The sequence below is a fragment of the Macaca fascicularis genome, chromosome 1, assembly GCF_037993035.2.
Source record: "Macaca fascicularis isolate 582-1 chromosome 1, T2T-MFA8v1.1".
NCBI classification, from domain to species: Eukaryota; Metazoa; Chordata; class Mammalia; order Primates; family Cercopithecidae; genus Macaca; species Macaca fascicularis.
The window spans coordinates 61,756,224-61,828,312 of record NC_088375.1 but is presented as its reverse complement, the minus strand read 5'-3'; the positions used below and the strand labels follow the sequence as shown (position 1 = coordinate 61,828,312).

The 72,089-nt window shown below is 41.9% G+C and overlaps 2 pseudogenes; both read right to left on the bottom strand.

The window, feature by feature from the left end:
- Positions 1 to 38,537: 38,537 nt before the first annotated feature.
- Positions 38,538 to 39,287, bottom strand: LOC102118505 (argininosuccinate synthase pseudogene; annotated as a pseudogene).
- Positions 39,288 to 49,758: 10,471 nt separating this feature from the next.
- LOC102114902 (chromobox protein homolog 1 pseudogene) lies at positions 49,759 to 50,957 on the bottom strand (annotated as a pseudogene).
- Positions 50,958 to 72,089: the final 21,132 nt, after the last annotated feature.

Genomic DNA, 72,089 nt, shown 5'->3' with positions numbered 1-72,089 from the left:
GCCAACATGGTAAAACCCTGTCTCTACTAAAATTACAAAAATGAGCTTGGTGTGGTGGTGCGTGCCTGTAGTCCCAGCTACTGGGGAGGCTGAGGCAGGAGAATCATTTGAACCTGGGAGGCAGAGATTGCAGTGAGCCGAGATAGCGCCATTGCACTACAGCCTGGCAACTGAGCAAGATTCCATCTCAAAAAACAAAAACAAACAAAAAAGCAACAACAAAAATATTTTTGAGATGAACTCTCACCCTCTCACCCAGGTTGGAGTGCAGTGGTGAGATCTCGGCTCACTGCAACCTTCGCCTCCTGGGTTCAAGTGATTCTCGTGTCTCAGCCTCCTAAGTAGCTGGCTTTTGTATTTTTAGTAGGGAGAGCGTTTCACCATGTTGGCCAGGCTGGTCTCAAACTCCTGACCTCAAGTGATCCACCTGCCTTGGCCTCCCAAAGTGTTGGGATTAAAGGTGTGAGCCACTGCACCTGGCTTGTCTACCAATTAAAATTTTTTTGTTTTTAATTATTATATTTACATCTTCTTTTTTAAACTTTTATTATATTTACAGCTTCTTCCCTAAACTCAACACATTCCAGCATCAATTCTAAAGCTCATAGTCTCATCTAAATATCATCTAAATCAGATATGCGTGAGACTTGCAGTACATTCACCCTTAGGCAAAATTCCTCTCCAGCTGTGAACCTGTGAAACCAGACAAGTTACGTACTTCCAGATACAATGGTGAACAGCCATAGGATAGACATTCCCATTCCAAAAGAGAGAAATTGGAAGGAAGAAAGAGATGATGATCCCAAGCAAGTCCAAAATCTAGCAAGGGAAATTCTATTCAACTTTAAGCCTCAAGCATAATACTCTTTGGCTCAATACTCCACCTTTTAGGCCCACTGGGGAGTCTGTCCCATATTTAGGACCTACTGGGGAAGCAGTCTCGCCTCCACAGCTCTGCCCCCACAGGGATTTATACCCTCAGGGCTCCACAGTGTAGCCCCACCCATAAGGCTTCAGTCAGAGGCTGTCTGGCCACTTGAAACTGAGGCAATCACCCCACCCTTTGAAACCAAGGAGACAGCCCTGATGGTATCTGAATCACCTTTGAGGTCATTCTTCACTTTTACTTGCAGAATAAGGATTTAAGAAGTTCAATAGCCTTCTTTCATTTCATCTTGTTTTCTCTTTCCACTTTATTTAGTTCAAACTGACAGTGTCTTTGCTGGTATAATCCCATCTCTATTCCTGGCTTTTGCTAAGATGGTTAATGAAGTTTATGAGTCTTAGTCATGACCTCTTTATCAAATAGTTTTAGTTTTAGTTCTTTTTTCAGAATAAGTTTTTTCTTTTTTCTTTCTTTCTTTTTTTTCCAATATGGATAGACTTTCCCAAATCCCCTATTTCTGGTTCCTTTATGCTTAACAATTCCTTCTTGAACTAATTTCTCTCCTTTCCTATTTTGCTGTAAGCAGTCAGGAGGAACAAAGTTGCTCCTTCAGCACTCTGCTTAGAAATCTCCTCAGCTAAATATCCAGTTATATTGCTCACAAGTTCTGCTTTCCACAAAACACTCTTTAACCAAGTTATTCACCACTTTATTTATTTATTTATTTATTTATTTATTTTTGAGACAGAGTCTTGCTCTGTCACTCATGCTGGAGTGCAGTGGTATCATCTTGGCTCATTGCAACCTCTGCCTTCTGGGTTCAAGCAATTCTCATGCCTCAGCCTCCCAAGTAGCTGGGACTACAGGCATGTGGTACCACACTCCACTAATTTTTGTATTTTTAGTAGAGATGGATGAGGTTTCACCATATTGGCCAGTTTGGTCTTGAAATCCTGGTCTCAAGTGATCTGCCCGCCTCAGCCTCCCAAAGTGCTGGGATTACAGGAGTGAGCCACCATGCCCTGTCTTCACCATTTTGTAACAGGTTTCCTTTCCTCCAGTTTCCAATAACATGATCCTCATTTCTGTCTGACATTTCACCAGAATTACCCTTAATATCCATGTTTCTTGCATGTACCTCAAAAATCTTGCAGCCTCTACCCATTATCCGGTTCCAAAGCCACTTCTACATGTTTAGATATTTGTTACAGCACCACCTCATGTCTCACTACCAAAAAAAATGTATTAGCCAGAGTTCCCCAGGGAAGCAGTACAAACAGCATGTGTGTGTGTGTGTGTGTGTGTGTGTGTGTGTGTGTGTGTGATATGAGAGAGAAAGACAGCAAGAAAGAGGTATTAGGGTAATTGGTTCATGTGATTATCGAGGCTAAGAAGTTGCAAGATCTGCAGTCAGCAATCTAGAGACCCAAGAGAGCAATGGTGTAGTTCTAGTCCAAGTCTGAAGTTCTGAGAACCAGACAGCAAGTGGTATAAATTCAAGTCCAAAAGCCACCAAGATTGAGACCCACAAAGAGCCAATGTTTCCATTAAAGTCCAAAGGCAGAAGACCAATATCCTAGCTCAAGGAGTAAGACAGATAAAATTCCCTTTTACTGAGCATTTTTGTTCTATTCAGGCTTTTGACTGATTGAATAAGGCCCACCCATATTAGGGAACAAAATCTGCTTCACTCAGTCTTCTGATTCATATGTTTATCTCATCCAGGAATGCTTCCACAGGCATGCCTGGAATAATGTTTGACCAAATGTCTGGGCACCTCATGTCCCAGTCAAGTTGACACATAACATGAACTACCATAGGAATCATTCAAGAGAGGTAATAATAGATTATTTAGACCTTTCCCCCAACAGGCTTTTATTGAGTATATACTAAGTGCAAAGTCCCATTCCTAAGGCTGTTTCATGCAAATTTAATTCTGTTCCATCGGATTTTATTCCAACCATGGAACTGACTATTACTACAGATAGTAAGTTCATGTCCACCGAGGTCTTTCTGTAGTTGCCAACTGGACAGCCTAGTCTAGCTCATGGTTTCTAAGATTCTAGGTGATGGATGGTGATAATGTTATAAAACAGGTGGTAGTTTGGGGAAGGCAGGGAGGGAGAAGCTGTACTAGACCAGTTGTGTGTGTCTTCAGGAGCATATGGATTACCTTGGGAGCTTGTTAAAATGCAGATTCTGATTCAGGAAGTCTGAGATTCTGCATTTCTATCAAGTTCTCAGGTGATGCTGATGCTGCTGGGCCAGAGACAACATTTTGAGTAGTAAGGTATTAGATGAGCTTTAAGGTCCCTTCTGATTCTCTAAATTCAGTCCAATTCAGCAAGTGTTCATTAAGAACTCACTGTGTACCATGATGCCATGAAGTAGCCAATAGAGGTATGAAAGTGTTTTCTGCCTTCAAAAAGCAAACTTATATTTAGAAAGCTGGACAAATATCCAGCCTGGCCAACATGGTGAAACCCTGTCTCTACTAAAAATACAAAAATTAGCTGGGCATAGTGGTGGTTGCCTGTAATCCCAGCTACTCGGGAGGCTGAGGTGGGAGAATAACTTGAACCTGGGAGGCAGAGGTTGCAGCAAGTTGAGATCATGCCATTGCACTCCAGCCTAGGAAGCAAGAACAAGACTCCATCTCAAAAAAAAAAAAAAAAAAAAAAAAAAAAAAACTGGACAAATAGCCACAAGTCCCACAGATTATACAATGACTCAACCTTCTGGGTTAACCTGAGTGTCTAGACTCAGGACAGCATTGTGCTTGAATTTTTTTTTTTTTTTTTTTTTTTTTTGAGATAGAGTCTCACTCTGTCACCAGGCGGGAGTACAGTGGTGTGATCTTGGCTCACTATAACTTCTGCCTCCCAGGTTAAAGTGATTCTCCTTCCTCAGCCTCCTGAGTAGCTGGTTCTACAAGTATGCGCCACCACGCCAGCCAATTTTTGTATTTTTATTTATTTATTTATTATTTATTTTTATTTTTATTTTTTTTGAGACGGAATCTGGCTCTGTCACCCAGGCTGGAGTGCAATGGCATGATCTCAGCTCACTGCAACTTCTGCCTCCCAGGTTCAAGTGATTCTCCTGCCTCAGCTTCCCCAGTAGCTGGAACTACAGGTGCATGCTGCCACGCCCAGCTAATTTTTGTATTTTTAGTAGAGGAGGGGTTTCATCATGTTGGCCAGAATGGTTTCAATCTCTTGACCTCATGATCTAGCCGCCTCAGCCTCCCAAAGTGCTGGGATTACAGGTGTGAGCCACCATGCCTGGCCTAATTTTTGTATTTTTAGTAGAGATGAGGTTTCACCATGTTGGCCAGGACGGTATTGATCTCTTGACCTCGTGATCTGCCTCCCTCAGCCTCCCAAAGTGCTGGGATACAGGCATGAGCCACAGCACCTGGCAGAAATTTTTATACAAAAGCCTTCCTAAGAAATTTGGTCTCCTTTTTGTTTTTAGGAAGTCAGAGAACTGAAATTTAGTGGTTTAGCCACCTAGAAAAGTAACCTGAATAGAATAGTAATACAGAGAAGAAGATCAGCTAGATGGAAAACTGTAAGGTTCTATCTAAGCCCACAGGGGCAGCCATAGTGGGCTAAGACACTGACAAAACACCAGCCGTATGCACAAGGGGGCCCTGGGAAAGGACACCTCTGACTCAATGTTCTAGGGTCAGAGTTCCTCTAGGGAGGAACACAGGGGAGATACTTGGTGGGGAATAGCCAGCACGGTGGATGAAGGTCATGGACACCCCTGTGGGAGCGGCCATCAGGCCTAAGGAAGGGCCAGTGCATACCAGTCTTTTCCCAAGCTAGGACTAGTTTCCCTGATCTCTTAGGTTCATCCGGCAGTGGCGGAGGTGGGGAGGGAAGTTGGGAGCTAGTCAACGGGCTGGTAAAACTACAAACAAGAATGGGAGAAAGCAGTGGCTATGGGGTTAGAGTGGGGAACACTTGTGGGCACAAAGGAGGAAGGGGTGGAATGACAGGATGGACCCCTTATGGCCTTGGCTATTAGGTATGTGAAAAGCCAACAACAGCCAAAACCCTTGCTAAGCAGGGCTTTTTATAGTCACTCACTCAGGCTGCTCTTGTGATTTCGGGCAAGGGCAGGATCCACTGCCCTGATGACCCTCCTCACACACTCCAGTTCTGAGCCCCATTTGCCAAGCCCTAATCTCCATTCCACTAGCTTCCCTCCATGGAGACCCTGATAAGATTGAGGGCAATTGGAAGCCCAGATACAGACCCTCCCCACTTGGTCTCTTCCCAACACACACACACACACACACACACACACACACACACACACACACCCCTAACCAGGCCAGAGACTTGAGCTCAGACTGCCTGGAGCTGGTGGGGGTTGGAAAAAGGGGAGGGGGGAGGGAAGGAAGAGAAGAATCAAACAGAAACCTTCTCATCTTTCTATCAGCAGCCATGCAAGGAATATTGTTCAGCATGGCACAAAAGCGGCACTGAAAATAGCTGCACCCAGAGCGGGGCTGCCAACCACTGCCTGAGATAACGTCTACTTGGAGACACTGGTGTCTTTGTGGGGCTGTCAGTGTCCCTATTGTTCCCGAGCCTATTGCCTGGGGAATATTGTTCCCAGCTTTTGTCTCCCCCGGCTCACTTTTGTTTGCCTTTACTTACCATTTCATTCCCGCTCCCTTTGTGCTTTCCCATTCCCTCCTTTGTCTCTCCCTCTCTAAGCCTGCCTGTGGCTGTGGATTGGTGCCCAGGGAGACAATAGGCCCTACCCCCTCCCAACCTACAGCCCCACCCTGAACCACACACACCCCATAGTTCCATCCTGCTTCTCCTTCTCCCAAGTGGCACCCAAGATGTCCCAAAGGCAAGAGAGCCTTGAGGGAGGGTGGGCTTCAAGCAACCCATTCCCCTCCTTGTGACAAGGCAGAAAGGCCATTGGAATATTTGGTTCCCAGAGGAGGTCTGAAATGTCTGATGTGGGTCCCTGCCTCTTTCTGGATCTCTCTCTCTCTCTCTCTCTTTTTTTTTTTTTTTTTTTAACAAATTAGGTTTTGGGTCCAGTCAAAGGAATAAGGACAAGCTCATGCTCCACATCCCCCAAACCCTCTTTCAAGTGCCCAGCATGCACTTCTCTGACCAGGGCACTCCGTTTTCTTCCCCCTCCCTGTCAGCCTCAAGGATCAAAGCGACCTCTGTTTATTTGCACATTCAAATCCAGACTGCCTCCAGTAACTCGACCCAGTCAGGCGCCAGGATGGTGCAAGAAAAGCCCCGCCTGCACCCTCCCCATCCAGCAGCCCTTTTGGCTGAACTGGGTAGAAAGGGGGCAGGAGTCTCCTAGGGTCAGAGTAGGGAGTGGAAGAGGAGTGGGCAGTGAGGAAAATTAGACTGCCAGTCCCTTCAGAATGGCCTCTGGGTCCTCTCACCTCAGTGACAGGGGGAAACTGAGGCATCAAAAGAGATTTAGAGGCTGGCACAGTGGCTCATGCCTGTCATCCCAGCACTTTGGGAGGCCAAGATAGGCAGATCACTTGAGGTCAGGAGTTCGAGAACAGCCTGGCCAACATGATGAATCCCCATCTCTACTAAAAATACAAAAATCAGCCCAGCATGGTGGTGGGTGCCTGTAATCCCAGCTACTTAGGTGGCTGCGGCGGGAGAATGGCTTGAACCCGGGAGATGGAGGTTGCAGCAGTGAGCCAAGATGGCGCCACTGTACTCCAGCCTGGGTGACAGAACAAGACTATGTCTCAGAAAAAAAAAAAAAAGAGAGAGATAGAGAGAGAGAGAGAGAGAAATTTAGAAAACGCCGCAATCAAACCCGGAGCTTGCTTGCCAACCCAGAGCATAGGCAGGTGTCCAATCCCAGTCCTGCAGAGAGATTCTTCTCAGTTCTAGCCAGGAGAAGAAAGGCACCAGGTAGTGCTTAAGGTGCTGGGTTGACTTGTAGAAAATGCTTTTTCTTCTGCCTCCCCTATCTTCCTGCCTCACTACAGATGGGAACAGCGACTGGAGAGTGGAGGAAGCTTTTACTTTGGTGGGAGGCAGGCTGGGAGCAGGGATGTAATCTGAAGCCAGAAAGGAGGCTCTACTCTCCCATTGTTCTAATTCCAAGGACAATGGGAATATTCTCCAGAGAGTCATTCTTTGAAAAGCTGGAAATTGGGCAGGGGATTTCCGGAAAGTTTGAATGGAAGCCAGGCTTGGCTGTGAGGAGACCAGAGGAGGAGGAAGGGAAAGAGGAAGGGAAGGAGGCCATCTCTGGGTTCAGAGAAAAGTACTACTGGGCTCTGAGGACAAATCTGCCCTCCTGATTTCATGGCTATCAATCCCAGGCTGCCCATTTTTTGTTCTGATTCTTGCTCCACCCGTCTCCTCTATCTCCCTTCTCTAGCCAAGATCAGTTTAGATTCTTAATACTCTTCAAGTAGAAGGAGCAGCAAAAAACTTTGTCCCTGCCTTGGAGGCAAGAATTTAGTCTGATCCACCTTTGCAACTCCAGCCCATAGTGCAGAGCCCAGAGCATATGCAGAGCTTGGTAAATGAGCAAATAATGGATTCATGAAGACATTGTGGACTCTTGATCTTAGAGAGTCACTTTGACTATCCCGGAACTTCCTGTAGGGTAGGTATGGAACTGAAGGTTTCAGGTGAGAAAAATCTAAAGGTGAAGGATAAGATTCTGGGATAGATCAGGCAAGTAGTGTGGAACGTGGGGTGCAATTAACAGACAGCAATGACACAGCAATGTAGGACAGTATTTGGCCTCTAGAACAAAATCCCCTGCCTCAATCCTCTGTACTCTTCCCACTCACTCTACGTAGTCTGAGCTGTCTTTCAAAGATACAGAGGTGATCACTTTTTGGCTCTGTGTAAAACCATTGGTGGCTTCCCTCTGCCTTCCCTCTGCCTTCAGTTACTTGTGAAACACTAAAATGGAACTCTTCAAGGACAGGGCAATCTTGATTGTTCCTGTATTCACCACAGGTAACTGGTGCCTGGCCAGCGCTACAGGCACCCAGTAAATGTGGAACTGAACTAACTGACAAGTGTGTGGGTCAATGTTGCCAGTTCTACAGTGTTTCCTGGATGGCATTTCAAGTTAGCTACATTCAATGATTTTGATGGTGAGTGTTTTATCCATTCTACAGTTATTGATTTTATCTTTGAAAACAGCCAAGGGCCATGAAAATAAAAACATTCACATTTATTTTTAAAATTGGTACAGCACTTGGGAGGCGAAAGGTGGGAGGATCACTTGAGGCCAGAAGTTCAAGACCAGCCAGGACAACATAGCAAGACCTTACCTCTACAAAAAACTTAAAACTTAGCCAGGCATGGTAGCATGCACCTGCAATCCCAGCTACACAGGAAGCTGAGGTGGAAGGACTGCTTGAGCCCAGGAGTTCCAAGTTGCAGTGAACCATGATCATGCCACTGCACTCCAGTCTGGGGAACAGAATAAGACTCCAACTTAAAAAAAAAAAAAAAATTGAGTCATATCTCATCTAACTAGAATATGGCTGAGAACAAGGATGTAAGTTAATGTAGGCTGCAGACTAATCAAAAGCAATGGCATAAAGAAATATATTCCATTTATGTGAGATAACAAAGTATCTCCCTTGCAGCTAGAGATGGCCAAAGAAATATATGTGGAAGAGGTGGAGCATCTGGAGCTAACTCTGGTGGTCGTTATATCTTTTCACCCTTTTCACTTTCCTCTTTGTCCTAAGAGAATCACTGCTTGAGCCTCGGAGTTTGAGTCCAGCCTGGGCAACATAGCAAGACCCCATCTCTTAAAAAATAAAAAGAACTGGTAGGGGTGGCTCATGCCTGTAATCTCAGCACTTTGGGAGGCCGAGGTGGGTGGATCATGAGGTCAGGAGTTCGAGACCAGCCTGACCAACGTGGTGAAGCCCTGTCTCTACTAAAAATATAAAAATTAGTCAGGCGTGGTGGTGCGCACCCGTAATCCCAGCTACTCAGGAGGCTGAGGCAGAAGAATTGCTTGAATCTGGGAGGCAGAGGTTGCAGTGAGCCGAGATTGCACCACTGCACTCCAGCCTGGGTGACAGAGCGATACTTCGTCTCAAAAAAATAAAAATAAAAATAAATAAATAAATAAATAAATAGAACCTGGTCATGGTCGCTGGATCTCCAGCAGCCATCTTGTGACCACAAAGGGTCACTGAGTTTGAAACTTTTGTGTTAAGGAAGGCCAAACAGAAAAACAGAAAGTGCTTGAGCCCAGATGACTGAGGAGCCCACAATACAAGCTTCAAATTGTGTACCTCTGAAGTTTTTTATACAGGGCGAAAAAAGCTTTTATTACATTAAGTCCTTTAATTCAGGCCTTTATTATTAGAAGTCAGGTACAATGCCTCACTAATAAAGTACATGAGTTCTATCAATAAAGAAATACATTTCTATATCATTTCTTTGTTTGCTGAACTAATAGGAAAAAGAAAAGGAATCATAAGAGATATTCCATTGTTTGCTAGAGCGCATGAGTAATCCTGTGGGTTTTGAAAGTGAAGTCACAAGCTGAGTTTGGAGGCAGGAGCTAGAGACATAGAGACAGTACATTTGTTCTGTGCAGTAAAGCAGGAGGAATCATTCTGAGGTGACTGGGGAGCAGTGTAGAGCCCAAGCAACAGGCAAAAGATTGCTATAGACGTGTATATGGACACTGGAATCAAGTGGCAGCTTACAGCCAGAAAGAAGAGAAGAAGGGGAAACACTCTAAAAGAAGACACAAGTGGCCAGGCGTGGTGGCTCACGCCTGTAATACCAGCAATTTGGGAGGCCGAGGCAGGTGGGATGCTTTAGGTCAGGAGTTCGAGACCAGCCTGGCCAACATGGCAAAACCCCATCTCTACATCTCTACTAAAAATACAAAAATTACCTAGGCCCCGTGGTGGGTGCCTGTTATCCCAGCTACTCGGGAGGCTGAGGCAGGAGAATCACTTGAACCCAGGAGGAGGTTGCAGTGAGCCAAGATCGCACCACTGTACTCCAGCCTGGGCAATAGAGCAAGACTCTGTTTAAAAAAAGAAGACGACACAAGAACTAAAAAAACACAATGTTTTTTTAAAAATCCATCAGGCCGGGCGCGGTGGCTCAAGCCTGTAATCCCAGCACTTTGGGAGGCTGAGACAGGCGGATCACGAGGTCAGGAGATCGAGACCATCCTGGCTAACACGGTGAAACCCCGTCTCTACTAAAAAATACAAAAAACTAGCCGGGCGAGGTGGCGGGCGCCTGTAGTCCCAGCTACTCGGGAGGCTGAGGCAGGAGAATGGCGTGAACCCAGGAAGCGGAGCTTGCAGTGAGCTGAGATTTGGCCACTGCACTCCAGCCTGGGCGACAGAGCGAGACTCCGTCTCAAAAAAAATAAAAAAATTAAAAAAAGTCTATCAATGTTAATGACACTTAAATCCAAATAGGTGTATAAACTTCATCAGGGCCTGAAGGCATGAGGTTTTTGCAACACTACACAAAAGTGGATGATTCAAAATAATGAGTATATGCCATCAAAGCAAGTCTGCTCCATTTAGTCATGCGGAAACCAAGTTCTGGGTCAAGACAGCAGGTGCAGCAAAGTTGAAACCTCTTCCTTCTCCAAACACATAAAACGAGAGAGGGAATAGGTTTAAAAACTCATAGCCACACTTGAAAACAAGAAAAGGAAATCTTAAAAGCTACTAAAGAGGGAAGACAGATTATTTACCAAGAAATAAGAATCAGATTGGGCTGGGTGAGGTGGCTCAGGCCTGTAATCCCAGCACTTTGAGAGGCTGAGGAGGGAGGATGACTTGAGCCCAGGAGTTCTGGGCAACATGGCGAGATCCTGTCTCTCCAAAAAAAAAAAATTTTTTTTTTTGAGATGGAGTGTCATTCTTGTTGCCCAGGCTGGAGTGCAATGGCTCAATCTCAGCCCACTGCAACCTCCGCCTACTAGGTTCAAGCAATTTTCCTGCCTCAGCCTCCCAAGTAGCTGGGATTACAGGCGTCCACCATCATGCCCGGCTAATTTTTGTTTGTTTGTTTGTTTGTTTTTGGGACGGAGTCTCGCTCTGTCACCCAGGCTGGAGTGCAGTGGCGCGATCTCGGCTCACTGCAAGCTCCGCCTCCTGGGTTTACGCCATTCTCCTGCCTCAGCCTCCTGAGTAGCTGGGACTACAGGCGCCCGCCACCGCGCCCGGCTAATTTTTTGTATTTTTAGTAGAGACGGGGTTTCACCGTGGTCTCGATCTCCTGACCTTGTGATCCGCCCGCCTCGGCCTCCCAAAGTGCTGGGATTACAGGCGTGAGCCACCGCGCCCGGCCATGCCCGGCTAATTTTTGTATTGTTAGTGGAGACGGGGTTTCATCATGTTGGCTAGGCTAGTCTTGAAGTCCTGACCTCAGGTGATCCACCCGCCTCAGCCTCCCAAAGTGATGGGATTACAGCGCCTGGCTTACAGAAAATTTAAAAATTGGCCAGGTGTGGTGGTGTGTGCCTGTAGTCCCAGGCTGAGGTGGGAGGATCACTTGAACCCAGGAGATCGAGACTTGCAGTGACCTGTGACTGTGCCATTGCACTCCAGCCTGGGCGACAGAGTGAGACCCTGTCTCAAAAAAATAAAATAAAATAAAATAAATCAGATTGATTCCAGGCTTTCTCATATGTAAGCAGATGCCAAAAGGCAATGGAATAAAATCCTGAAAATGCTGAAATAAAATAATGTTAAATGTAAAATTCTATGCCCAGTAATATACACGAACTCTGAAATTTTACTAATCACAGACTCTCACTGAAAGAACTGCTTGAACAAAAAGAAAAGTGAATTCTGAAGGAGAAAATGTAGGAATCAAAATGCAACACATACACATCTGTAATTTTTTTTTTAGAGACAGAGCCTTGCTCTTCTCACCCAGGCTGGAGTGCTGTGGTGCAATTATATCTCACTGCAGCCTCAAATTCTTAGATCCTCCCACCTCAGTCTCCCAAGTAACTGGGATTACAGGCATCCATCACCACACTTGGCTAATTATTTTATTTTTTGTAGAGACAGGGTCTTACTATGTTGCCTAGGCTGGTCTTGAACTCCTAGACAGAAGTGATCCTCCTGCCTCAGCCTCTCAAAGTGCTGTGATTACAAGCGTGAGCCACCACATCCGGCCACATCTTTAATTTTAAAAACCAAATACATGGGTAGGTGGTGTCACAGTAACAAACAGCCTCCACACACCCCAAGGGCTTACATGCATACAGGTGTGTTTACTGCTCTGGTCAACCCAGCTGCAGATGGCCAGGGTTCTGCTCGACATGTCTTCTTTATTCTGGGATTTAAGTGGAAGCAAACGCTTCTAGGACAAAGATGCTGTTTTCACAGCAGAGGGAAATGAAAAGTGGCAGAACCAAAGCATCAGCTAGGAAGTAGCACAGAGCCAGTCGCCCACAAAACTAAGTCAGATGGCCACACCCGCCATAAATGGGATGTGTCCTGCAAGTCACGTGGCAATGAGAAGGGTGCATAAGATCCTCTCAGGAAAGGGCATAAATAATTTGAAAATAGTAATACAACAGGAAAAAAGACTGGGACATTGTGACTGCTAACAGCTGTTTATTCTCGAGTGGAAAAATACAGGTAATTATGTTTTGTATTTTCAAAGTTCTCAAAACAAAAAAGATACAGGAGAAAATTTAGATCCACTAGAACACAATTTTATCCTGCTTTTTAAAGTTTAATCTTAACCTTGTGAGCATTTGCTCATATCATTAATAGTGTTTTCCATTTTTTGTTATATGAGGCAGAGATCTAATATGGTTTAGAAAGACCAAAATGGATGAGATAATACAGCTTTGGGGCTTAACAGGATAAAATTATGCACATTTATGAGGAATTTGGATATCTGATATTTTATTGTATGTGATTATGACTCTGAGTGCCATATAACTTTAAATAATTAAATAGAAAACTTCATTTTTAAAAATGAAAAGGTGCCAACTAATATTGAGCACATAAAAATAATGGACAGTGAGAGAATCGTGAAGAAATGGTGCTTACCAATAACTCAGGTATTTTTAGTTGTCAGAAAAAATTGTGAAAGGCTGTGAAATGGATCAAAGAATTACTAAATATCTTCAGTGAAAACCATGCTTTATGTAGAGCTCACCCTTCTAGGTTACCTGATTCTATGGGACTTGCACCTTTCATTGTCTCTAAGCTTTTTTACAACACTAGAAGTTGTAAACAACTGATAGCAATGCAAATAATTCTGCTTTATACACATGAAAATGAATCTTGTCTAGTGGAAGGGCAATTGATTCTTCTCTCTTCCTATCCCCACAAAAAGCCAGTTTTGCATCTATTTATAAATTCATTTTTTGCCCTATTTATATGTGTGACCTTTGAATTCTCTTTAGAACTGGTTGAAACATCTTACTGATGCCTTCATTAATGAGTTAAATAAAATCTTCGATATGCGTTCACTTTATATTTGAGTTGTGGTTTTATATATAGAGAGAGACTATATATATTGATTACCCTTTAATACTGAATATTCTAGGAAACTTCATTTGAACACTTATTAGGAGTCAGCCTTTGAAGCTGTTTTTGCAAATATATAAAACAATTTTTGAAGTATTAACCATTGCCTTTCCCTTACGACTTTTTCCTTGACTTACACCCCATTTGACCCAAGGTTATTCCATCAGATTCTCTCTCTTAGTAATGTGTCTTAGTGAGTGTGGGTTGCTGTAACAAAATACCATAGACTCGATGGCTTAAACAAAAATGTATTTCTTACAGTTCTGGAGGCTGAAGTCCACTCTCAGGGTGCCAGCCAGCTTGGCTCCTGGAGAAGCCACTCTGCCTGGCTTGCAAGATGGTTGCTTTCTTGCCATGGCCTTTCCCTGGTGGAGAGAAAGCTAGCTCTCTGGTCTCTTCTTATAAGGGCACTAATGCCATCATGTAGGCCCCACTCTCGTGACCTCATCTAACCCTAGTTATCTCCCAAATGCTCTGTCTCCAAATACCATCACCCTGGGGTTAAGGCTTCGACGTATGAGTTTTGGGGTGACACAATTCAGCCCATGGCATAATATAAATTCAAAGACAACTGTGAATTCTGAGGCTGGGGGTGAGGTGATATCTTATTGGCAATGGTGGGGTCATCTTGCGGGGGGTAGTGGCTAGAAATGCAAAAGAGGAGGTGGAGGCAGGCACGCTGAGAGGGCACCTGCAGCTCAGTGCAGACCACTGCCTCCTGCTTCCTGACTTTCTGGGTACCTTTCTATTTCTGAAAATCATCCAGAATTTTTCCAGCAAATTTTCTTTCTTTAAAAATTCTAAATTTTTTTCTCTAAATTTCCTTTTTTGTATGAGCTGATTTCTGTTATCTGCAATCAGAACAAGTTTAACCAAAACAAAGTGGCATCAAGAAGTAAGCCATAAAACCATTACCCTGGTGAAATCCAAGTCTCCATCTCTACCTCCTGGATCTTTGTGGCTGGAGAAAAACACTCAGCCTCACTGCCTTGTTTTCCCTTTAAATTCATGCATCTCAATCTCAGTGAGTTTTCCTGCTGCCCAGCAATCATCCCTTACTTCCCTGGTGTATTTACTCTCCCACCCCACTCTCCTATTTCACACCCTGTCCTCTCTCCTCAAACCTCCAATACCTCCTCCCACATCCTCACCCTGGGCAGGAAACCTTCCTTGCTCCTTCACTAAGAAAATGGAAACCATCAGAAGAGAACTTCTAGAGATTATCACCACTTCTACCCACATGGCTTCTGGAACGCAGTGGTGTCTCGGTTTTCTTTCTACTTCACAGGTTCCTCCTTCTCAATCTCCTTTGCTAGCTTATCTTCTCCTAAATCTCTCAATCTAAGCTGTCCAACAAGTTAGCCACTGGCCTCACATCGCTATAGAGCATTAGATATGTGGTTAGCCAGAATTGAGATTGCTGTAAAGTGTTCTGGACACATAAGATTGCAAAGACTTGGCCGGGGGAGGTGGCTCACATCTGTAATCCCAACACTTTGGGAGGCTAAGGCAGGCGGATCACGAGGTCAAGAGATCGAGACCATGCTGGCTAACACGGTGAAACCCATCTCTACTAAAAATACAAAAAATTAGCCGGGTGTGGTGGCAGATGCCTGTAGTCCCAGCTACTTGGGAAGCTGAGGCAGGAGAATGGTGTGAACCTGGGAGGCGGAGCTTGCAGTGAGCCAAGATTACGCCACTGTACTCCAGCCTGGGAGACAGAGCCAGACTCCGTCTCAAGAAAAAAAAAATGCGGTGGCTCAAGCCTGTAATCCCAGCACTTTGGGAGGCCGAGACGGGCGGATCACGAGGTCAGGAGATCGAGACCATCCTGGCTGACACGGTGAAACCCCGTCTCTACTAAAAAAATACAAAAAACTAGCCGGGCGAGGTGGCGGGCGCCTGTAATCCCAGCTACTCGGGAGGCTGAGGCAGGAGAATGGCGGGAACCCGGGAGGCGGAGCTTGCAGTGAGCTGAGATCCGGCCACTGCACTCCAGCCTGGGCGGCAGAGCGAGACTCCGTCTCAAAAAAAAAAAAAAAAAAAAAAAAAATGATTGCAAAGACTTACTAGGAGTAAAAGGGATGAAAAATATTTCATTGTGAATTTTTATGTTGCTTACATGATTAAATGGTAAAACTTTGGATATCTTGGGTTAAATAAAATATAGTTTAAAATTAATTGTGCCTGTTTCTTTTTTCCTTTTTTTTTTTTTTTTTTTGAGACGGAGTCTTGCTCTGTCACCCAGGCTGGAGTGCAGTGGCCGGATCTCAGCTCACTGCAAGCTCCGCCTCCCGGGTTCACGCCATTCTCCTGCCTCAGCCTCCCGAGTAGCTGGGACTACAGGCGCCTGCCACCTTGCCCGGCTAAGTTTTTGTATTTTTAGTAGAGACGGGGTTTCACTGTGTTAGCCAGGATGGTCTCGATCTCCTGACCTTGTGATCCGCCCGTCTCGGCCTCCCAAAGTGCTGGGATTACAGGCTTGAGCCACCGCGCCCGGCCTTTTTTCCTTATTTTTAAATTTTATATTATTTATCTATTTTTTTGAGACATAGCCTCACACCCAGGCTGTAGTACAATGGTGTGATCATGGCTCACTACAGCCCCCAGCTCCTGGGCTCATGTGATCCTTCTGTCTTAGCCTCCCAGTTAGCTGGGACTACAGGTGCATGACCATCATGCCCAACTAATTTTCCTTTTCCTTTACGGCTTCCTGGCCAGGTGTGGTGGCTCATCCTGTAATCCCAGTACTTCGGGAGGTGGAGGCAGGAGGTTGACTTAAGCCTAGGAGTTCAATACTAGCCTGGGTAACATGGCAAAACCCCATCTCAAAATAAAATACGAAAATTGGCCAGGCGTGGTGGCATGTTTTTGTGGTCCCAGCTACTGGGGAGGCTGAGGTGGGGGGACTGCTTGAGCCCAAGAAGTTGAGGCTGCAGTTAGCTGTGATCATGCCCCTACACTCTGGCATGAGTGACAAAGCAAGACTCTGTCTCAAAAAATAAACAAACCAAAAGTGCAGCTAGTGGAAAATTTTAAATCAATATGGCTCACATTATGTGTTTATTCTTCAGTACTGTTCTAAAAGTTGCAATACCCCAGGGCTCAATCTTTGACCCTCTGTTCTTTCTCTACTGTTATTCTCTTATCCAATTTTATGGCTTTAAATACTTAATATATGCCAAGAATTCCCAAATCTAAATTTCTAGCCCAGACCTCTCCTCTGAGCTCCTGACTTGTCTATCCAACTGCCTGCTCAACTTCTCCATAGGAAATACACACCCCAAGCTGGTGCTTCCCTAAGCCTTCCCCGTCTCAGTTCATGGCAACTCTACCCTTCTCATTGCTCAAGAGAGAACCTTGAAGTCAGCTTCGACTCCTTTCCTTCTCTCAAACACCATACCCATTTCTTCCTGTGGGTTTCTCTTCAGAGTATATCTGAAATCTAACCAATTTTCATTATTTTCCCTGCTGCCACCATCATTTCTTGCCTGCATTGCTGGAATAGTAACAGGTCTTCTAGCTTCTACCCTTGCACCTCCATAGTCTGTTCTCAACACAGCTGCCTGAGTGATCCTTTGAAAACAGAGTGGCTCCTGTCACTCCTCTGTTCAAAATCCAGCCACAACTCCCCCTGTCTCTGAGAGTAAAAACCCAAGTCCTACAGTGGCTACAAGGCCCTACATGGTTCAACCCCCATCAATTCTCTGGCCTTGTCTTACAGTGGCTACAAGGCCCTACACAGTTCAACCTCCATCAATTCTCTGGCCTTGTCTCCTGCCATTCTCATTCACCCAGTCCAGCCACACTGCTGTTTCTTAAAGTACCAGGCATGCTCCCGCCTTGAGGCCTCAGTATTAGTTGCTCTCTCTGCCTGGGATGCTCTGCTCTTAAATGTTCAGATCTGATTCTCTTACTTCCTTCAAGTCTTTGTTCCAATGTCACAATCTAAACTGGGCTCCTCTGTTTAAAATTGCTACCTCCCACAGATCTTTTTACCCCCATTTACGTTTTCTTTTGTCCAAAGAACTTACTTATCACCCCTCAACATCCTGTACAATTTACTTAGTTATTATGTTTGTTGTTATCCCACCCACCTACCCCATACCCCTAGAATGGAAGGTCCTCTTGGGCAAGGAACTTGTGTCTCTTGCCTCCTGGTGCATTTCAAGTGCTCACAACTGTGTCTGGCATGTAAGAGGCACTCAGTACTGCTATTGTTTGAATGCCCCCTCCAAAACTCATATTGAAATTTAATTGCCATCGTGATGATATTAAGAAGTGGGATTGTTAAGAGACAATTAGGCCATGAGGGCTCTGCCCTCATGAATGGATTAATGCTGTTATCTCCAGAGTGGGTTCCTGATAAAAAGTGAGTTGGGGCCTGTCTGCTTTAGCTGGCTCATATCTACTCTCTTGCCCTTCTGCCTTCCGCTATGGGATGGATGCAGCAAGAAGGTCCTGGCCAGATGCGGGCCCCTCCACCTTGGACTTCCCAGCCTCCAGAACTACAAGAAATTAATCTCTGTTCTTTATAAATTGCCCAGTCTATGGTATTCCATTATAGCAACAGAAAACAAATCTGTTGAGTGAGATTTAGGCTAATCGGAACAGTTCAATGATTTTGACAAGGGACAATAAGGCAAATTCCAGTTCAAATGTGCAAAGCTGGAAGCAGGGAAAAAAAACTGAACTACAAACTAGATTCTGAAATCCAGATGAATCAATCAACAACTTGCAAGGCCCAAATACAGTTAACCAAGTGCTCTAATTTGCTCCATTTTTGTGTAAAAATGGTTGATACACTTGACTGGAAAAATGTGGAATCCTAAAACATTTATTGGGAACATGGAGAAGACACTAACAATGGTGGAAACCCTGGTCTTGGACCCTCTGAAACAGCCTCTTGTCATGCACCCTTTTGCTGAAAGAGGGCTCTAATTCCAAGGCTAAGACTGGAATGCAGTTTGGGGGCAGGGGCAACATTCCTGGAAAGATTAAAGAAGATAGGTTGCTTGCAACTCCCTTGATACCCTTTTGTTCTGGGTCTGTGCCTGAAGGCTAAGGCCATTAAGCAGAAAACAACTGGTGTTGCTAAGAAATGGAAGACACACAGTCCTTGCCCAGGCCTGGCTTTTCACCTCAGTAGGGTTGGAAATACACATGGTAAGATCCAGCAACGTTGCTGATATTCTTTCACCCATAAACAAACATTTCTTTTTTCTTTTTTCTTTCTTTATTTTTTTTGAGATGGAGTCTCACTCTGTTGCCCAGGCTGGAGTGCAGTGGAGCAATCTTGGCTCACTGCAACCTCCACCTCCCAGGTTTAAGTGATTCTTCTGCCTCAGCCTCCCGAGTAGCTGGGACTACAGGCACGTGCCACCACATCGGGCTAATTTTTGTGTTTTTAGTAGAGATAGGGTTCACCGTATTGGCCAGGCTGGTCTTGAACTCCTGACCTTGTGATCTGCCCACCTCAGCCTCCCAAAGTGCTGGGATTACAGGCATAAGCCACTGTGCCTGGCAACAAACATTTCTTGAGCTTCTATTATGGCCAGACACATTCTTGGCCTTGATGAAACAGTGATGAGAATTTTTAATATAAGGTCCCTGGTTTCATGGAGCTTATGTCCCAGTTGGGAAGACAGAAAATAATCAAGTAAAAAGGGATTTAGGTAGTTTCAGATGATGGCACTTGGTAGACACTAAGAAGAAAATTAAAAACGGGAATATGATGTGGGAGAAACTAGTTTAGATAGGGTGGTCAGGGAAGGTCTCTGAGGTCTATTAGATACAAAAAGCCAAACTAACGATTTTCTTGCTCTCACACTCAAAGCAGCTCAGAACACTTAACTTGTGATCACCAAATCATGTTGGCATTTCTCCCTACCAATTCTCCAGAGTACAGTAACTGCATATCCTATAATTCAATTCAATTCTGACACTAGATACCTGGACACAGCATCAGATCCCACAGGGTGAGGGCTCAGTCCCCCAAGATGGCCCCACTTCAGGTACCAATTGCAAGTCCCAGGTTATGACCTGTGATTCTGACCTATCAGCTATAAATCCAGGTTCCCACAATCCCCCTCCTCGGGTTTGATAATTTGCTGGGACAGCCCATAGAATCCAGGGAAACACTTACTTATGTTTACTGGTTTATTGCAAAGCCTATTTATTATAAGGGGTAGAGATGAAAAGCCAGATGCAGAAGTGCATAGGGAAACGTGGGGGAAGAGGTACCTCCATGTGTTCAGCAACTTGAAAGGTCATCAGATCTTGTTAAGGAGTTTTTATAGAGCTTAACTTCCAGCTTTCAGCCCCCTTTCCTGGAGGCTGGCGGATGGGCTGAAAGTTCCAACCCTCTAATTCTCTAATCACTGGGTCTTTTTGGTGACTGGCCACATCCTGGGCTATCTAGGGACTTCACCCCAAATCACTCATTAGCATGAACCCAGGTGTGATCAAAGGGGGCTCATTATGAATAACAAAGGCACCTCTATCACTCAGGATATTCTAAGGGTTTTAGGAGCCCTGTGACAGGAACTGGGATATGTCATATCATACCACAGAGGGTAATATTTCCTCTAAGACCAGATGATGAAAAGGATCCAGCCATGCAAAGAACATTCAGGTAGAGAGAAGAACAAGCACCGAGGCTCTGGGCTGGGGAGGATGTTCATGGAGCACCAAGGAAATATGTGTGGCTCTAGAGAAGTGAGTGAGAAGAGAAGGGACAGAAGATGAAGCTGGAGAAGTCACGTGGGGTTAGACTATGCAGTGGGACACTGACAGTTACAAAGTGAGTATCATATTCTGACTTTAATTTTATAAATATTGCTCTAAACTGTAGGGATGGTTAAAAAGCTAAATCAATACACCAGGTGAAAAGACTTATGGCTTGGACAAGGAGGGTGGTGTTTGTGATGGAAATAAAAAGACATGGATGAATTCAGAGATACTAGATATTTTACAGTATGAAAAACCGGATGCACCAGACAATTAACCATAGTAATTTGTATTCAACAGTGAAAACAAAGGGGTGACGTAAGGGATCAGAATATGCCACCTCATGATATGCCACTTTGGCATAAGGATTATTTTGAGCTGAAAGCAATTGAGAAACAGCAGACACTGAAAAAAATTCTCTGCCATCCCCCTCATTTGCCTGAAAGTCTGACATGAATTTTCATTTGTAGGGATGTCGCTCTCTCCCACACCAGCAACAGAAGGACAACTATGAAACTCTTAATTACCAGAGACAACTCGAGACCTTAACAGCCCAGAAATGGCACAGAGAGGAATCTACATAGAAACCTTATAAAATAGCCCTTATCATCCATTAGTTTCCTTCACATATCTACCTTGACACAGTTTACCATCCCTAAAAGGCCTAAATTGCTTTTCCTTTTCTTTTTCTTTTTGTTTTTTTTTTTTTTTTTTTGAGACGGAGTCTCACTCTGACGCCCAGGCTGGAGTGCAATGGTGTGACCTTGGCTCACTGCAAACTCCACCTCCCAGGTTCAAACGATTCTCCTGCCTCAGTCTCCCAAGTAACTGGGATTACAGCACCCACCACCACACCCAGCTAATTTTTGTATTTTTAGTAGAGATGGAGTTTCACCATGTTGGCCAGGCTGGTCTCGAACTCTGCCCTCCTCGGCCTCCCGAAGTACTGGGATTACAGGTGTAAGCCACCATGCCCGGCCCCTTTCCTTTTTTTAATTTGAAATAAGGCCTCACTCTGTTGCCTAGGCTGGAGTGCAGTGGCACAATCAAGGCTCACTGCAGCCTCAACCTCCTGGGTTCAAGTGATCCTGAGTAGCTGGGATCACAGGCATGCACCACTATGCTTGTCTAACTTTTTTATTTTGTAGAGACAGGGTTTCCCTATGTTGTCCAGGCTGATCTCAAACTCCTAGGCTCAAGTGATTCTCTTGCCCTGACCTCCCAGAGTGCTGGAATTGTTGGTATGAGCCACCACACTCAGCCCTAAATTGCTTTTCCTTTATCTTGTCACTTCTCTACAAATTTATTGTTCTTTGCTAACATGCTATATAATAAGCCCCAAGTTCTAAACATCCCTTTGAGTTACTCATCACTGAGTTCTTCTTGCATGTATCCATGTTGCTTTTGTTAATCAGCTCTGTTTGTTTTTCTCGTGTTTATCTGTCTTACCTCAGTTTAATTTCTGGCGCCCCAGCTGCAGAACCTAGAAGGGTAGACAAAAAGGTTTTTTCCTCCCCTACCGTGATAATTGTGCACTATCTGTCACACAACAGCATTTATATACTCTCAAAGTGGTAGAAATGAACATGCTCATTAAAAAAACCCTAAAGATACAGTCTCTCTGTTGCATATAAAAATAAGAAGCACGTAACTTAAAATTATGCTTAGTAATCAGTGTTTCTTGGAAATGGTCTAGATACCTAATTAATATCCATTAATTGTTGCAATTTAGAATCACTCTAAAATTTTAAGTTACCAAAGATCTTGGAAACTACAAGCTAATTATTGTCGAAATAAAGCTTATTGTAATGATTTTTCTATTTGGTTAAACATAAATTTATATGTTTTATAATCTTAAACATTACGTAGAACTAATGCTAACTTATTCAATCAGTAGATCTGTAGGAGTTAAAGGGCATACCTAAGTAGAATAAAAATGTACACTTATACTTAATGTCTGTAATTCAGAGAAAATATAACCAAAAGTATTAAGCTAGTTTTGCTTGTTAGAGATTTACCTAAATTATATTAACTCGAGTTCTTAAAATGTTTCTGAGTTAGTTTCTATAATAATACTTCTTTTTTCACATTAAAAATATTAGAAGGCCGGGTGCAGTGGCTTATGCCTGTAATTCCAGAACTTTTGGAGGCTAAGGGAGGCAGGTCACTTAAGCCCAGGAGTTTAAGACAAGCCTGGGCAACATGGAGAAACCCCATCACTACAAAAAATATAAAAATTAGCCAGTTGTGATGACATTTGCCTATAGGTAGTCCCAGCTATTTGCGAGGCTGAAGCAAGAGGATCACTTGAGCCCAGGAGGTCTAAGCTGCAGTGAGTCATGATAGTGCCACTGCACTCCAGCCTAGGTGACAGGGTGAGACCCTGTGTCAGGAAAAAAAAAAAAAAAAATAGAGGTTAAATTTCATTAATTTCTGGGAATTTTAGGAATATTTCACTTATATAAGTGTTTATTTATCTCTAAGTCAATCAAAATATAATTATTCTAAGAGGCTTTGTAATCTAAATTATTAATACCATCTGGAGGTAGGATAATACTACACATTCACACAACGAGCGTAAAGACTTTCGTGAGTTATGGACACATGAACACACAGACAGACTGAGAAAGAACTCTTAGGGCTCCAGTTCTAAAATTTCAACTATGGGTCAAGCATAACCATAAGGTGGGTCACACAGTTAGAGTTAGCACAGCCAGGATTCCAGCCCTGGTACTCTAGCTCCACATGGACTAAGTGATTGAGTTAACCACTTGCAGTAGCCCTACTTTATGGCCAAGTGCGGTGGCTCACACCTGTAATCCCAGCACTTTGGGAGGCCAAGATAGGTGGATCACCTGAGGTCGGGAGTTCAAGACCAGCCTGACCAACATGGAGAAACCCTGTGTCTACTAAAAATACAAAAATTAGCCAGGCATGATGGTGGGCACCTGTAATCCCAGCTACTCAGGAGGCTGAGGCAGGAGAATCGCTTGAACCTGGGAGGCGGAGGTTGCAGTGAGCCGAGATTGCACCACTGTACTCCAGCCTGGGCGATAGACTGAGACTCCATCTCAAAAAAAAAAAAAAAAAAAAAAAGCCCTACTTTACAAAAATGGGGAAAATCAGTGTAGTTAAAATAAAGATTTCCTCTTAGAAAGGGGGAATAAAGGAAACTTCCAGTACAGCTCCAACATTTTGATAGCAAATGAGGTACCCAGGTCCTGCTGGGCAGGAACAGATACTGAGGTAAAAATACAACACCTACATGGCCAGGAGTGGTGGCTCACACCTGTAATCCCTGCACTTTGGGAGGCTAAAGCAGGTGAATCACTGGAGGTCAGGAATTCAAGACCAGCCTGGCCAACATGGTGAAACCTCATCTCTACTAAAAATACAAAAATTAGTTGGGTGTGGCGGCGGGCGCCTATAATTCCAGCTACTTGGGAGGCTGAGTCATGAGAATCGCTTGAATCCAGAAGGTGGGGGTTGCAGTGGGCCGAGATCGTGCCGTTGCACTCCAGCCTGGGCGACAGAGCAAGACTCCGTCTCAAAAAAAAAAGTCAAATTTGTAAACATAGAAAGAATAAAGTCATCCTAATTTCAGAGATCACTTAGCTACCACTTTCCAGGAGCTCTCTAGTCTTGATAAGGGCAAAGATATCACAGCTGTCTTATTGAATTTTTTCTGGAAGGTCCTAAACCAAGGTGGCAGGTTTAGTTTAAAAATAGGAGATACTATGTCCCCTTCTCTAAATTACAAGACCTTTCAGAATACTGTGATATTTTGACTTAGAAAAAATATATAAATAAACTTTTTAGATTAGGCAACTGGAAATATCTAGAACAAGGACACCTCTATGTCTAGTCTAGACAAAGACACCTGTTCATAGTATAAGGAAAAGGAACACTGAAAGAACAGTTGCTCTACCTTAGCTCAAAAGATAGGATCTGAAAAGACAAAGAACAAAGTTTGGTTGCCAAATGACAGCTCTGCAGGAGTAGTTGCTCTGGTCTGTCCACAACTGCCCTTAACACAAAAGGGAGAAATTTCCACGCAATTGCAAAAACAGAATACTTTCTTTCTACCATAAACCCTACCACCATTCTATCATTCTCTTCCTTGGAGTAACAAAAAGTTTTCAGTGGTAGAAATCTCAAATACACCTCAGTCTCTGTCTTTGTCTCAGCTGTTTCCTGTCTGTTTGGGCTTTCTCACTAGCCAACATACTGTTCTGCTTAGTAATTTCACTCCAGTGAATTTGTCATAAGTGGAGTACCATAATTTGACCAACAGTTTGATGATGGCAGAGACTGACTAATCACTGCCTAATGCCTTCCCTATAAACATCTCAAACCTCGGACCTAGCTGTGATAGACTCTGGGTCAAAGACAATTCAGATGTAGGACACACAACAAAGGCTGGATCCTTAAAGATCTCAACTGATCTAGTTATGACCTCCCAAAACTGCTGCAAAAAGGAGGATGTCGAAGCCCTTTAGGCTGTCTTATCTTGTATACTGCCAGAAAACAAAAACAAAAACAAAAACAAAACTTCCTTGCACTAGCCCTTATATTACCTGCATTCTGCCTATCAAAAAGTCCTGTAGGTTCAGCAGCCACATCGTACAAGAACTAGGGCTATTAATAATTTGCTTTCTTGCTTCCCTATAATCGTCAATGCCAATTACATCCTATCCTCAATCCCTGAAACAGCTACTTACTTTATAGTCATAGGCCTATTCCTTACATGCTTTAGAATGTCCTTGCAAACATACTCATATGTTTTTTTATTTGGGAAAACCAACAATACATGTGGACAATGATGCCCAAAGGGCTTACAGAAGCATCCTCTTATTTCACCCAAGTACTCAACAATAACCCTGGAGACATCCAATTCTCCTAGGAATCTATTCTTATAAAATATGATGCCTCTCTGTTATGCTCTCCAGGTGAAGAGGCTTGCAAAATTGATTTTCTCCATTTGCAGAGAGTGTTTACATACAAGGCACACAATGTCTCCAAGAATAAACTCCCAAGTTTATCACATCCAAGTCCATTATCTAGGTCATGACATCACACAAGATGGAAAGCATCTTTGTTGAAAAACTTTAGGGACTTGCCCCCATCCAATTACTAAAAGACAACATCAAGGATTTCTCAGCCTCGTAGAAAACCATAGATATTGGATTCCTAATTTTCAGAATTTGCTGTCCCTTTAAATGTTCTGATAACAGCAGAAATACCTGAGCCCTTGCCCTGGACGGGTTCACTTGAGACTATTTTCTATAACTTAAAGGACTCCCTTCAAAACATTCCTATCCTTGAATTTCCCAATTACTATAAACCTTTCTATGTATACATGAAAGATCAGTACAAATCTTGGGGGCTTCTAAATCAAAAGCTCAATGGACATCATAGTCCAGTAGCTTATTTTGGCCTCTCACTTGACCCTGTAGCAAAAGCCTACCCTTCTTGTTTGTGTGTAGTCACAGCAGCTGCAAAGTTAACTGAAGCCTTTGATGATTTAGTCTTAGGATTTCCACTTAACCTCATGGTCCCTCATGCTGTTCAAGCCTTATATTCAACTAAAAGCCACCCGACATTTTTGTGCTTCTAGACCGACCTCCTATGGAATCCTTCTACTCTAACATGCATATATTTCCAGTACCGCAATACCCTAAACCTCACCACCTTTCTTTCCCTTCCAGAGGAAGGCGAACCTCATGACTGTCATGCATGAGTTTGGGAGGATTCTTTGCCTTACTCTGATCTTGATTTCTAATTTAATTCCACTGAAGTAAAATAACACACTTAATATAATTTGATTTATTTTAAATGTATTAAGACTTGTTTTATGTCCCAGAATATGGTCTGTGGTATATGGTTCCATGTGTGCTAAAAAAGAATTTTCAGACCAGGCGTGGTGGCTCACGCCTGTAATCCCAGCACTTTGGGAGGCTGAGATGGGCGGATCACGAGGTCAGGAGTTCAAGACCAGTCTGACCAACATGGTGAAACCCAATCTCTACTAAAAATACAAAAATTAGCTGGGCATGGTGGTGCACACCTGTAATCCCAGCTACTCAGGAGGCTGAGGCAGGAGAATTGCTCGAACCTAGGAGGTGAATGTTGCAGTGAGCCGAGATCGTGCCACTGCACTTCAGCCTGGGTGACAGAGTGAGACTCTGTCTCAAAACAAACAAACAAACAAAAAAAGAATTTTCAAAAATAAACAAATGAAATAAAAAATAAGGCTGGGCACAGTGGCTCACACCATAATCCCAGCACTTTGGGAGGCTATGGAAGGGGCATCACTTGAGACCAGGCGTTCAAGACCAGCATCAGCACCATAGTGAGATCCTGCCTTTACAAAGTAAATAAATAAAAAAGAATATTCTTGCAAGGGTTTGGGTCAACTATAAAGTTAGAGGTCATAGTCTTCAAGACTGTCCTCACCTCTGACACCAACTAAAAACTCAGGATGTTCCCAAAACCACTCTAAGTTTTTTTTTTTTTTTTTGAGACAGAGTCTCACTCTGTCACCCAGGCTGGAGTGCAGTGGCGCGATCTCGGCTCACTGCAAGCTCCGCCTCCCAGGTTCATGCCATTCTCCTGCCTGCCGGGTTCACGCCATTCTCCCGCCTCAGCCTCCTGAGTAGCTGGGACTACAGGCGCCCGCCACCATGCCCAGCTAATTTTTTGTATTTTTAGTAGAGACGGGGTTTCACCATGGTTTCAATCTCCTGACCTTGTGATCTGCCCACCTCAGCCTCCCAAAGTGCTGGGATTACAGGTGTGAGCCACCGCGCCCGGCCCACTCTAAGTTTTGATAACTTGCTAGAACTCATATAACCCACTGAAAATATACTCATGGCTATAGCTGTGATTATTGGGAAAAGGTACAATTAAAATCAGCCACGATACAAGCACGTTAAACAGAGTCTAGGAGAAGTATCCAACATGCAGTTCCTGTTTTCCTTTCTCTGTGGAATCAGGACTCATCATTGGTTTGTGACAATATACAAGAAGTATTACCATCCAGGAAAGCTTACCTGAGCTGCAGTGTCCAGAGTTTTTATTGGAGCCTCATCATAAAGGCATGATTGATTGCCCATATGGTTGAATTCAGTCTCCAGGTTGGCTTCTACCAGGTAACCCAAAGCCCCTACTCTCAGACTATTAGCTGTGGCCAGCCCCACCCCATATGATGTGGCCAGCCCCTGCTTTAAACAAAGACATTTCTATACAGTCTGACAGAGATTATCTGCCAGAAGCTGAGGGCAAAGGCCAGACCTCTCTTTGGGAAAGGCCAAATTTTTTACTAAACAATTTTGTGGTTCTATAAAGTGTTCTAGAAATGTCAATTAAGTAAAATTGGTTGATAGCTTATGCCACATCTTTTATATCCTTCCCCATTTTCTGTTTATTTGTTACATCCATCATTGAGAGACAGGCATTGCAATCTTCAACTATAATTGTGGATTTGTCTAATTTTAGTTACCTCAGTATTTTCTTAATGTATGCTCTGCTATCAGGTACATAAACATTTAAGATTATTATGCCCTTTTGATAAATTGACATCTTTATCATGAAAGGATCCTCTTTATCCCTTGTCATATTGTTTTATCTGAAATACATTTTGTTGGATATTAACATAGATACTCCAGTTTACTTTTCCTTTTTTGTAACATTGTTACTGAAATAAAATTCACACATACCTCTCTTTGAAGTGTACAATTTAGTGACTTTTAGTATATTCACAGAGTTCACATCTATCACCACATCCATCACATAAATTTGTGATAATTCCAGAACATAAATATAAGCATATATATGAACATATATATCAATCTATATCTATATTTTTCTTTTTTATTACAGCTTATTTTTATTACAGCTTACTTTTCTTTTTATTACAGAGTTACAAGTGTTTTTCAAATATTCTGGATATAACTCCTCTATCTGATATATAGAGATATATATATATATATATTTGTGGAGACAGGATCTTGCTGTGTTGACCAGACTGGTCTCAAACTCCTGGCCTCAAGTGATCTTCCTCCCTTGGTTTCCCGAGATACTGGGATTACAGACATGGGCCACTGCACTGTCATCCAGAACATTTTAATCAACTTAAAAAGAAGCCACATCAGTCACTACTCCCCATTTTCCCTAACTAACAGCCTGGCTACCACTAATCTACCTTTTCTCTTTATGAATTGACCCTTCTGGACATTTCATATACATAGGGTCATATAATATGTGATGTTTTGTGTCTAGCTTCTTTCAGTTAGCTAGCATAATGTATTCAAGGTTCATCTATGTAATTGTATGTATCAGAACTTCTTTTCTTTTTATGGCCAAATAATGTTCTATTGTATGAATATGACATTTATCTGTTGATAGACATTTGGATTATTTGCAGTTTTTGCTGATTATAAATAATGATGCTATGAACATTCAAGTGTAATTGTTTGTGTGACACACGTTTTCAATTCTCTTGGTACATACCTTGAGTATATACCTAGGAGTGGAATTGCTGTGTCATATGGTAACTCTAGGTTAACTTTTTGAGGGGTTGTCCAGCAGTTTTCCAGAATAACTATGCCATTTTGCATTCCTAATAACAATTTAAAAGAGCTCCAATTACTCACAGCCTCACCAATACTTGTTATTATTCTTCTTTTTCATTATAGCTATTCTAGTGGGTGTGTAGTGATATTGTATTTCTTTCTGGTTTTGCTTTATATTTCTGTATTGACATATAATGACATTGGGCACCTTGTCATGAGCCCATCAACCATTTGTGTATCTTCTTTGAAAAAATGTCTGTTCAAATCCTTTGACTATTTTTAAATTGGCTTATTTGTCTTTTTTTCTTTTTCTTTTTTTTAGATAATGTCTGGCTCTGTTGCCCAGTCTGGAGTGCAGTGGTGCCATCTTGGTGACTGCAATCTCTACCTCCCACCTCAAGCTATCCTTCCACCTTAGCTACCCAAGTAGCTGAGACCACAGGCACACACTGCCATGCCCAGCCAAGTTTCGTATTTTTCATAGAGATGGGAAGTCACCATGTTGTCCAGACTGGTCTTGAACTCGTGAGCTCAAGTGATCTGCCTGTCTTGGCTTCCCAAAGTGCTGGGATTACAGGTCGAAGCCACCACACCCAGCTTATTTTTCTTTTTATTACAGAGTTACAAGCATTCTTCAAATATTCTGGATATAACTCCTCTATCTGATATATGACTTGAAAATATTTTCTCACATTCCAGGAGTCATTTTTTTTTCTCTTTCTTTTCTCTAATAATTCATCGCTCTTTCTTTCTTGAGATAGGTCTCACTCTGTCACTCAGGCTGAAGTGCAGTGGTGTTATCACAGCTCATGGCAGCTTCAACTTCCTGGTCTCAAGCAATCCTCCCACCTCAGCCTCCTAAGTAGCTGGGAACATAGATGCATGCCACTATGCCTAGCTATTTTTTTTTTTTTTTATTGTAGAGATGAGGGTCTCCCTGTGTTACCCAGGCTAGTCTTGAACTCCTGGGATCAAGTAGTCCTCCAGCCACAGCCTCCCAAAGTGCTGGGATTACAGGCATGAGCCCTGGGCTTTTTCACTTTCTTGATGATATTCGTCAAACCATGAAAGTTGCTTTTTCTTTCTTTCTTTCTCTCTTTTTTTTTTTTTTTTTTGAGTTGGAGGCTCACTCTGTTGCCCAGCCTGGAGTGCAGTGGCATGATCTCAGCTCACTACAAGCTCCACCTCCTGGGCTCAAGTGACTCTCCTGCCTCACTCTCCCAAGTAGCTGGGATTACACGCACATGTCACCATGCCTGGCTAATTTTTGTATTTTTAGTAGAGACAGGGTTTCACCATGTTAACCAGGCCGGTCTTGAACTCCTGACATCAGGTAATCTGCCTGCCTCAGCCTCCCAAAGTGTTGGGATTACAGGTGTGAGCCACCGCACCCCGTTGAAAAGTTTCTAGTATGATGAATTTCAATTTATCTATTCTTTCTTTGTCTCTTGTACTTTTGGTGTCATCTCCAAAAACCTATTGTCTAATCCAGAGTCAAGAACATTTATACATATGTTTTCTTCTAAGAGTTTTATAGTTTTAATTCTTAAATTTAAGTCTATGACCCCTTTTTGACTTAATTTTTGTATATTGTGTGAGGTTGGGGTCCAAATTCATTTTTTGCATGTGGCTATTCAACTTTTCCCATACCATTTATTGAAGAAAATATTCTTTCATTCCTATTGAATGGTTTTGGAACTCGTATTAAAAACCAATTGGTGATTGATATATGGATTTATTTTGGGACTCTCAATTCTATTTCATTGATTTATATTTCTGTCCTCATGCCCATACCAGACTATCTTTTGTATTGTTTTGTTTTCTTTCTATATATAGAGAGAACAAAAAGAGAGAACAAAATAAACCCATATATATTTTATTTATATATATTTTTTTATTTATATATAAAAATATATTTATTTATATATATTTGTTGTACATAATATTATATATTATATAATAGTATATATTGTTAAAGGAAACTATATGTGGCCTGAGAAGAACTCCAAACTTCTATATTTGAGTACTTGTGGATGAACTGTAACCTAACTTAATAGGTAGACAAGATTGAAACCCTAATTTAGAAGTATGCACCTGTAACAATAGCTGAGCACTGGCAAATCCCAGTAGCTATACTTCAACCACTCGTAGACTGCTGACTGTTCAAACTGTGTTCAAATAAGGCAAAAGCCGACCTGTAACCAATCCAGTTGTTTCTGTACCTCTCTCTCAATTTCTGTACATCACTTTCCTTTTTTGTCTATACATTTATTCTGACCACAAGGCAACCCAGGAGTCTCTGAATCTGCTGTGATTCTGGGGGCTGCCCAATTTGCAAATAATTCATTGCTCAATTAAACTCCTTTAAATTTAATTCAGCAGAAGCTTTTCTTTTAACAGATGATGTCAGAAGTGGGGTCTGAAGTGGAGCTTCTCACCACCCCCAGGAGTCCTGAGTCAACAAACAAGGTACCTGCAGGACCCACTTGTATACATTGATCTCTTGGAGCAGCTAGGGATCATAGGTAAGTTATCTCGATCTTGGAGTTCCACAGATTTGTGTTTTGAGCTCTCTGAGTTTCTTTGGGCAAATTTCTGATCCAAACTGGGTTTGGAAGTCACAACAGAAACTGGACTGGGTCCAGGAACGGATTTGATCTGATAATTAACTGGCTTGGATCCATTAGAGGCCTTTTACATCTGACTGGGTCAGAAAGAAACTGGTAATAAATGGTAACATTGCAGGGGGTGTAAAATTTGGTTTTTAAAAATTTGTGGGGATTTTTGTGTTCTATCTCTTTGTTTCATTTTTCTTGCAGTAGGAAAAAAATCATTGGCTAAGTTAAACAAGGGAACTGGAGAGTAAAGCCAATATTTTAGGTAAAAATGGGATCCTTAATTTCTGGAAAACTGAGTTCCTTCTGGCTTATACATCAGACACAGAAAGCAGCAAAGTCTTACAGAAATGGCAAAATCTTACTAAAGATGACTTACAGTGGAATGTTCTGAATGAACAACAATGCATTGAAGTGCGTTTTAAAATGAAGACTCAAATATTAAATCTTATAAACTTTTAGCTTAGTTACTATCCCGATCCAAAGGAAATAGACTGCTGCAGCACCAACTGGCTGACTTTGGATAAATAATGGGCCACATTTACCTGAGTAACGGATGGGATTGGGTTAGAGACCCTCCCCTCAGTGAAGTTCTTCTTGGTTAAAAATGGGTTAAAGATGACAGGGCCCAATCAGGGTCAAGTTTGAACATTGCCAGTTTGATATTTGGTGCCTCATGCAGCCAGTTGAGTGGCATCTTGCAAAATTCAGAGGCTGTTGCCCGTGGTTCCATGAAACAGAAAAGTATGATTTTCCTTTATGATGTGCCTTGGCCCCCAGGGCTATAGTGTGGAGATCTTGGTCACTAGGACCACTCAGGGAAAGGGAACCCGGAAACCTGGCATGCAGGCCAAAGCGTAAGAATTTCTTACTAGTCAGACTTCTGGCCCCTCTCTTCCTCTCTCTCTCTGTGCAGACTGGCTGAATGAATGGTAAAAATCATTGTTTATCTCCTCTGTAAAGTTTTGATTAATGGAAAAAATGATTCATGAGGCTCATCGTAAGCTGTATTGTGCTTTTTGTGTCTTTCTGTATTGTTGTCATAATGAGGGGTACCTTAGGATAGAATGCGGGCTTAGGACCCCATAAGCCTGTTGTTCAGGAGGGCTCAGCAAAACTGGTCAGTAATAAACTTTGCTGCAGGTCCTTGAAAAAAAAACTGGATGAAGTCTCCATCTGGTCTTGTATGTCCTTGGTGCTTGACCTGGTAACTACGTGGCAGGACTTTCTTTGGGTCTCTGCCATTTTAAAATGCCCAGGTTCAATTCCCAGCTTAGGAAGTGAGTACTTTCTGGTTGGTATTTGGGTAATATTTGCCATTTTTTTATTCTCTTCCCCTCCACAAACTGTCTTGAATTTTCCTTTCTCATAGCACCTGTGAGGTTACTTTCGGTAAAGCTTAAAAGCCAGAAATATCAGCCATTTGGTCTGGCTAAAGTCAGGTAAAAAGAAATTTGAAAGGACTTTTAAAGTCAGCTTAATTAAAAGTGAATATTCAAGCTCTAACAACCTGGGACTCCTTGGGAAAAACAACAGATAAAAGAGATTCTGTTTTGGGAAAAACCTCTGTTTTCCTCATGAAATCCTAGGAATTGGAAGTGGATAGATTCCTTTCAAAATCTAAGGCTGTGTTCTGTTTTGCATTGCATTATTTGACATTTTTTACTTTGGGAGTATCAGAAATTACTTCACATTATGAGAGAGCTCTGGTGTGTAATAACTAAGTAGGAAATATACTTTTAGGGATGTCTAGTGACAGTTATGGGGAAATACTCAGCTCTGCACTTGGACAAGAGAAGCATGCTCTTGGCCACATACAAGTATGGAGATGTCTCCACCCCCCACTGAGAGATAAGACTCCCATGGGGATGGGCTGACTCCCTTTTTTTGGGGGGGGATCCAGGATCTGGTATAAAAATGGGACTTAATTTTTGGAGATGTTTTGCTTTCTAGCTGTGCCTGCTTTTTATATTAGACCCTAGAAACTGTATGCTTTCCTGGCCCTGTTCTTCCAAGTACTCCATTGTAAAGCCAGTAATCCAATTAAGAAATCAAGAAACTGGTGCTGGGTGTGGTGGATCATGCCTGTAATCCCAGCATTTTGGGAGGCCAAGGTGGATGGATCACCTGAGGTCAGGAGTTCGAGATCAGCCTGACCAACATGGTGAAACCTCATCTCTACTAAATATACAAAAATTAGCTGGGTGTTGTGCATGCACCTGTAATCCCAGCTACTCAGGAGGCTGAGGCAGGAGAATCACTTGAACCCAGCAGGCAGAGGTTGCAGTGAGCTGAGATTGTGCCACTGTACTCCAACCTGGGTGACAGAGCAAGAATTCATCCAAAAAAGAAAGAAAGAAAGAAAGAAACTTAGAAACTGGTAAATGAAAAATCTTACAACTACTGCAACTACTCGATCTTCTTCTGTCTGTCTGTCTGGTTATGTATGTGTTGCGTGTGTATGTTTATATAAAAGCTCTAATTAATTGGCTTTAAGAAAAATAAGCACTTAAGTCAAATATTTTGAAAGAAAAATAGAAATGGTAATGCCTCTTAGTTCATGTCACTTTAGTAATCTTAGGGAAATAAAAAGTTTTAAAGATTATTGGCAAAAATAAAGACATTTGGTCTAAATTAGGGAGGTTAGATATTAGGTTTGCTAAATGTTGTAAGGTCATAAACTGCTTTGACTTTTCAAAATTGTTCAATTTGCCTAGCTTGGAGATATTAGATTCTAGATAAGGCCTAGGGCATGTGGAATTAGCTATGCCCCCTAGCTATGCAAAGAAAGTTATAAAGGAAACATATTTTATATAGGAAAGAATCTTGTGGCTGGGCATGGTGGCTCACGCCTGTAATCCCAGCACTTTGGGAGGCCGAGGTGGGCAGATCACGAGGTCAGGAGTTCAAGACCAGTCTGGCCAACATAGTGAAACCCCATCTCTACTAAAAAATATAAAAATTAGCCAGGCATTGTGGCACATGCCTGTAATCCCAGCTATTTGGGAGGCTGAGGCAGGAGAATTGCTTGAACCCAGGAGATGAAGGTTGCAGTGAGCCAAGACCACGCCACTGCACTCCAGCCTGGCAACAGAGTGAGACTCTGTCTCAAAAAAAAAAAAAAAAAGAAAGAAAAGAAAAGAAAAAGAAAAAATCTTGTGGCTGGGTGCAGTGGCTCGCACCTGTAATCCCAGCACTTTGGGAGACTGAGGCAGGTGGATCACCTGAGGTCAGGAGTTTGAGACCAGCCTAGCTAACATGGTGAAACCCCGTTTCTACTAAAAATACAAAAACTTGGCCAAACTTGGTGGCACGCACCTGTAATTCCAGCTACTCAGGAGGCTGAGGCAGGAGAATCACTTGAACCCGGGAGGCAGAGGTTGCAGTGAGCTGAAATCATGCCATTGCACTCCAGCTTGGGCAACAAGAGTGAAACTCCACCTCAAAAAAAAAAAAAAAGAATATTGTATGGTAAATTCTTGTTCTAAAGTAAAATAACATGTTGTTTAAAAAGAAGGATGTTGGCCAGGTATGGTGGCTCACGTCTGTAATTCCAGCACTTTGGTAGCCTGAGGTGGGTGGATCACGAGGTCAGGAGATTGAGACCATCCTGGCTAACATGGTGAAACCTCATCTCTACTAAAAATACATATACAAAATTAGCTGGGCATGGTGGTGGGTGCCTGTAGTCCCAGCTACTTGGGAGGCTGAGGTGGGAGAATGGTGTGAACCTGGAAGGTGGAGCTTGCAGTGAGCCAAGATCCATTGCACTCCAGCCTGGGCGACAGAACAAGACGCTGTCTTTAAAAAAAAAAAAAAAAAAAAAAGATTATTAAGACAAGTCAGAAAGTCCAAGCATGTTGTAGATGGTCTGTGTAAGTTGTGAAAGGAAATTTATGCACCAAAAGTAAAACTTGCTAAGAGTTACCATTATAGCATGTAATTGAAACTACTTAAAAAAATAGATTTATGTGTAAGGTGTGTGAAGAGAGTGAAATGTGTTTTTGGTAAAAGATTATGAGAAGGCATGGTAATGTAAATGGTGTTTGTTTGTTTGTTTGTTTGTTTGTTTTGACAGAGTCTTGCTCTGTCATCCAGGCTGGAGTGCAGTAGCATGATCTCAGCTCCTGCAATGTCTGTCTCCTGGGTTCAAGCAATTCTCCTGCCTCGGCCTCCTGAGTAGCTGGGACTATAGGCACATGCCACCACACTCAGCTAATTTTTGTATTTTTGGTAAAGACAGTGTTTTGCCATGTTGGCCAGGCTGATCTCAAAGTCCTGAGTTCAGGCAATCTGGCTGCCTCAGACTCCCAAAGTGCTAGGATTACAGGAGTGAGCCACCCCGTCCGGTCCTGGAATGTAAATTTTTGTCTAGTTTAGGGGGTTAAAGGATTTTTTAACTAGATAAGATAAAGCTAAAGGTTTGAGTAAGTTGTGGAAGGTTTGTAAAAATTAATCTTGTAAAAAAAATTCTGTGTGTGAAAATGTTGACTAAATGTAAAGGGGTATAATTCAGTTTTTCTGTAAATCGACATAAAAATAAAAGCACAACAGGCTTTTCTTAAAGCATTGATCTCGTCTTTCACAAAAATTGTAAAGGGCTACAAAAGATTTATAAGAATCTCACCTCATAGTCAAACTGGTTAAGCATAAGGTGTTTTAAACCTTTAGCATAATTGATAGGTTTCCCAAAATTAAATTTCAACATCAAAATTGTCTTTTCTGACCTCTAACTTTGGGATGCAACAGAAGGCCCCTGAAACATCCAAAAGAGAGGTAAACAGGACTATTTGACATTTTAAGTTACATAGGAAGCACTATCAAAATAAAAATAATGTTTAATCTTCTTCAGGTTATATTTTAGTGAATGACATTAATATATGTTCCAAAATTGAATGGGATTTATAAAATTCTAATATGTCTGAGTATATGCTATCAATCATAATTATGGTTATGATGTTAAGTAATTGTAAACCACAGAAATAACCAAATTTCATTGTCCTTTGTGCCTTTACCTATAACTACTTAAAGTTATTTTCACAGTTCATTGCTTAATGCTGATGTAGTTTCTGAAAACTTCATAAGCATGCAAAATTCTAGAATATGGTGTGTTTTAGGAGATTCATGAAGGGATGGAAAGGACCCGAAAAAGCACTCTTGAATACAGGTTTCTAGTAATTTTAGAATTATATAATTTGAACTGGGTAAGAATTCCTGGAACTTTAATGAAAAGACTGACTGGTTTATAAAACTGCTAACCCAAGTAGAACAAAAATTGACTGAATAACTAGAAAATACCTTGCCAAATTTTAATGTTAAATCAGCTGATAATGAAATTGTTTAGATGTACAATTTGAACAAAATCCATGGTCTAAGTCAAATTACCTATGATAACCCATCAGTTAGTGCTTCACATGTAATTTGGAGAAATAACTGGTATTCTGCATTCCATGACTCATCATGGAAAAGACAAAATAATCCAAATTAAATATATTGGTGTGGTAATTTATAAATTGCTAAAATCATTTATAACTAATGTTTGGTTTGTCAAACCCAAATTCCTGGGAGAACAATCAAGGTTCAGGTATATTTGGTTACTGGATGGGCCATTTATACATTTTATAATGGGATTTCATTCAATTATCATTTTTAATGCATGTCTTCTAGTTGTATGAAAGCTCTCCCATGCAAGAGGGCTGATGTTATAACAGTAGATTATTATGCTACAGTTATGCTACAGTGTATTTTCACCAGGTAAAAAAGCTTTTTATGGTTCACTGAGACAGTCAGCCACTTCACAATGTAGAACCCGAAGATTGGATCTTCTGAGAGCATTAGAGAAAGACTGCCCTTGCCATCCACATTGCAATGAAATTTGGGGGTCCTGAACCTTGGGTTCATAATATCACAACGTAATATCACAAGAGTGTGGAGAAGGATCCCTCCACACTCTTGGAACTGTACACTCATTGGAATCCTTAAGGTAAAGCTAACCAAGGAGGTGTCTCCCCAGAAGAAAATGGCATCTTTGATGTGAACAGCTCTTCCTAAGATCATAGATCAAGACTTCTACTGTCATGAGACTCTTATCTTTGAATATTTTTCCTTGTTTATGCCTCTACTAACAACAGAAATGAAAAAGAGGTCTGTTGCTTGCACTTGCACTTATGGTGTATACTTTCATTTGTGCAGGATTTTGCAGTCAGCCGTATATGTGGATAACCTTATACTTTGAAAGATAAAAGATGAAGGCCCAATACTGGTGAGAAACTTTAATGGTACATTCCTTGCCTCATGGTCAGTCAGAAACAGAACATTGATTCACTCCTCTTATCCCACATCATGGGTTAAAGATAAATTGCCAGGAGGCCTTCACTCTTCTAGAAGTGCATCAATTGTTAGGCCCTTTTTCCATGGTTTGGAATAAAAGAGGCAGTGGTTAGAAATGTATCCCTCATGATAGGCTCTATAGCAGATTCTATTGTAAAGGCTATAGTTACACAACAGACTTTAAATTCTCATGTGAAAGTTATGTTAAATTAGAGAACTGGCTAAACAGAAAAGTAGCTGTGCAGCTGCTGGCACTTGTGGCCTATGGAGAGATACATTAAATGTAGATTATAAAAATTCAGTTTTAGAGGATTCATGAAAAGACCACTTAGTTAAGCGAGTAGACTCTTCATCTAGCTCATTCTTTGATCTATTTGATTTTAGGAGGTTTGGTTTATGGGGACCTTGGGGAAGGAGCATACTTCAAACTCTTGGTATTATCCTCCAATAGTCAAAATAATAGTTTCCTTGGTGCACTGTGTTCTCTCAAAGATTTTTAAATGTTTACATGCAGAATGTCAAATGGTCTGTCTTCAACTAGAATGACGAGAGCTGAAAGAAATGTGCAACCATGAGGACAATATAACCTATGAATGACATGCTGAGACTGGAAACTCAAAATGATGGTAACTGAGAGTGGCACTAAGGCCTTAAGTTTTGTTTTTTGTTATTTTTTTAATCTTTTAATTGTCATTTTATAGCTCCCCACCACAGCTGCCCCCCACCCTTCCCTTCAATGATGACGTTTGCAGGCTTCAGGGGACCAGGGAACAAAGCTGGCGCCTGGCAGCCCCACCACACTGCCAGCCAGGGAGAACAAGTCAAAATTACAAATTATCACAACAATTAGCGCCTGTATTTGGGGGATCTGCAAATTGAGGAGACCCCTGCTCCTCATTGTACAGGGGTCTATTTGGCAGTGACCTTGCTCTGGAGACGATGATATTCCTTCAGCCTGAGGGAATTGATGTTGATGAACCCGGTGGCATCAATTGGCTCATAATCACCCTGCACGTTCATGCTCACCAGCTCCTCATTGTAGAGAGACAGTGGGGACTCCCAGCCGAGGGTGTACACCTGGCCCTTGAGGACAGACACCTGCACTTTCCCTTCCACTCGCTTCTGGGACTTGGCGATGCAGTGGCGGACAAGTTCACACCCAGGGCTGTGCCAGAAACCAGTGTACATCAGCTCAGCAAATTTTAAGCCCAGGCCTTGTTTGATTTCGCGCACTTCCTGGTCCATGGTGAAGGCCTCGATGTCTAAATGAGCGTGGAAAGGAATGGTGCCTGCTGGAGTCTCGTAGATACCTCGGGACTTCATTCCAATGAAGCAGTTCTCCACGATGGCAATACGGCCCATGCCGTGCGTGCCTGCAACTTCATTCAGGTACATGAAGAGCTCCAAGGAGGTCTAGTGGGTGGTGCCATCCTTGATGTTGGTCACCTTCACGGGGACCCCTTTTTTGAACTCGATCTCGAGAATGTCAGGGGTGTTGGGGGCTTTGGCAGGGTCCTGGGTCTTTGTGTAGAGACTCGAGGCGCTTGGTTCTTGGAGTTCTCCAGGATTCCAGCCTCATAGCTGATGTGCATGAGGTTCTCATCCATCTCGACCCAGCTGTTTCTGTACCTCACTTCCGGTTTCTGTAAGTAATTTCCCCGGACGAGGCATCCCTAGGTTTCTCTGAATCTGCTGTGATTCTGAGGGCTGCCAGATTCACAAACTGTTCGTTGCTAAATTAAACTCTTTTAAATTTAAATTGGCTGAAGTTTTTCTTTTAACTATATGTATAATATATACTGTTATACATTATTAATATATAACATATACTATTATACATTATTGTATTTTTATATATGTACTATTATATATTATATATTAATATATAACAATAATTGTATATATTCCATATTTTATATAGTTTATATTTTTTATATGTTATGTATATAATTTCTTTCATTGAGAAATATGTATTTCTCTTTTGCCCTTCCGCCACAGAACGCATTATCTTAATTAGCTTCGTAAAGTTTTTTAATTTTTTTATTTTTTGAGACAGAGTTTTGCTCTTGTTGCCCAGGCTGGAGTGCAACGACATGATCTTGGCTTACTGCAACCTCCACCTCCTGGGTTCAAGTGATTCTTCTGCCTCAACCTCCTGAGTAGCTAGGATTACAGGTGCCCAATACCACGCCCGGCTAATTTTTTGTGTTTTCAGTACAGCTGAGGTTTCACAATGTTGGCCAGTCTGGTTGCGAACTCCTGACCTCAGGTGATCCACTTGCCTTGGCCTCCCAAAGTGTTGGGATTATAGGCGTGAGCCACCATGCCTGGCCATGTAGCAAGTTTTAAACTGAAGTGTGAGTCCTCCAACTTTGTTCTTCTTTTTCAAGATTGTTTTAGCTATTCTGGGTCCCTTGCATTTTCATACACATTTCAGGATCACTTTGTCAATTTCTGCACAAAAGGCAGCCAGAATTTTGATAAAAATTACATTAAATCAGTAGATCAATTTGTTGGCATTCTAATGCTATTTTAAAATATTAATATTAAAATATTGCCATTTATTTTATTCTAATTTTTGTGCCATTTTAACAATATTAAATCTGTCAATCTATTGACATAGGATATCTTTACATTTATCTTTAACATCTTTAATTTTTTATATTGACATTTTGCAGTTTTCAGTGTACAAGTATTACCCCTCTCTTTTGTTAAGTTTATTTGTTTTTTGTTTTTTTCAGGCAGGGTCTGGCTCTGTTGCTCAGGCTGGAGTGCAGTGGCATCATCAGAGCTCACTCCTATGGGCTCAAGTGATCCTCTCTCCTCAGCCTCCTGAGTAGCTAGGGCTATAGGCACATGCCACTGTGCCTGGTTAATTTTTAAATTTTTTGAAGAGAAAGGGTCTCACTATGTTGCTCAGACCAGTCTCAACCTCTTGGCCTCATGTGATCCTCCCACTTCAGCTTCCTAAAGGATTGGGATTACAGGCAAGAGCCACTGCTCCCAACCAAATTTATTCTTAAGTATTTTATTCTTTTTGATGCTATTGTAAATGGAACTGTTTACTTAGTTATGTTTTTGGATTGTTCATTGATAGGGTCTAGAAATACAACTGATTTTTATATATTGACCTTGTGTCAATACACTCTTACTAAACTTGTTTATGAGTTTGAATTGTTGTGTGTGTGTGGGGGGGGGGTGGGTGGGTACTTCTTAGTATTTTGTATATACAAGATCTTATCATCTCTGAATAAAAATATTTTTATTTTACTTTTCAATAAAGATATGTTTATTTCCTTTTCTTGCCTATTTGCCTTAGCTGGATCTCAAAATACGATGTTGTTATTATTATTATTATTATTTTTTAAGATAGAGACTCACTCTGTTGCCCAGGCGGGATGGAGTGCAGTGGTACAATGTTGGCTTACTGCAACCCCTACCTCCTGGGTTCAAGCAATTCTCCTGCCTCAGTCTCTCGAGTAGCTGGGATTACAGGCATATGCCACCATGCCTGGCTAATTTTTGTATTTTTATTTTTATTTATTTATATTTTTTGAGATGGAGTTTTGCTCTTGTCACACAAGCTGGAGTGCAATGGTGCAATCTCGGCTCGCTGCAGCATCTGCTTCCCAGGTTCAAGCAATTCTGCTGCCTCAACCTCCTGAGTAGCTGGGATTACAGGCACCTGCCACCACACCCAGCTAATTTTTGTATTTTTAGCAGAGACAGGGTTTGGCCATGTTGGCCAGGCTGATCTCAAACTCCTGATATCAGGTGATCCACACACCTCGGCCTCCCAAAGTGCTGGGATTACAGGTGTGAGCCACCACACCTGGCCTGATGTTAAATATTAACAGCAATAGTGAAAGCAGACATTCTTGTCTTGTTCCTCACCCTTTGGTTATTCAGTAGTGTGTTGTTTAATTTTCACATATTTGTGGGAGTCCCAAATTTCCTTCTGTTATTGATTTCTAATTTCATTCCATTGTGATTGGAGAAAATGCTTTGCATAATTTCAGTCCTTTTAAACATATTGAGGCTGGTTTTAGGCCTAATACATATTCTATCCTGACGTATGTCTCATGTGCTATTGACACAACATGTATGCTGCTTTTGTTCAGTGACGTGTTCCATAGATGTCTGTTGAGTCTACTTGGTTTATAGTGCTGTTCTCCTGTTTGCTTATTGATCTTCTGCTTTATTGTTCTATTATTGAAAATGGGGTATTGAAGTCTCCAACTATTATTGTTGAATTGTCTATATCTTGATTCAATTATGTCAATTTTTGCTTTATGTATTTCGAGGCTCAGTTGTTAAGTGTATATATGTTTATAATTGTTATGTATTTCTGATTGACCCTTATCACTCTAAAATGTCCTTCTTTGTCTTCAGTAACAATTTTTCGTCTTGAAATCTATTTTGTCTGATATTAGCATAGCCACTCCAACTATCTTTTAGTTACTATTGCATGGTATATCTCTTTCCTTCCTTTTACCTTTAAATCTTTCCCTCCTTTTACCTTTAAACTCTATGTGTTTTTTAATCTAAAGTATGTCTCATTTAAAAGAAATAACAGCAAAAAAAGGAGAACTAAAGTATATCTTTTGTAGACCATGTATAGTTGGATCACATCTTCCTTTATCCCTTCCAGCAATATCTTCCTCTTCAGTGAATTTTTTTTTTTTTTAAGATAGAGTGTTGTTCTTGTTGCCCAGGCTGGAGTGCAATGGTGCAATTTCAGCTCACTGCAACCTCCCAGGTTCAAGTGATTCTCCTGCCTCAGATTCCCAAGTAGCTGGGATTACAGGCATGTTCCACCACACCCGGCTAGTTTTGTATTTTTAGTAGAGACATGGTTTCACCATGTTGGCCAGGCTGGTTTCAAATCCCTGACCTCAGGTGATCCACCCGCCTCAGCCTCCCAAAGTTCTGGGATTACAGGTGTGAACCACCGTGCCTGGCCTTCATTGAAATATTTAGTCAGTTTACATTCAGTGTAATTACCAATGAGGTAGAATATGTCTGCCATTTGCCTAAAGGGAACTTTAGTATTTCTTGTAGGGCAGATATTTGGTGATGAAATCTCTCAGTTTTTGTTTAACTGAAAATGTCTTAATTTCTCCTTTATTTTTGCAGGATAGTTTTGCTGAATATAGAACACTTGATTGATAGTCTTTCTTTTAGCACTGAATATGTTATCCCAGGACTTTCTGGCTTCCAGGGTTTCTTTTTTCTTTTTACGTTTTTTTGAGATGGAGTTTCACTCTTATTGCCCTGGCTAGAGTACAATGGCACAATCTTGGCTCACTGCAACCTCTGCCTCCCGGGTTCAAGCGATTCTCCTGCCTCAACCTCCCAAGTAGCTGGGATTACAGGCATGCGCCACCACACCTGACTAATTTTGTATTTTTAGTAGAGTCAGGGTTTCTTCATGTTGGTCAGGCTGGTCTTGAACTCCCGACCCCAGGAGATCCACCCACCTCCACCTCCCAAAGTGCTGGGACTACAGGTATAAGCCACCATGCCTGGGCTTGGCTTCCAAGGTTTCTGATGAGAAATCAGTTGTTAATTTTACTTAAGAACACTTGTAAGCCGGGCGGGGTGGCTCACGCCTGTAATCCCAGCACTTTGGGAGGCCGAGGCGGGCGGATCACAAGGTCAGGAGATCAAGACCACGGTGAAACCCCGTCTCTACTAAAAATACAAAAAATTAGCTGGGAGCAGTGGCGGGCACCTGTGGTCCCAGCTACTCAGGAGGCTGAGGCAGGACAATGGCGTGAACCCAGGAGGCGGAGCTTGCAGTGAGCCGAGATCGCGCCACTGCACTCCAGCCTGGGTGAGAGCGAGACTACATCTCAAAAAAAAATAAAAATAAAAACAAAACAAAACAAAAAAAAGAACACTTGTAGTAATGAGTTGCTTTTCTCTTGCTGCTTTCAAGACTCTCTTTGTCTTTTGATAATTTTGGTTTGTTTGTTTGTTTGTTTAAATAGAGATAGGGGTTTGCTCTGTTGCTCAGGCTGGAGTGCAGTGTCTCTATCATAGCTCACTGTAGTCTGGAACTGATCCTCATGCCTAAGCCTTCCAAGTAGCTAGGACTACTGGCACATGCCACCATACTCAGCTAATTTATTTATATTTATATTTTTTGTAGAGTTGAGGGTCTTGCTATGTTGACCAGGCTGATTCCAAACTACTGGCCTCAAGTGATCCTTTTGCCTTGGTCGCCCAACATGCTGAGATTATAGGTGTGAGACAACATGCTTAGTCTCTTTTAACAGTTTTTGTATGACAAGTCAAGGTGTGGATCCCTTTTAGTTTATCCTACTGGGAGTTTATTTTCTTGGATGTGACGACTTTTGTTTGTTGTTGTTTTGTTTCTTTCTAATTTGAAAGGTTTTTGGCCATCATTTGTTTGAATATTTTCTCTGACCATTTTTTCTGTCTTTTCCTTCTGACACTTCCATTATGTGTATGTTGACACACTTTATGGTTTTCCATACATCTCTGAGGACCTTGGTTTTTTTCCTTCAGTTCCTCAGAATGAGTAATCTCCTCAGTTATTCTGTCTTCAAGTTCTTAGATTCTTTGTTTGGCTTATTTTTGTTTGTTTGTTTTAGAGCAATAGAGTCTTGCCAAAGGGCCCAGGCTGGACTAAAACTCCTTGGCTCAAGTGATGTTCCTGCTAAAGCCTACCAGGTAGTTGGGACTAGAGGTGTGTGCCACTGTGCCTGACTGAGTTCTTGGATTCTTTCATAATCTGCTGAAATCTGCTGTTAAGTTTATCCAGTGATTTTTCATTTCAATTATTTTACTTTTCAACTTCAGAACTTCTGTTTGTTCCTTTTTTAATTAATTAATTTTTTAAAAAGTTGACAAAAAATTATATATAGTGTATAAAATGTTTTGAAATATGTACACACTGTGGAATGACTAAATTGAGCTCATTCACATATGCATTACCTCACATACTGATTGTTTTTTGTGGTAAGAACACTGAAAGTATATTCTCAGCAATTTTCAAGAATACAGTGCATTGTTACTAACCCCAGTCACCATGTTGTATAATAGATCTCTGGAGCAGGGTTTGTCATTGTTGCTAGTTGTTGCTATTGTTTTGTTTAGTGACTTTCCTGGACTAATTCTGTAAAGTCTGTATTCTTTGTAATGTAAAGTCTCTGTTCAATTAGCTTAATGGCCAGTTAATGATTGAACACAGATTTCCTCAACTATCTTGAATGAATAAGTCTTCCAAATTTTGTTGATTCACTTGGTATTGGGGTATAGTTTCAATTCTCTCTCAGGCAGTTTACATCTCTCTTTAGCCTTCATTTCTTGCTTAGGAAAAGCCTTAATATCAGCCAGAAGCAAGAAGACATTGGGGTCTTCTCAGGTCTCTTCTGGGCATGCACACATCATGTGCATGGCCTAATAGATTCCTAGGATTGCATCAGAGCTTTCCAAATCTCCCAGTGAACATCTTATTCTTCAGTTTTTTTCCTTTAAGTTTTTCATCAGCATCTTGTTATCCCCAACTGTTAGCAACACCTCTGGCAGTTTTGATGTTAAACAACTGCCGATGATTGTTTTCAACAAATGTCACATGGATAGGACTATTCACAGAGACTGAGTTGTAACCAATATTCAGACCAATAAAGACAAGCTCTGAGAATAGAACTTTTCATCGAGCTGCCAGACAAGTCAAATAATGACAGTCCTCTGGGATTGAGGCTTTCCTGGAGCTCCAAGTCCATTCTTCCCCCTCCAGTAGTTGCTAGTCTGCTGCTTTTCATAGCTATTGTAATAGCATAGCTATTGGATTTTAATACTACTTTGAAGAGGAGTTAGAATTAGGAAAAGCTTAAAAACCAAATCTCATTGTTCTTACCAAGATTCAGCCATTTTTCTTGACTAAACACTGCTCACATTGCTGCAAACTTGTGTTTAATTTCTAGAGTCTAAAAAATTAAAAAATTTAATTCTGATGGGTTGTGGAGATCTTATTGCTTTTATAGTGTAGCAAATTTTTGGAAGTCCTTATTCTACCATTCTGAAAGTTGGAAAGATCTCCAGCTTTCATTTGTTTTTTGTTACTATGTTGTATTATTTTATATTCTTTTACTTTTATTCTATGTGTGCCTTTGTTTTTTTTTTCAAGTTTTCACACATAGCGTTGATTGTGTCTTTATTTTAAAATGAGTTTCCTTCTTCCCTGTTGATGTTATTAAAATAAATGAATAAATAAATAGAGTTTCTTGAAAGTAGATAGTATGTAATTGGATCATCCTTTTTTATCCAATTTGATAATCTCTGCTTTTTAATTGCATGTTTAGAGGATTTAATTTGACTTACTTATTTTATTTTATTTTATTTTATTTGTTTTTCAAGATGGAGTTTTGCTCTCGTTGCCCAGGCTGGAGTACAATAGTGTGATCTCGACTCACTGCAACCTCCGCCTCCTGGCTTCAAGCGATTCTCCTGCCTTAGTCCTGAGTAGCTGGGATTACAGGCATGTACCACCATGCCTCACTCATTTTGTATTTTTAGTAGAGATGGGGTTTCTCCATGTTGGTCAGGCTGGCCTTGAACTCCCAACCTCAGGTGATCCACCTGCCTCGGTCTCCCAAAGTGCTGGGATTATAGGCGTGAGCCACCACATCCAGCTGACTTAATTTTGTTTTTTAGAAGATTTAATTTAAAATTGTTTATTAATATTGTAAAACATAAAGCTACTCGCTCTATTTTCTTTCCATTTGTTCTATCTATTCTTTGTTCTCTCTCTCTTCTTTTTGACTTCTTTTAGATTGAGTGTTTTTTATACTTCCATTTTATCTTTTTCATTGCCTTATAAGCTATACTACTTTCAGTTTTCTCCTTGTTTTTTTGTTTTGTTTTTAGTGGCTGCTTTATGGTCTTTAATATACACCTTCTACTTATCATTGTCTACTTTGAAGTAAAATTATACTATTTCACAAATAGTATTAGAACACATGGCAGTGTACTTTTCTATTTCTCCTCTCTTGGCTTTTGCCCTATTGCTGTCATGTAATGTCTATACATGTTATAAGCTCCATATTTCAGTTTGTTATTTTTATTTTCATACTCTGTTACCTTTTTTTTTTTTTTTTGGAGATGGAGTCTTGCTCTGTCACCCAGGCTGGAGTACAGTTGCACCATCTTGGCTCACTGCAACTTCCACCTCCTGGGTTCAAGTGATTCTCCTGCCTCAGCCTCCCGAGTAGCTGGGATTACAGGTGTGCACCACCACACCTGGTTGATTTTTCTATTTTTAGTAGAGACGGGGTTTCACCATGTTGGCCAGGCTGGCTGGTCTCGAAGTCCTGTTGCATGATTCACCCACCTCGGCATCCCAAAGTGCTGGGATTACAGGTGTGAGCCACCGTGCCCCACCCTACCTTTTTTAAAAATTGTAAAAATAATTTTTAAAGTTCTTTTATATTTGCCCACATATTTACCATTTCCAGTGCTCTTCATGTTTTGGGGTAGATTCAGATTTTTTTCTTTTTGACAGAATCTTGCACTCTCACCCAGGCTGGAGTGCAGTGGTGTGATCTCGGCTCACCGCAACCTCCACGTCCTGGGTTCAAGCAATTCCCCTGCCTCAGCCTCCCGAGTAGCTGGGATTACAGGTGTGCACCACCATGCCCAGCTAATTTTTGTGTTTTTAGTAGAGGTGGGGTTTTACCCTGTTGGCCAGCTTGGTTTTGAACTTCAGACCTTGTGATCTGCCCACCTTGGCCTCCCAAAGTGCTGGGATTACAGGCATGAGCCACTGCACCTGGCCAGATTCAGATTTTCATCTCATAATATGTTCCTTCTACCTGGTGACTTTCTTCAAATTCTTTTTTTTTTTTTTTTTTTTTGAGACAGGGTCTTACTCTGTCACCCAGGCTAGAGTGCAGTGGTGTGATCATAGCTCTCTTCAGCCTTGACCTTCCTGGGCTCGGATGATCCTCCTACCTCAGCCTGCAAAGTAGCTGGGACTACACGTGTGCAACACCATGACTTGCCTGGATAATTTTTGTATTTTATGTAGAGATGAGGTTTCACCATGTTGCCCAGGCTGGTCTTGAATTTCTGGGCCCAAGTGATCCACCCACCTCAGCTTCCCAAAGCTCTGAGATTACAGGTGTGAGCCACCACGCCCAGGCTCTTTCACATTCTTTTTTTTTTTTTCTTTTTATAAACTTATAGTTTTATTAAGACAAAAACTGACAGTGTGGTATGAAGTTTACATTTAAAAAAAGTTTTCACAGAAATCTAACACATGCCTAAAAAGGTTTTACAATGTAGTTCTAGATGCAAGTCTAGGCAATATCAAGAACTGATGGATCTCATGACTCAGGACAGAGCATTTTGGGTATCAGTTACTTCTTAGGATTTTTTAAAAAATGGTTTTATTGGCTGGGCAGGTGGCTCACGCCTGTAATCCCAGCACTTTCGGAGGCTGAAGCAAGTGGGTCACGAGGTCAAGAGATCGAGACCATCCTGGCCAACAATGGTGAAATCTCATCTCTACTAAAAATACAAAAATTAGCTGGGCATGGTGGTGGGTGCCTGTAGTCCCAGCTACTCAGGAGGCTGAGGCAGGAGACTTGCTTGAACCCAGGAGGCAGAGGTTGCAGTGAACCGAGATCATGCCACAGCACTCCAGCCTGGTGACAGAGCAAGACTCCATCTAAAAAGTAAAAATAATAAAAAAAAAGGTTTTGTTTGTTTTTTTGTGTGTGTTTTAAAGTGAACCACTGCCCAGTATGAAAGTTTAATCTTCTCCTAGGACCAACGCTTTTGAAATCACTCAACTCGAATCAATTCAGTGGAACTTGTGCTGTCAGTGACTGAACCCTGCCACCAATGGTTTCAGAGTTCAAAGGTCAAAAAAGAGATCTGCTCCAAGAGTTCTCCCCACTAAGAGTATGGGCCCTTGCTTTCCCTACTGTCTTATCTCCTCTACCACCCTCTTCCCCTTCCCCAACACCTCAGCCAGTGGCTTCAACAAGGTGATATTTATAACTTCGTTATTGGAAAGAAAAGGGTCTTCTGTTTAATTTCGGGAATTAGCCCCTCTGAGACAGAATGATCTGCTCATATTGTATGCTCCCCAATAAAAGACCTTCCCTCCTCAGTCAATTTCCATCTCCAAAATGGCAATTTTGGTAATTTATCAACTAGCTTATCCTTTGTGGTGAACAGCATCAGGTTTAGGCAGGGAACATGTTGGCTTATATAGGTTTCAGACATTCACAGCCTTTTTTTTTTTTTTCCATTTAAAAAACTTTATTTAAATGGAGACTATTCGTCAAATGATTGGAAAATCAATAATGAAAAATAGTTCTTTAGGGTCTTCTGGTGAGGTGGAGGAACACATCAAACTGCACTGGCCCTGTCAGGGGACGGACACCCTTGTGGGGTCAGGCTCAGCCCTCTGAGTGGCATGAGGTCCTGCAGGTGACGGGGCCCTCACACTCCAGCCCCATGCCTGGTGACCCACCCTGGGCCTAGGGATTCACAGCTTTTAATCATAGTCCTTATTTATGATGCTGATGACATTTCTTTCAAAGGTAAAATATTCTGGACATAGAAGCAAATCATTAGTTGTCTGTTCTTTCCATTGCTTCACCATTTCCCCTAACAAGCACCAAATTTTTATCAAAATGATGCTACCCATCTCCCTTCCTCTTCTCCCCATCCCTCCCTCCCCCAAATAATACATCAGTAATAGCCAAAAACTGCACACATGCTATGCTGTAACAATGCAGTTAACACTATTGGGAAGTAGGCTGTGGGCTGTGGAGATGCTCTTTGAAGATCTACAGTATTTTTATTTGCCCTCCCACACACCCAACTCTGCAAGTGTTGTCCTTCACAGAAGGCCCTTTGCTTTTCTCAGCAAAATGAAGAATAGGCTGCCTTGAAACACTTATCACCCTTCCCCTCCACTGGGATGGGCCTGCAAACTCTACAGCTTGGAATGGCTGTAAAGCACTTGGGTTGCTGTAGGGCACAGAAACTATACTGGCTCTTCAAAGGACATTTTCTCAAGCCACCTCTATGCTGTCAAGACAAGTAGAACTCCTTCCCTTCCCACTGGAAACCCACATTCAGATGTGACAGGGGCTGGTACTCAGGAGAGTCAATTCTTGTCATCTTTTTGTCATCCTCCTTCTTGGGGTAGGAATGCCTTTCCTCATAGAAAGATATGACAACCTGTGGGCTCTTGACATTGGCTTCCTTGCCAGGAAACAGGTCAGCCTCATCAGAGTTTTTTCATTCCACTGGGAACATGAGCTCTCCACTGAAGTCTGTAGCTCCAATAATCTGCTCTGGCTTTTCTGACCCTTCTTTCTTCTTCTTCAGTTTGCTCTCCTCTCCCTTTAAAGCAGGAGATGTAAAAAAAAAAAAAAAAAAAAAAAAAAAACCAAAAACAAAAAACAAAAAAAACAAGTTTTCTGTATGGGCTGACTCACTCCAAGGCCCAATAATAAGCAAGGCTCTGTCAGGGCTCTCATAGTGCTATCAGCAGAGCCAGAGCCCAGAAGGAATGGGCTCCAGGAGCAGGGATGAGAAAAACAAGTTGTTCTTATCAGTTTCCCCTTTTAAAAATTCTCTCCCCATACCATTATTCTTTGTTCTGCTCTCCTAACTATTTTTGTAACTATCTCTGCAAGTTGGTAAGGATTTTGTAAGTACCTGTTTTCCCATCTGTGCAGTATGGCAAAGGTCACAAGACATGCCTGAGTTTCAACATCTGTCACTGTTTGATAAACTGCCTTTGTTCTGCTTCCGTAAGCTTGCTTGCCTGCCCTGCAGGTTTCACACCACTAGCTGACCAACCCCCTTCAGATGCATGTATAAAAGTCAAGCCCTGTCTTTGTTTGGGGTTCACTCTTTGGATGTTAATCCGCTGGGCTGGTGCACCTAAATAAATCCTCCTGAGTCACCCATTGGTCACTTCTGTCCCTTTAATTCTCACAGCACCTTATCTTCAAAATCATCAGCTTTGGGCTTGCCTCCCTCTGATTTATCTGTCTCATGTGTTATTTTCTGTGACTGCAGAAACTCAGCAATGAGGTCAGGGCAATCCAAGTTCTCTTCTGGTTCCCATGTGTGGTCCTCATTGAGAGCCCCTTCCACTTTAGGAGCTACTCTACTTTTCCCTTTACCACTCCACAGTTGAGAACTTTTTCCACCACAAATTCCTCTTCCTCCACTTCTAGAACCTCCTCCACTTTCCTCTTGTTTTGTTTTTTCCTCATAGTGCCCGCTAGCTTTCTGGTGTAAAGGGTGACACTACTCAGAGCAGTGCCCAAGAGTCCAAGAGGAATTGGTGCCACACTACTGGCACATCGTGGTGTGTCGGCAGAGGGAGTGGTGCCCAGGAAAGCAGCAAGCCAGGTGGCCACAGTGGAGCCCCTCCCTGAAGTGGCCTACTGCAGGTCCTGGCCAAGGGCCCTTCCCTTAGCCAAACAAAAGAACCTCACACTCTGTGCTGCCCACCTCCCACCCTCTTTCAACATTCTTTTTGTTCAAGTGTGTTGGTTAGTTCTTCCAGGTTTTGTATGCTGAAAAACTTGTGTCCTATGTTTTTGAAAATTTTTCTCCAGGAATATAATTCTAGGTTGACAATTGTCTTCTAGTACTTTAACTATATTGCTTCACTCTCTTCTAGGCTTGCATTACTTGCAGCAAAAATCTTTTGCTATTTTTTATATTCTGTATGTAAGTTCTCTTTTTTCCTTTGGCTGATTTTAAAATTTAAATTTTTCTTCTCATAAGTAGTTCTAAGCAATTTGAATATGGCATACTGGCATACTGGCATACTACTTTTGTTGCTATTACTTGGGCTGGGGGTTCATTGACCTTCTTAGATCCATGGATTTATACTTTTCACCAATTTAGAATTTTTCTCTTTTTTTGAGACAGAGTCTCATTCTGTCGCCCAGGCTGGAGTACAGTGGTGTGATCGCAGCTTACTGCAGCCTCCACCTCCCAGGTTCAAGCAATTCCCCTGTCTCAGCCTCCCAAGTAGCTGGGACAACAGGTGCATGTCACCATGCCTGGCTAATTTTTTGTATTTTTAGTAGAGACAGGGTTTTGCCATGTTGGCCAGGCTAGTCTTGAACTCCTGGCCTCAAGTGATCTGCCTGCCTCAGACTTCCAAAGTGTTGGGATTACAGGCATGAGCCACCATTCCGGGCCTATTTAGAAAATTTTTATCTATTAGTCTTTCAAACATTTTTTCTGCCTACCCCTCACTTTTTCTGGGACTGCAATTACGTGCATATTAGGTCACTTGAAGTTTTCACACATCTGACCAATGTTTTGTATACCTTTTTCCGTGATCTATTTCCTTCTGCATGTTTATTTGTATAGTTCCCATGCCTTCAAATTCTGTAATCATTTTTTTTCTGTAGCGTCTAATCAGCTATTAATCCTGTTACAGGCTGAACTGTGGCTCCAAAAGTCCATATGCTGAAGCTCTAACTCCCCATGTGACCGTATTTGGAGAAAGGATCTTTATAGAGGCTATGAAGGTTGCAAGAAGTCAGAAGGGCACATCCTAATCAAATAGGACTGGTGTCCTTATGAGAAGAGAAGGAGACACTTCTGTGTGTGTGCACCCAGATAAACAAACATGTGAGGACACAGCAAGAAGCTGGCTGTCTACAAGCCCAGGATAGAAGCCTCACGATAAACCAACCCTGGCACCTTGATTTTGAACTTCCAACATCCAAAACTAAACTTCTGGCCAGGCGCAGTGGCTCATGCCTGTAATCCCAGCACTTTGGGAGGCCGAGGTGGGTGGATCGCTTGAGCTCAAGAGTTCAAGACCAGCTTGGGCAACATGCCAAACCCCATCTCTACCAAAAATATAAAAATTAGCCAGGCATGATGGCACATGCTTGTGGTCCCAGCTACTCAGGAGGCTGAGATGCTAGGATTGCTGGAGCCCAGGAAGTCAAGGTTGCCATGAGCCATGATTGTACCACTGCGCTCCAGCCTGGATGACAGAGTGAGATCCTGTCTCAAGAAAAAATAGAGAAATAAATATAAACTTCTTTTGTTTAGGCCACCCAGTCCATTGTAGTATGTTATGCCACCCCTAGTAGACTAATAATACAAATTCCATCCAGCATATTGCTATAAGTTCTATATGGATATTTTAAAAAAAGAAAAAAAGAAAAAAAAATCTTCCATGTGTTTCAGCATGCTCTTAATTCCTTCTTGAAAACATGTCCTTTCTTTTTTTTTTTAGACGGAGTCTTGCTCTGTTGCCCAGGCTGGAGTGCAGTGGCATGATCTTGGCTCACTGCAAGCTCTGCCTCTTGGGTTCATACCATTCTCCTGCCTCAGCCTCCCGAGTAGCTGGGACTACAGGTGCCCGCCACCACGCCCGGCCAATTTTTTGTATTTTTAGTAGAGACGGGGTTTCACCATGTTAGCCAGGATGGTCTCGATCTCCTGACCTCGTGATCTCTGCCTCGGCCTCCCAAAGTGCTGGGATTACAGGCGTGAGCCACCACGCCTGGCCGAAAACATGTCCTTTCTTCTTGAAAACATGGAATATATTTATGATAGTAATTTTATTTTTTTAGAGACAGAGTCTCACTCTGTTGTATAGACTTGAATGCAGTGATGTAATCATAGCTCACTGCAGCCTCAAACTCCTGGGCTCACATGATCCTCCTGCTTAGCTAAGCAACTAAGATTACAGGTGCATGCCATCATGCCTAGCCAATTAAAAATTTTCTTTTTGTAGAGATGCGGTCTTGCTATGTTGCCCAGGCTGGTCTTGAACCCCTGACCTTAAACAATTCTTCATCCTCAGCCTCCCCAAGCATTGGGATTGCAGATGTGAGCCACCACACCTGGCCAATGATAGCTATTTTAATGCCAATCATTTGTATCATTTCTGGGTCTATTTCTGCTGACTTATTTTTCTCCTCATTATGGGCTGTTTTTGCATGCTTGATAATTTTTTATTGGATGACAAACTGAATTTTATATTCATGGGTGCTGAATTTTTTTGTAGTTTTAAAATGTTATTGTATTCATTTTGGGATGCTATTATTTGTAAACATATTGGTCATTTCAATGATCACTTTTCAGGTTTTTTTGTTTGTTTTTTGTTTTGTTTTTATGAAATGGGGTCTCACTATATTGCCAAGACTGGTCTTGAACTCCTAAGCTCAAGTGATCCTCCAACCTCGGCTTCCCAAACTGCTGGGATTACAGGCATGAGCCATCATGCCTGGCCAGTTTTTAGCTATTTAAGTGAAATTAGAGCAGCCTTTATTCTGCAGTGAAATTGCTTTCACTGCTGAGACGGTCCTTCTTAGTAGTCTACCCCAGCTCTGTGTATTGTAAAGTTGCTCCACTTTGATTATGGGGAATATGGACTATTCTCAACCTTGTGTAATCTTTGATAATCGTTTTGGCCAATTCTATCCAGTGGTTCTTTGGTCCCTGTCAGTTTTTTCACACTCACATGCTAATCAGTACTCAACTGAAGACTAAAAGGAAACCCTTTGTAGGTCTCTGCAGCTCTCTCCAATAGTTTGCCTTGCAAGTTCTAGATGCCTTCACCTCTTCAAATTCTCAGCTGTAGCTTCTCAACTCAAGGACACTCTGAGCTCCGTGTGGGCTCCTCCTCATTGTGCGGAGGTCTAGAAAACACCTCCAGCTATGAGGCTGAGTGAGCCATTTTTCACATTTTTTCACTCAAAGGACCAACATTTTTCTGCATGACCAGTTTTAGAAAAACTATTGTTTCTTGTCTTTTGTCTGTGTTTTTAGTTGTTGAAGGTGGGAGGGTAAATGTGGTCTTTGTTATACTTCCATGTTCAGAAGTGAAAGTCTCTCTAAAAGCATTTAAGTACTTGGTACTTCCAGCTGAATAGGTGCGAACAGCACACTATATCTATTTATTTATTTTGTTTATTTATTTTTCAGAGACAAGGGATCATTCTGTCACCTGGGCTGGAGTGCAGTGGTGCCATCATGGCTTACTGCAGCCTGGACCTACTAGGCTCAGGTGATCCTCTCACCTCAGCTGCCCAAGTAGCTGGGACCACAGGCACAGGGCACTGTGCCTGGCTAATTTTTTAATTTTTTTTTTTTTTTGTAGAGATAGGGTCTCCCTGTGTTGCCTAGTCTGGTCTCAAACTCCTGTGCTCAAGCTGGTCTTGAACTCCTGCTCAAGTGATCCTCCCACCTCGGCCTCCCAAAGTGCTGGGATTACAGCCATGAGCTACCACTCCCAGCCTATATTTAGACTACTATGATGATCACAAGATGTCAGGACCATCAAAATTTCTTTGGATGATATTATGTAATGTTAGAGAGAAAGAAATACTACATCTGGAAGAATAACTTTAATAATAGGAGTGCTTACCCGATAAATTTTATAACCTACCATCATTCTCCAAAATCCACAAATTAAACAAGTGAGTTCAATGGGGACACTTTAACAGTAATCATCCCTGCACACACCAAGCTAGGAAGCAAGAAGAAACAAATACCAAAAACTTACTGTAGTGCAGGCCACATTTCCTGATCCTAATGAGATAAAAGGAGAAATCAATAACAAAAAGATAATTGTCAAATGCAGATATTTGGAAAACATAAATACAAGTCTCTCTATGAACTCATGGAAAGAGTTCCAAGATATACAGTCGAAGTAAATAATTCAAAGTATTGAATATTGTTTAATATATGGCACCATTTCTGTAAAGGGGGGAAGTATATGTTTATATTTCCATATATATATAAATAATCTGGAAATATACACAAAAAATTTAACAATGGGCACTTTATTGGGGAAAGTATATGAAACCATGTGGATGGGATCAGTAGTAGTAGTGAAACTTTTCACTGAATACCATCTTACATTTTTCGTTTTTCAATACTATGAATATATCAACTAACCAAAAATTAAGTGTTCAAAATTATTTATAAAATATATATACACATACATTGTTTGAGATGGAGTCTTGCTCTGTCACCCAGGTTGGAGTGCAGTGGCTCCATCTCAGCTCACTGCAACCTCTGCTGCCCCAGTTCAAGAGATTCTCCTGCCTCAGCCTTCCGAGTAGCTGGGATTACAGGGGTGTGCCACCATGCCCGGCTAATTTTTTGTATTTTTTAGTAGAGATGGGGTTTCAGCATCTTGGCCAGGCTGGTCTTGAACTCCTGACCTCATGATCCACCCATCTCAGCTTCCCAAAGTGCTGGAATTACAGCTGTGAGCCATCGTGCCTAGCCTATAAAACGTATTTTTTAACAATTTATAAACCAAAGAAGGAAACATAATGGGGAATTATAGTTAGAACTGAATGTAACAATAAAATACTTACATTCCAAAATTTGTAAGAAGTCGCTGAAACAGTACCAAAAGGAACATTAATAGTCTTAAATGTTTACAGTACAGCAGAGGCTAGATTGGAGTTAAAGTGGTAAGAATTCCCTTCTAAAAGTTAGAAATACTGTCATAATAGTGCAGACCCTGTAATAATAGTGCAAATCATGCAAATTCAAGGAAAACATTTTAATTGAATTCTCTTTCTGTCATATGATGGATAATTTATTTGAGCAAATCTGATTAAAACAATTAAAATTCTGGCCGGGTATGGTGGCTCATGCCTGTAGTCCCAGCCCTTTGGGAGGCTGAGGCCAGAGGAGCACTTGAGCCTAGGAGTTCAAGACTAGCCTGGGTAACACGGTGAAACTCCGTCTCTACAAAAAATACAAAAATTGACCGGGCATGGTGGTGGTGCACCTACAGGTGCTACTAGTCCCAGCTACTCAGGAGGCTGAGGTGGGAGAATTGCTTGAGCCTGGGAGGAAGAAGTTGCAGTGAGCCAAGATGGTGCCATTGCACTCCAGCCTGGGTGACAGAGTGAGCCCCTGTCTCAAAAAATAAAATAATAAAACAATTAAAATTCTCAGTAAACACTTTTTTTCAATAAAAATAACATTTTAAAATGTATTGATGGGCTGGCATCAATCTCCAAATTCCCACCATGAGTTGCAAGCAGCGGTTCTGGAAGCTAAATGCTCTTACATCTCTCTGAGGTTGTCTAAACAACTCTGAGGTCTTGATTTCCATGGATTACAGGGTTTCAGGAAATAGGCCTAGGGACCTTCCCCAGTGGAGAATCTGTTTTTTGTTGTTGTTGTTTGTTTGTTTGTTTGTTTTTGAGACTGAGTTTCGCTCTTGTTGCCCGTGCTGAAGTGCAATGGCTTGATCTCGGCTCACTGCAGCCTCCGCCTTCCAGGTTCAAGTGATTCCCACCTCAGCCTCATGAGTAGCTGGGATTACAGGCACGCGCCACCATGCCCATCTACTTTTTTGTATTTTTAGTAGAGACGGGGTTTCACCATGTTGGTCAGGCTGGTCTCGAACTCCTGACCTCAGGTGATCCACCCACCTCGGCCTCCCAAAGTGCTGGGATTACAGGCGTGAGCCACCGCCCCCGCCCCCAGTGGAGAATTTAATGGGAGATAGTCACTTACAGTCAGGATCCAAATGAATATACCCCAGTATAAAAGTAAACAAAAATAAAATCCTATTGTAAAAAAGTCGGGTGACGACTGATTTGACCTTAGTACTGGACAGAATGAGGAGAAAATCTTCATGGGTAATTTACAACAATAAGCCATCTGTGGTACCCAGGATCTAAGATGGTTTCAGTGACCTCTGCCTGCTGGCATTCACTTCTTGCATACACTCACCTTGTACATTGGATAAGGCTGATCTGTGCAACTAATAAAATATTGCAGAAATTACTAGATGTGACTTCCAAGGGCTAGGATATAAAATATTGAGACTTCTAGTTTTCACTCTGTTGGAACACTCTCTCTGGGGGAAATCAGCTGCCATGTCATGAAGACATTCAAGCTGGTCTATAGACAGACAAGGAACAGAGGCCTTTTTCTAGCAACCAGCATTACCTCGCCAGGCCTGGGACTGAGCCCCCTTGAAAGTGTACCCTCCGGCCCCTAAGTTAAGCTTTTAGATGACTGCAGTCCCAACTGACATCTTTAATGTAACCTCAGGTGAGACCCTGAGCCAGAACCACCCAGCTAAGCTACTCCCATTTTCTACAAAGATTGTGTAAAGATAACTAAGGTTTGTTTTAAGCTACTAAATTTTATGTAATTTGTTATGTAATGAACAACTAATATACTAGACCTCCTAAAGGTTTTTGGTCTGAACTTATGCTGCCTGCATGATCAGAAAAAATTCAAGTGGAAATTTAACAACCTGTAGAAACAAATACAAAATGTCTTAGGAAGAGCTTATTTTCAGCCCAGGCCTCAATGAATTACTAAGGATAACTTTCAAGGAAAATAATAGTTTACATTAAGAATCACAAAATACCAGCCAGGTATGGTGGCTCACGTCTGTAATCCCAGCACTTTGGGAGGCCGAGGTGAGTGGATCACCTGAGGTCAGGAGTTCAAGACCAGCCTGGCCAACATGGCAAAACCCTGTCTCTACTAAAAATACAAAAAGTAGCCGAGCGTGGTGGCAGGCTCCTGTAATCCCAGCTCTTCAGGAGGCTGAGGCAGGAGAATCACTTGAACTCAGGAGGCAGAGGTTGCAGTGAGCCGAGATTGCACCACTACACTCCAGCCTGGGCGACAGAGCAAGACTCTGTCTCAAAAAAAAGAAGAATCACAAAATCCCTACAGGCAAGATACCATGAGTCAGACCCAATGAACCGATAGACAGGAGAAGCAGAAATGCAAGGGCTCCTTATGCCAGATTTTCCCAGTCATAGAATCTAAAAGGAATATGTTTAATGTATTTCGGGAAATAAAGGCAGAGAAAAGAAATTATGAGCAGGAAATAAGAAACTATAAAGAAGAGCCAAGTAGATTTTAAAAAGAACAAAGCAGAACTTCTAGAAATGAAAAATATATCATTTTAAATTAGTCAATGAACTGACTAAAGAGTAGATCAGACACAGCTGAAAAAAGAACCAGTGTACTAAAAAACAGGCCCAAAATAATTTATTAGATATTGATCATTTTTGATTTGGGTAAAAAAAAAAAAAGAAGAAGAATTTACGAGGATTCAGTCTATGGATTCAAAAATGGAAAATATAAATGAAAGGTGGTTACGAGACATGGAAGACAGGATTAAAAGGTCTAACATAACTCAGTGGAGCTCCAGAAGGAGATAACATGAAGAACAAAGATGAAGCAACATTTGAAGATAAAATGGCTGAGAATCTTCCAGGGTTGTTGAGAGATACCAATCCTCATATCCAGAAAGCCTAACAAAATTTAGAGAGGATAAATAAAAGTAAATCCAACAGAGATATATCACAATTTAACAACAAATGAGAAAAGAGATGATCTTAAAAACCAGAACAAATTAACAGTAAGTATAACAAAGGAAATAATAAAAGTAAAAACATAAATTGATGAAATAGAGAAGAAATGACATCATAGAGGGGTGCATAACAACAAAACAGGCATTAAAATAGGCAAACGTATGACAAGATTGATAATAAATAAATGCTTAATAATTAAGTTTACATATAAAAATAATGAGTGGAAAGGGGGCATACAGTTTTAAAGCATAGGAAACTATTATGAAGAACTTTATGTTAGTAAACTTAGATGAAATGAACAATGCATTAGGATATATTTGCTTTCATGTAAGAGAATATCCGATTAACAGTTGTTGAGCAATAAGACTTTTTTTTTTTTTTTGAGAGGGAGTCTTGCTCTGTCACCCAGGCTGTAGTGCAGTGGCATGATCTTGGCCCACTGCAACCTCCGCCTCCCAGGCTCAACCAATTCTCCTGCCTCAGCCTCCCAAGTAGCTGGGATTACAGGTGCCCACCACCACACCCAGCTAATTTTTGTATTTTTAGTAGAGACGGTGTTTCGCCATGTTGGCCAGGCTGGTCTGGAACTCCTGCCCTCAAGTGATCTGGCTGCCTCAACCTCTCAAAGTGCTGGGATTACAGGTGTGAGCCACCATGCCCAGCCTGCAATAAAACATTTAGGTAAAATATACTTTTTAAATTTTGGGGTTTTTTTTTTTTTAATTGTTTTTTGGTTTTGAGACAGGACTCTTACTCTGTCTCCCAGGCTGGAGTGCCATAGTGCTATTACTGCTTACCACAGCCTCAACCTCCCAGGCTCAAGCAATCCTCCTACCTTACCTGAGTAGCTGGGACCACAGGTGCATACCACCATGCCAGGCTAATTTTTCTTTTTAGAGACAGAGTCTGGCTATGTTGCCCAGGCTGGTTTCCAACTCCTGTGCTCAAGTGATCCACCCACGTCAGCCTCCCAAAGTGCTGGGATTACAGGCATGAGCCATTGTGTCCAGCCTTAATTAAAATATAGAATGGATTTTGGTCAGGGAATCTAATGCTATTTACATAGGATTGGCGCTAATTGTTTTTTATACAAATTTTTTAGAAGCAAAACATTCAAATGGACAGGTATACAAATCAAGTGCACAGCTCAACACATTTTCACAAAGTGAATGCATCCAAGTCACCAGCACATAGATCAAGATAAAGAACATTACCATAAAACAGAAGCTTCCTTGTGGCAGTAATAATTTAAAACTTAATTCTTACAAATGCTTTGTAGCCCACATGGATTCAACTGGCTTGGATTTTAACAGCAGTAAACAATTTTTTGCCCACCAGTTCCTAAAACATATTGAAATAGTTGTTTGTTTTCCCCAGAATTTGAATTCTTGCCTTAACTCTGCCTGCTCACTAAGTCCTCTATATCCACCAGTGTCTGCTGAAGTTTCCAAGAAGCTCAAACATGTGAAGCAAGGCCAGTGCCATAAAGTTTCAGCATATAATCACGGTGTGCACTACAAAGCCACTTGAGGCCTATGAAGAGGCTTGTTGAGGGGTGTGCTGTTTTGCTAGGGACCACATCTTCACTAAGGCCCAGTGTGTGTAGCTTTGCCTTTTTGTAAAAGAACAAGCAGCAATGTCCTCACATAAACTATTGCTGCCTGCTAAGGTCAAAATATGAGGTGGCTTAAGACTTAAAGGCTCCTGAGAAGTTAAAAGCTATCTACAAAACAGTAAAAACCCACTTGGCTTAATATAACTTCTTTAAGATGCCTAAGTCAAAACACGTTATACACACTCTGAAGTCTAAAGCTCAAAGCTACACACCTTACATAACCCAGTTCCCTTTTGTGTGTATATTTCACCATCCAAAATTTAACCCCCTATTTACTTACCAGGGTTCACAGCCCAACATTTCAGTTGTTGGGATTTTGAGGTTACACATCTGAAATGCAAGCCTCCTTACTATAGAGGCGATGCTTGCCTCTGGATATCTTAAATCACGGAGGGTAACTATCAGAAGATTCTACTTTCTACAGGCGAACCAGCTTGCTGGAGAAAGAGATTAAGTTACCCAGGCCCATTTTCTTAAACTCACCACTCAGGTAACCCTTACTCCTCTCCCCAGGAAGCTAAGAGTGGGGAAGTAGAGAGAAGCCAGGAAAGTTATGCTAATGAAGCTCTCCCCAATTCAGCAAGTGATAGAAAGATACATTCTCCCCAAACCTATTGGTTCGGAAAACCATGCATTGGAAGTTAGAAGATCTCATCTTAGTGTGTCAAAACTGCTCTAGGGGAATATGTAACAGACCTAGAGAACAGGGTTAGAAGCTCTGTGCACAACTTGTCAAACAGCTAGAGCTCCAACAAGGTGCTCAGGTAGTCCCAAAACTAGCAGTGATCGAGTCAAAGAAAATCTATATTTTTCTACTGGGTTTGATAATCACTAGGATGTAAGATGTCATGTCCTCCACAAACAGGGAATAAAAAGGCATAAAGAGGGAATAAGAGAGATAAAAGGACAGCAGAATGAAATACAAACAGCACAAGAGAAACAAAAAGGAAGTTAGGTACGATATGAGAGAACTGCAAGGAAATCAAAATAACCATTACAACCAAAAGATGCAAAGACGGTAAAGCAGAGCACAGACATCATAGAAAATGCAATCAATGAATGATGTAGGAGGCAAAATGAGGAAATCTCCTAAACTGTGGGGGAAAAAATGAGGAAGGATGAAATAAAGAGAAAAAGATGGTGGCAATAGTAGACAAAACAAATTCATCAATAACTCAAGAATTACAGCTGTTCCTAAGAGAGGGAGGAAAAATGGGGGGGAAAAAGTCAAAATTGAGGCCAGGCATAGTGGCTCACACCTGTAATCCTAGCACTTTGGGAGGCTAAGGTGGGTGGATCACTTGAGACCAGGAATTCGAGATCAGCCTGGTCAACATGATGAAACCCTGTCAGTACTAAAAATACAAAAATTAGCCAGGCGTGGTGGCATGCACCTGTAATCCCAGCTACTCGGGAGGTTGAGGTGGGAGAATCGCTTGAACCGGAGAGGCGGAGGTTGCAGTCAGTTGAGATCGTGCCACTGAACTCCAGCCTGGGCAACAGAGTGAGATCCTGTCTCAAAAAAAAAAAAAAGTCAAAATTGAAAGTTTTTAGAGCTGGGTAAAAGCATTAAAACCAAAAGTGATCATCATATTGAAGAAAAGTCAAATAGACCCATATAGACATACTCTGGCAAAAAATTACAAAAAATAAAGAAATTGACCTAAGTACCTAAACAGGTTAGCTATAAAGAAAACAAATTATGTTTGATTTTAATCTTTTTTTGTAATACTAAATAAAGAAACCAAGGGAACAATAGATACAGAACTTTTAGGGAAAATTTATATAACTTAGTCATTAATCAGCAAAAGACATGTCCTAGAACAGATGTTCTCAAAGGTTAGTCCATGAACCCTTCAGAGTCTTTGAAAACTTATCAGAGAGTCTGTAAGGTCGAAGTTATTTTTATAATAATACTAAGATGTTATCGGCGTTTTACACTGCATAGGCATTTGCACTGTTGATACAAAAACAATGCTGGATAAAACCACAGTTTAGCACAAATCAATGCCATGGTGCCAACTATACTAGAAATTATTATATTCTTCACCACCACACACTTGCAGAAAGAAAAAAGTGTCCTTGATGAAACAATAAAAAATACTAATTTTCATTGTCCTGAATCTTAAGTACACATCTTTTTAATATTCTGTGTGACAAATAGGAAGTATATATAAAGCCCTTCTGGTACCTAGTGGAGCGTGATGATGGTCTCAAGGAAAAGCACGTGTGTGACTGAGTTGCAAGCTGACCTAGCTGCTGTTTTCATGTATCATCATTTTTACTCGAAAATGATCAAAGTGAGCCTGTTACTTCAAAGGAAACAATTGCTGGTGTTTGTTGCCAATGAAAAAATGTTAGATTTCAAGTGAAAATTACAATATTGGGAAAGTCATATCTGCCACCTTTGAGCTCAGTTCTCTGTTGCTTAAAGACTTTTCTGATGAGATTAGTGGGAATGCAAATGAATGTGTCTTTTTTTTTTTTTTTTTTGAGACGGAATCTCTCGCTCTGTCACCCAGGCTGGAGTACAGTGGTGTGATCTTGGCTCACTGCAACCTCCAACTTCCAGTTCACGCCATTCTCCTGCCTCGGCCTCCCGAGTAGCTGGGACCACAGGTGCCCGCCACCACACTTGGCTAATTTTTGTATTTTTTAGTAGAGACGGGGTTTCACTGTGTTAGGCAGGATGGTCTCCATCTCCTGATGTCATAATCTGCCCGCCTCGGCCTCCCAAAGTGCTGGGATTACAAACATGAGCCATGCAGCCCGGCTGAATGTAACTTTTAAAAATATTGTTTAATGAAATGTGTTGACATCTGGAAGACATGCATAATTCAGTGAACTATTATTTTCCAAATAACTAAATGCATGATGTTACAAAATTAGGGTAAAAGATCCGTTCAGTGTGAAAGATAGACTGATGGATTCTAACTGAACAGAGTATGAAAGTTTCACTGAATCGGTTTTAGAGTCCACATTGCAACTAAACTTTAGGAAAAACTACCAGTTGTTGAATTTTGATATAGTATCAAAGGAGAATATCCAGAATTACCTGAAAAGAATATTAAAGTATTTCTCCCTTTCCCAAGTATACATCCATGTGAAGCCAGATTTTCTTCATATATTTCAACCAAGACAACGTATTATAACAGATTGAATGCAGAAACGTATGAGAATTCATCTGTCTTCTATTAAGCCAGACATAAAATGGATTTACAAAAAAGTTTTTTATATCTGACCAAACGAATATGCCTGGGTGAAGACGACAGAAAAGTATTCTCAGATATGCAAGAGCTCAGTAAATAGAATACCTACTGCTCTTTTAAAAGGAATTACTTGAAGACTTATTTCTGCCATTCAAGATATGGATTATATAGCCACACAATGAGAAGTTGGGTGATAAGAGGATTGTTTTGTGATTTATAAAATATCTCCAAATGACTTGACTGTCGTTGGAAAAAGACAGAGGATGATAGGCAGACAAAATCAAAGTCCTTTGTCTAGAATGCATATCTCCCTATGTGCCCACCTAAGTCCTATTTAGATTTTAAGACATATCTCAGATCCCACATAAAATCATAGAATCTCGGTACTGCAAAGGATCTGGAAAGAGGCAAATAACTTGTATTATTATGTACCTGGGTGTTTAAAATTCATCCACATTTAATCTGTACAGAAACCTAAATTGTCTTGTTATCCCCATTTTCCAGATGAGGAAGTCCAAGTTCAGAGAGATAAAACCTCTTGCCCAATGTCATCCTTCCAGTTAGATGTGGAGTGGGAACTAAAACCCAGATCTTTTCTACTTGGAAGTCCAGGTTCTTTACATTTCACTCTATCTCAGAGTTCTTCTATCTAAATAAGCCCTGCCCAACCTGTTGCTCAAGTCTTCATTAAGACAGCTTCATCCACCGTTATCAGTCCAGTCCCCTCCAGGGATAAGGAATTCAACATATTTTAATGCAGTCCATCGTATCTATTGAGGGCATTTAAAAGTTTCTCTCCGGCCGGGCGCGGTGGCTCATGCCCGTAATCCCAGCACTTTGGGAGGCCGAGACGGGCGGATCACGAGGTCAGGAGATTGAGACCATCCTGGCTAACACGGTAAAACCCCATCTCTACTAAAAATACAAAAAATTAGCCGGGTGTGGTGGCGGGCACCTGTAGTCCCAGCTACTTGGGAGGCTGAGGCAGGAGAATGGCATGAACCCGGGAGGCAGAGCTTTCAGTGAGCCGAGATTGCGCCACTGCACTCCAGCCTGGGCGACAGAGCGAGACTCCATCCCCCCCCCCAAAAAAAGTTTCTCTCTATATTAAGCTGACATATTTCTTCTGAAACCCTTGCTTACAAATCCTAAGAGTATCCTTTGGAATTATGCGTAATGAGAAAGTGAAAGGGGCTAACCACTTGTATATCTGTTCTCTCTCTTTATGTAGTCATTTTTATGCAGCACGAAGGCAGGGGTACCGTGAAGCTAATGAAGCTTCAGAGCCCCCAATCACTGGAAACTGTGGAGTGTTCTAGATGGAGAGAAACAGATTGTGTTTAGGAAATGTGTCTGGTAAATTGGCTGAAGAGATCTCAGAAGAAAGGGACCTGAAACTCCAAATCTCCAGTAATCTGTTCTGATTTCTTTTCTCATCTTTAGCAAGCATTTACTTTTGTACCAATTTTGTACTGAAAACTTTGTACTATTTTCCTTAAAGAGGGTTCCAAAAATTGTATTCAGCCCCACAAAATCTGGATCCACTCCTGGTTTGACCCGTAGCAGTCCTGTTAAATATATTTTCAGTATTGTATTTATGTCTAGGCATTTACTTGAGAAAAATGAACCCTTGTCTTGTTTAACCTACTGTGGTTTTTATTTTGATTTGCTTTTTTCGTTTTTTGTTTGTTTGTTTGTGATAGGGTCTCACTCTGTTGCCCAGGCTGGAGTGCAGTGGTGCAATCACAGTTCACTAGAGTCTTGAACTTCCAAGCTCAAGTGATCCTCCTACCTCAGCCTCCAGAGTAGCTGGGACTGCAGGCACATGCCACGATGCCCAGCTAAATTTTTAATTTTTTGTGGAGACAGGGTCATGCTATGTTTACTCAGGCTGGTCTTGAACTCCTGGCCTCAAGTGATCCCCCCGCCTCAGCCTCCCAAGTGCTGAGATTACAGGCATGAGGCACCGTGCTCAGCCAACCCATTGTTATTTTGGATCTCCATCAAGGCAGCCAGGCCAATATCATGATACAGAATGCTTAATTTCTACTTGCCATGTGCAAACATGACCACCACTCTAATACCACCACCACAGGTAATTATTTCAAGGGGAGGCCTGACCCAGGCCAGGCCAATCATTCCTTGCCCACAATTTTCGAACTGGGACCGTAAAGGCAGTCAGTCTCTCTCTGGTTACCTGCACAATCAGCTGGCAACTGTGTCCGTCTATAATTGTGTCTCCTTATTTCCATATGGAGGAAGATAGGAAGCCCTTCCTTCAAGACAAGGGCTATAGAAAGTGTGTCTTTCCGATTGTTCCTTGGGGCCAGCTGCATTTCTGTCCTTCCTGTGATTTGGTTCATCAATTCTTCCTTGACCCAAGCTGGTTAAACAGTTTCTGTCTGTTGTAGCCAATAGGTCTGCCTATTACAAAGAAAAATTTGCAATGTACTTCTCATACAGCATGTATGAACCAAGCCAGGGTAAGTCCCCAGGAAACTCCCATCCTATGCCTTTCCATGTTAACAATCTGCCTATGACTCTATATCTCCTGAGCTCCTAGATCCACGTATCCAACTGCCTCACTGATAGGATATCTTAAAGGCACCTCAAAGTCAGTATCATGCCTCCAGGGCTCCCCATTGCAGTAAACCCAGTACTCACCTTTAGGTGCCCAACTCATAAACTTGGATGAGGTATGTGACTTATGAAATCTAATATGAGGCCAGGTGTGCTGGCTCATGCTTGTAATCCTAACACTCTGGGAGGCCGAGGTGAGAAGATCACTTGAGCCCAGGAGTTTGAGATTAACCTGGGTAAGATGCCAAGACTCCCTTTCTATAAAATATTTTTAAATGGCCGGGTGCGGTGACTCACGCCTGCAACCCCAACACTTTGGGAGTCCGAGGTGGGCGGATTGCTTGAGATCAGGAGTTTGAGACCAGCTTGACCAACATGGTGAAGCCCCGTTCCTACTAAAAATACAAAAAATTAGACTGGCGTGGTGGTGCACGCCCGTAGTCCTAGCTACTCAGGAGGCTGAGGCAGAAAAATCACTTGAACCCGGGAGGCAGAGGTTGCGCTGAGCCAAGATCACACCACTGCACTCCAGCCTGGGTGACAGAGCAAGACTCCATCTCAAAAAATAAATAAATAAATTTAAAAGCGATCCAGGGGTGGTGGCGCATGCCTGTAGTCCTAGGACTTGGGAGGCTGAGGTGGGAGGATTGCTTGAGCCCAGGAATTCCAGGTGACAGTGAGTTATGGTAGCACCACCGCCCTCCAGCCTGGGCAGCAAAGCAAGACCCTCCCTCTATGGTTTTTAAACAAATTTAAAAACCATAACGTGTTCTGTCCCTCTTGTTTAACCATACTCTTGCCTCAAGTCTCTACCCTCCAACCACATTGGTTTATTTAAAATTAATAAAGTAACATCTCCCTTTCCCCCAGTGTTCTTCCACTATACCATTTGACATATAACTTTCTTATGCGAAACTGTAAATTCCATGCAAAATACTTAAAAGGGAGAGCTATGGAAGCCCCTTGCACCCGTGGGCTTCCTCTAACTGACCTAGGTCTTCTAGACACGGCTCTCAGAAATAAGGTCTATCAGATCTTCTACCAGACACAGCTTTCAGAAATAAGGTCATTCCAACCCTCACACATCTCCGAGTTTGCAATAAGTGGGGTAGAAATAGAAGAAACTATAGAGATCCTAGTTTTGCAGCGATGTGTGTCAAGGGTCGTGCTGACTGAATATTATGTGGGATGGCTTCAACAGGGCCCAATCTGCTTAACAAATAAATGATTGGACCTCTGCTGCCATCCTGGTAAGAAACATTGATCCAGCTTCCTCATCCTGCTCTCTTCCTAATCAAAATCTCACGCAGAAGCATCTGATTGGTGAGCTTGCTTCCATGCACGTGCCATAGCTATGCATAAGAGTCTGTCTGAACACGGACTGAGACAGTGAACATCTGACTTCTGCTGTGGGCAGAAAACAACCTCAAAGGGAAAGGTAATAAAAAAGATGTTGGGCAGCCTTAAAGTATAATTGTCCCTTCCCCATGGCTTAACCGAGTCAGCAGGTGACATTCCTCTAGCCATGGAGATTGCTTCACTATAGGCATCTGACCCAGTTCACGCCAGTGAGATGTTAGGGAGTCTGGGGTTGTTGTAAAATATTCTTTCTTTCTTTTCTTTTCTTTCTTTCTTTCTTTCTTTCTTTCTTTCTTTCTTTCTTTCTTTCTTTCTTTCTTTCTGTCTTCTTTCTTCTTTCTCTTTCTTTCTTCCTTTATTTCTTGCTTTTTTCCTTTCTTTCTTCTCTTTTTCTCTTTCTCTCTCACTTTCTCTCTCCCTTCCTTCTTCCTTCCTTCCTTCCTTCCTTCCTTTTTCCCTTCCTCCCTCTCTCCCTCTCTTCCTTCCCCCTCCCCTCTTCTCCCCTCCCCTCCCCTTGCCTTCCCTTCCTTTTTTTCTTGAGACAGGGTCTCACTCTGTTGTCCAGGCTGGAGTACAGTAGAATGGTCTTGTCTCACCACAGCCTTGACCTCCGGGGCTAAAGCAATCCTCCCACCTCAGTCTCTTGAGTAGCTGGGACTACAGGTGCACACCACCATGCCCAGCTAATTTTTGTATTTTTTGTAGAGACAGTGTTTTGCCATGTTACCCAGGCTGATTTTGAACTCCTGAGCTTAAGCAATTTGCCCATCTTGGCTTCCTAAAATGCTGGGATTACAGGAATGAGCCACTGGACCCATTCTGTCACTCTCTCTCTCTTTTTTTTTTTTTTTTTTTTTCTCCAGACAGAGTCTGGCTCTGTCATCCAGGCTGGAGTGCAGTGGTGCCATCTTGGCTCACTGCAACCTCTGCCTCCTGGCTTCAAGCAATTCTCATGCCTCAGCCTCCTGAGTAGCTGGGATTACAGGTGTGCACCCTCATGCCTGGCTAATTTTTGTATTTTTAGTAGAGATGGGATTTCACCATGTTGGCCAAGCTGGTCTCAAACTTCCAACCTGAGGTAATCTGCCCACCTCAGCCTCCCAAAGTGCTGGAATTACAGGCATGAGCCTCCTCGCCCGGTAGCCCTCTCATTCTTACGCTCTATTGATTACCAGCTATCTCTCTTTCTGGACAAAGTGCTTTCGGGATGTGAGGCCAGCAATTTTGTCACCATGGAAAAAGCTGTCCCCCAGATAAAGCTCGGACAGCAGATGCAGAGTAGAGATATGGAAAAACAGTGAAAAACTGAACTCTGGCCGGGCACGGTGGCTCACACTTGCAATCCCAGCACTTTGGGAGGCCAAGGCGGGCAGATTATGAGGTCAAGAGATTGAGACCATCCTGGGTAGCATAGTGAAACCCTGTCTCTACTAAAAATACAAAAGATTAGCCGGGCGTGGTGGTCTACACCTGTAATCCCAGCTATTTGGGAGGCTGAGGCAGGAGAATTGCTTGAACCCAGGAGGTGGAGGTTGCAGTGAGCTGAGATCGTGCCACTGCACTCCAACCCAGGTGACAGAGTGAGACCCCATCTCAAAAAAAAAAAAAAAAAAGAAAAACTGAACACCAATTCCGGAGTCTGCCCAGGTCTCACTATAATGTGAGCCAGTAATTTTTTTTTTTTTGAGATAGAGGCTCGCTTTGTTGCCCAGGCTGGAGTGCAGTGGCCCGATCTCAGCTGACTCCAAGCTCCTCATCCTGGGTTCATGCCATTCTGCCTCAGCCTCTGGAGTAGCTGGGACTAAAGGCACCCGCCACCACGCCCAGCTAATTTTTTGTATTTTTAGGAGAGACGGGGTTTCACTGTGTTAACCAGGATGGTCTTGATCTCCTGACCTTGTGATCTGCCCGCCTTGGCCTCCCAAAGTGCTGGGATTACAGGCATGAGCCACCACACCTGGCCAATGAGCCAGTAAATTTTCATCATTTAAGCCAGGTTGAGGTTTTTGTTTATCTAAAAAACCCCACATATCTGACATAGAAGTTGTATCCCAAATATGTAAATAACTCTCAAAACTCAATAATAAAATAACAAACAACCCAATCAAGAAAATGGGCAAAAAAATTACAGAGACATTTCACCAGAAAAGATGAACAGACAGCAAATAAGCATAAGAGAAGGTGATTGGCTTCATTAGTCATCAGGAGCAACATGGCGAAACCCCACCTCTACAAAAAAAGAAAAAACTGATATATAAATAACAAGGTAAGGTTAGTGGACGAAGACTTCCTGGAAAGGAGAAGCAGAGGTTATAAGGATAAAATCTTGCAACAATATGAAAGCATTTTGGAAAGTATAACTTAGAAAAGTATAGGTTTCATAATTTTTTTGTATCTCCTGTAAGTTCTAGCATAATATTGCAACATGTTGCTAGTATTTGGTAAATGTTTCTTATTCATTCTTATTATAGGGTTCATAAATAAATTGTTCAATGAGTGGAAAGGCATTCAAATCAAAGGGCAGTGTCCAGAAAAGATTCCCACAGATTAGCCCCAGACCTGACTCAGGTCCCAAGGACTTTTCCCCTTGTTATGGGCAGAGTTTAGGGTCGGCCACCTGTTATTTTCTTAATCCAGGAAAATTGAGGTCACACTGTTAGCTATGGCATGGTTTGCAGTCTGAGTGGCTGGTATCAATCTTGTGCTTCCTGTTCTACAAAAAGATGTAGGTTCTGATGGGTATGGGGACACAAGATGCCACCTGCCCAGGTTGGCATGCTTCCTGTAGCAGCCCCCTCTGCATACCTTCCCCTCCTGCCTGACTGCCAGGCTTAGTGTTCTGCAGAAACCAGCACTGATGATATCTCATTTCTCAGATCTGCAAGGGCCCCCTCAGCTGCAGATTGGTAATGTGACAATTAACCTTCAAGGGCGCAAAGTCTCAGGTATGAGGCACACAGCAGCAATCACCTCCGGTAGTCAGCATCTTGCTAGCTAGCCCACCTGCACCCCAAAAATCTGGTGATGTTGTGATTTACAGAAGTGAAAGAAAACTGTTTAATTAACCATCTTTCTCACCTCTCTAGGGCCATAAAAGCTCTGGACTTTCCCCCATCAAAAGAATCTCTTCCCTTCCCAACAAGCTACACAATGGAGTGTAAATAATTAATTTTATTCTAATAGATCCTATAATACTCTTTCCTTTAGGAAACTTCCTAGCTGAACACTTCGCCTGGACACTGAAATTCAACTTTTTCCCCCAAGTTTTCCTTCATTCTGAACTCTAAAATTTACTTATTTTTTTCAATGAAAACACCCTACTTCTACTTCACTACTGTTGTTTTGGTTTTCTGTCATTGCAGGTCGGATCTTCACAAGTATACCTATCTTAAATTTTAATATCATAGAAGACAGGCACTGGCTCTGAGCTTATATGGTAGAACCTAGCAATACATAATTTTTACAATAATAAACACATTACATAGCTGGGAAAACAAGGTGTAGTTAAACAATATTCACAGTTTTCCAGCTCCCTCCGTCTCTAGAAATTCCCTGCCTGTATCTAAGGAAAAGAAAGGGGATTCCATGAGTCACCAAGAAGTTTGGAAACTGAAAGTCACCCATTCCCTGCCAAAATGTTTTTTGGGCATATATGTTTAAAGTGCAATAAGGTAACCAGACACAGTGGCTCATGGCTGTAATCCCAGCATTCTAGGAGGTCAGGGCCAGAGGATCTCTTTGAAGCCAGGAGCTCAAGACCAGCCTAGGCAACATAACGAGACCACATCTCTACTTGGGGAAAAAAAAATCCAATAAGGTAAAAGACCTACTTTGTATCTCTTTTCCCCTTTTCACATGCTCAGAACTACAAGGGTCCCAAACAAAAGATTCATAAATTACAAGTCATTTCATATATATTTATGTTTATTATTTCAAATAATATTTATGTTTATTACTTCAAATAATATTATTTGAAATAATAAACATAAATATATATGAAATGCCGAAACATAGACACCGCATTCTGTAACCCTACCCACTACCCTCACATACCCATAACACTTCCCTCCTCTCCTGGTTTCCTCATGGTGAACAGGCAATGCCGAAGCTCTCCTGCCTACCTACCATGAACTCTTACTTTGCTCCAGTTCTCCCACTAGGGCTCAGATGCCCAGTTAGTTTCATCCTTCTAGTTGCGGCCAGACCTGGGAGATTCTTTCCCAGAGGCAGGAAGTACTATGAAAGCCTGGGGAAATTTCCCAACCCCACCCACAGAAGCTA